The sequence below is a fragment of the Phyllostomus hastatus genome, unplaced genomic scaffold, assembly GCF_019186645.2.
Source record: "Phyllostomus hastatus isolate PE091 unplaced genomic scaffold, TTU_PhHast_1.1 phas_contig_159, whole genome shotgun sequence".
Taxonomy (NCBI): domain Eukaryota; kingdom Metazoa; phylum Chordata; class Mammalia; order Chiroptera; family Phyllostomidae; genus Phyllostomus; species Phyllostomus hastatus.
In genome coordinates, this window is record NW_025333640.1 from 18,867,541 (window position 1) to 18,939,629 (window position 72,089).

The window sequence follows — 72,089 nt, forward strand, 5'->3', positions numbered from 1 at the left end:
CTTGCAAGGGCTGACAGAATACAACTCTGAGAGAAAATTACTTCTTTCATGTACAATTCAAGAATACTTCCTTTAAAAAAAAAAAACTTCTCCCTCCATTGCTTCCTACCTTTTATTTCCTATTGCAGTATAAAATTCATAATTTTTACATGAGTTATCTCAAAAAGAAGTGCTTAAAGTAATTTCATGGTTGGAAAGCTAACACTACGTGGCTAGAGTATGCTGAAACGCTAGCCTACAGCTGCTATTCACTTAGGAGAGGAGAACCCTGCATTCATTAAAACTCTTTTATTTTCTCCTTCAATTTCTATAGGAAGAAAACAGCAATCCTCTTATTGTGAGGCTCATATTTACCTGAAGTGTTTTTCTGCGAGTTAGTGAATAAGGAAAGCAACATCCAGTGACACCCAGAAAACACACAGGTGGGAAGAAGCGGATGAGGACATGACGCTACCTCACTGAGTCAGAAACACTCGCCGAGGCCGGCTCCGTGGGACCTGCTGGACGGAGCGCGGTTCCTCCATGGGGACATAAAACCTGGCATCCATTTCACAGAAGGGCATTTCTCAAGATCACATCACACTCTTACCTAGGCTGAGAGGTTACTGACATCCTCGGTGAGTGTTAGAACGGCCTATAAATGGGGTCAAGGTGAAGTATGAATGGCCAGCGATACATGTCTGATCTTCTGATCTGAGGTGGAATGAAACCATAAGTTCTTAACATGCACTGTGCTCTTAAATCCAGAGGCGGAATCTTTACTTTTGCACGTGTCTCATTTTGTCTTTCTTTATTGAAAGCATGTGAGGTGGCATCGTATCTATTGAGGATGCCAATCTGGAGATCATTAAAGAAAGAGCAGCTTTTCATTATTTAGCCAAAATATACAGTACATGAAATCTGCGGGGTGCGTAGAGGGTTTCCATGGAAACTATTCTGTATGAAAGAACTCCTAAACTGGCAGATTGCTGTCACCATCACCAGTCATGGTAACATTTGCAGACCCAACCAACGTAACTTTAAAAGTAACTTGCGTGGTAAATGGGATTTGTGTCTCCTCTCCTCTAGCTGTTCTGGAAATCTAAGGTCAAGCAAAAAGCATGCATATGTGTTTCAGAGCACTTCTACAGATTATAAAGTGACTTTTAGCTTTGCCTTTGGTTTTTCTATTTCTGTTTTCATCAACTTAAACTCTAGTATGGGTTTTTTTGAACCCACAGTTAATGAGCTGTAGCCACTTTATAATACAGACATTATATTTGTGGTCCCAGGAATCAGAAACCACAGTTTCTAAGAATTTATTTGTATTTAGAAAATGGATAAAAGCCTTCCAATTGACAGAGCTGCCTGAGTTTGCTTCTCCTTTCTATAATCACTACAGATTGTGTGTCTTTTCACATGTGATAAATTAAATCCCAGAAATTATTTTTCAAAGGTTCCTTAGGAAATTTCTTAACTCAGTGCATCTTGCAAAAAAATTCTCACTTTTTTGTATATTTCTGGATGTGATTTTGACTACTGCGTACCTACCCTTTGTTGTTTCTGCAAAGTGACAGGTATTGACTATATTCTTCTAGAGGCAATGCTGAAAGACTGATTTGAGGTTAAACAAATCGATGACTCTCAGAGTCGAGGGAAGACGGAATGACTCTCAGTGGAGAGTGAGGCAGCAGGCGTTACTGGTCGTTGTCAAACCATTTAAAATATTCAAATTCAGAGATACAACCTAGAACGTGGAAAGTAGGTTAATTCTATAATTTACCTACCACTGTCCCCTTCTCTTCTCTGAGCATACAATAAAAAGAATATGCAATCTTTGTTTTTTCAATTTTGGTTTGTTTTGAATCAGATGCCTGAGGCTTGAGATACAAGAAGAATGGAGTTGTTATCAACTGAAAAGGCAAGAAACTCCAGGAGAGCAAGCTTGGAGTTCAACATGTGAAGATATCTATCAGTTATCTAAGCAAAGATGTCAGGTAGTCTGTGGATTTCTGAGTCTGAGCAAAGTCTGGAAAGAGATGGGTGTAGTGAAAAAACAGAAGTGCACCCAGCACACAACCCTGGGACCAGCACACTAAGAGTCAGAGAAAAAGAATGGGCTGGAAAAACAGACTGCACAACTCCAGGAGAGGGACACCACTTGTGTTTTTGTGATAAGTGGCATCTCTTGAAATTATGCAGTTAATACACCATCTGAGAATGTGTGACCAGTGAGGTAGAATAAGCAAGAGAGTTTGATATCCCAGAAGCCGAGTGGGAAAAGTATACATAAAAGGGTATATAACTGTCAACCCCACAAAGAAGTATGATGAAGGCTGAGCTTAGGCCATCGCCGCGTGCATTGTAGAGGTCACTGGTGACTTTCCCAAGAGCAGCTTTTACTGGCCAGTAGGAGCAGAAGACAATAGAATAAACTCAAGAGAAATGGGAGAAAATGAATGGGTACTGCAATTACAGATCATTGTTTAAAGTCGGTTTTTGTGTGTTTGTTTTTACAAAAGAACAGAGACATAGGGCAGTAGCTGGTAAAGTGGGCCAAAGAATCATTTTGTTTTAAATTATAGAACGAGGGAAATCATAGCCAGTGTCCCAGTAAGGAAAGACCGGTGGTAAAAAGGGGAGAGGGGAGAGCCACTAGACTGGGTCTGCGAGCAAACAGAGAGGGTGCACGCATGGAGCAGCAGGGTTTAAACGAGAGCACTAAGGCAGACTGGGCCCTGGGACGGAAGCAGGTTGCTAGATGCCCACAGTGATGTGAGCCTGTGTTGGGAACTGCCCTGCCTGGTATCAGAAGCTGTAACCCCCTCTAAGGCTAAGGCTGAGGGAACGAACGACCTTGGAACTGCAAGCCAGCAAGGAGACAAAAGCTTATCTCCCTGGCAGGAGTGCTGCTTCTGCTGCTTCATTCATAACTGACCCCCAGTGCTTAGTTGGTTAGCCAATGATGGGTAAGATTCCCCAAGGGGGGAATGATCTAAGACAGGCATGATCACGTGGGAGGCCCCCAAGGAAGGATTTTGGGGGCTACCGCAAAAAGGGGTGATGGACCCTCGCCCCTTGGCTTTGACAAAGCCTGAGTCCTCATCATCTGGGAGAAAATCTCCTTATCTCTTGGTTGCCTTGGTTCCCTTGCTCCACCTAAGCCTGAAACAATGACAGGGTGGTGCAGCTCTGTGCTGGCAAGGGTGGGTTACCCAGGTGATCAGGCCTAAGAAAGAATCTGTAAAATCCTGTGAAACCTGCTTTGTTTAGAATGCTCTCAGTTGAATGAGAAGGGTCCAAAGAAGAAGTAAGTTTGTTCCTTAAATTTTTTTACAGCTCTTCGACCCTGACTCAAAATAGGCCCTCAGATTTCCTTGTTACCTATTGTTTGATCCTTACTTCCTGGCAATGTGTAATGAGCTTTACCTGAATTTTTATGCAAACAAAACCAATAAAAAGCCTCTCCGAAGGGGAACATTTCGTTCCTACTTCCTTCCCCACAGGACTTGGTTGCCTCTGTCTGTTTTTCTCATGTATTGACGAGCCACCCACAGCGTTCCACGCTCACTGCCAGCCGGTGAGCACGCGACAGCCTGAATGCTTTCTGAGGCATCAGATTGGGTGCTCTGGAGGCACAACGGGGAGGGACTGTGACAGAATTGAATATTAGGGATCAACACCTATGGAAAAGAGAGGAAATAGGATTCAGTGGAAGAAAAGTCCAAACTATAATGAATGTATGACAAAGCCTTTACCAAGCCCCCTAAAAGAGCTCTGGTGCTGTTATGCCACCACCACCCACGTCCCTCTGGGCTTCCTCTGGAAGGCTGTACTCTTGGGCCCTTGATAGAAGAGGTGGGCTTGAAGGAGAAGACTGCAGGAAGACACCTGCTGACAGCCCTCCCAGCAGCTAGGGTAATGGCTCTTTCCTTGAAAGAGGTGTGGGTGGTACATCTCTCTCTATGTCCACCAAATAAATCATTTCCATTTTCTCTGTACAAAGGGGTAAGCAAAACTGATACTTGGGAGTGAGGAAGGACAGTGCAATTTGGGATGGGAACATGGAGGCCTTAAAGGTAGAGGAGAGGCATGAGACTGTCAGGTATGAGAGACTAGGGGATGTGCGAGGGAAGCACCCTCTCCTGCGGCTTTAAGGGTCCATTTCAGGTTTTGTAGTCATAAATTTCAAGTGACATCAGACAGCGTGGCAGTTTGGTTTTCTCTAATCACATTCGCCTGCCTATGTGTAGATGCTGAACATACTTTCTCCAAATTTTTATTGCTCATATATTCTACTTTGTGAATTGACTGTCTAACATTCTATGAGTTACACTTTGACAAAAGACTAAGCAGGAAAAATCTACCAATGGGATAAAAAGTCAAACTCTTTCCACGTGACTACTGACCAAAGAGTGTTACTAATAGGATGATATTGTTTCTTATTTAAAATACTATAAGTTGTACTTTTTTATGTGTACGTGTACCACAAAATTTTGCAGCTAGCTATTTTACCTAACTCTTCTCTGTCAACTTTATTTGTAGACATCTACTTCTATGCATAATTAAGGTAAAACAAGACTACATATAAATGTTTGCCAAACCATCATGTAAATTAATACCATCATTTGGTATCAAATTGTCTCTTGGAACTAAATTGTTTCTATAACAAACTAAAAAAATTAACATGCAACAGACACATTCAATTCAATAGATCTTACAAGTCTTTGTTGTTAAAAATATCGAAAATAGCCCCGACTGGTGTGGCTCAGTGGATTGAGTGCTGGCCTGAGAACCAAAGGGTAACTGGTTTGATTCCCAATCAGGGCACAATCCTGAGTTTCAGGACAGGTCCCCAGCAGGGGGTGCGTGAGAGGCAACCACACACTGATATTTCTCTCCCTCTCTTTCTCCCTCCCTTCCCCCTATCTAAAATAAATAAATAAAATCTTTAAAAATAAATAAACTTAAAACATGTCCAAAATAAATTCCTAAAATTGACACAATATAGCAACAGATAAAAGCATCATTAGTTTTGTATTGCTAGTAAGTGAATATTTATAACCTGAAAAGTATGATTTTAAAAACACTCCACAATTTACTAATTGCATCAATTTTCAAAATAAGTGATTTACAACTAATTTAAAAAGCAATCCACATTTCTAACTAATTAATAGGTACAAGAATGTTATGAAGTATTAACCCACGGAGTGTACATAAATGAAACTCTTGAAATTTTAGCTTAATTATGTAACTGCTATAACAAGTATTGTTATTTTGGAATCTTGAGAGAAATAAATAAAAATTCTAAGTGGATAAATGGAAAATTATATCATTGAATTAACCTTGAAATATTTTTGTTTGTGTGTATCAGGGCATGCATGGGTATTAAATATGTTGATGATTTTCTAGCAGAATTTCTTAACACTAACACCTCTTTAAACACAAATTTAATAGCTTTATTTTCTAAGTTTTTGTTGTAAGAGTTCTTTTTCTATTCCTCCAATTCCAACTTCTGAAAACATTAGTTTATCACTGCCATGTGAAGCAGCCTAAAATAGTGGTTCCAAGCTCAATCCTAGACTGTACTCAATGTGACTTCATTATCACGAGCTGTAAGAAAGTGGATGAAGTCTTTAACCACTGCAAGGCCTCATTTTCCTTCTTTACAAAATTGTAACACATAATAGTATTTCCTAGTTCACAAAAGTGTTGTGGCAATTAAAAGACAAACCATGCAAAACATATCCCTAGGGACTGACACCTTACCTGGTCACTCAAACCCCAAACCCGAGACATTTCAGATACCTTCCCTTCTCTGCCCCTGTTCCTAACACTGCAATTTTATGTTCCTGAAATTTCTGTCATCCAAAATCATATCCCCATCTCCATGACTAGTAAATCCTCTTCATCACTCTCATCCATTGCTTCCGTCAATAATTTCCTAATTTGCCTCCTTCCATTTTTTCCCCTCCCATTCATTTTTCCAGATAGTGATATTTCCAAAATAGGAAAACAACAATGTCACTCACCCAGTGTGAAACCATCGGGTGAGGGCACCCCAGTTGGACCCCCGAAGCTCTCTGTGACCTGGGTTTCAGGTTCTAGCTCCTGGGATTGGTTTCCTCCTCTCCCCATCCATCATATCCATCTGCCTGCTAGGTTCTAAAGTTGCTCAGCTGTTTCACGGTTCCACATTTTTCTCTCTTATCTCTTATTTTTGAAGAACCAGCTCCAGAATGTGTCCTCTGTGAACTATTCCCTACCTTCTTCTTTCCCCCATGTCTCCATGTTTCCACTATGCTACCACCTGGTGCCCTTGTTGGTATATTTCCCACTGATAGATCAAATATTTGGCCAATAAAAAGCACAAAACAAATGGTTATTGTTGAGTTAATAAGTAAATTAAAGTTCAGTGGCTCTCTAACATCAATTTCCCTAGAGCAGTTAATCAAAAAAGTATTAACAGCAAAGTATATGTACTTCCCAATTAGTTGCTACACAAGATTTACAGATTTGTGTTTTTATTATTATTTTTGTCATATTTACAGGTAAACCTAGTGCATGGCTTCAAGCGGCCTCCTCGTCCAGAAGCTATTTTACAAAGTAAAGGAAACCTGAAGGGAAAAGCAAGTATCTCCTGGAACACTAAGTCTTCTCTTCTTATCCTTTAATTTTAAATTCCTTGCAAACCTTAATAATGAATGGTACCCATGTATCATTCATTATTCTTTGCTGTCTGTGGAGTTGGTTCTCTGAATGTATGTTTATGGATAGAGCAGGATGGATACCAGCTTATTGGATTACCAACATAGAGAACCCAAAAAAACCTTAAGTAGTTTTGTCATTCTTAATAATTTAATAGTCCTATTTTGATATCTTCATTTTAAGCAAATTATCTTGAGGGGAAAAAACTAATTTAGCTACTCCACAATGCTATAATTTCCCCATTACTGTTAATAGGATAGTCTCAAAACCAGTTAAAAAAATAAAATAAAAAGAATCATCCATTTTCTTTTGATCTCTCCGGCCCATTTCCAAGGCACACCTGACCCGAAAATCTGTGCCACTAGAGATATGTGATACCCTGAGAAATACTGTCACATTATTAAGTAAAAAGAATTATCACCAGTGCTTGTGGAATTCATCTGAAATAAGCACATAAAGATCACTAACTTCTCGAAATACAAAAGAAAATCCCATAGGTTATAAATCTGCAAAAAACATCGGGAAACCAGTTTTTGATGACTGTCTCTGAAATGCCTCTTGTGCACCTGTGGTAAGAAAATATGTGCTCGAACAGTGCTGGTCCTCAAGGAGGTTATACAATCTTTGTCACTGTTTGTATCTATAGGGAAGACCAGTACAATCAGTTCCCATGAAATGCCATGAGTATTATGACAAGTAAAGCACTCGATGAGAACTGCAATCTTTTCTTTCACGTTGCATTCATGGAAACAAAGCTTTGTAACAGTGTGCTGTGGGGCAGCGCTGCTGGCCCACGTCGGGAACGGTCTCTGTCCAGTTCAGATGGCTCTATGTAAAAGTATCTAGATGTGTTCTCTACGAGTTTAGGAAAATGAAAACTATTAACTAGCATGGTTGAATCCAGTTTATAGGAGCAACTCACTTAATCTTGCCTTTCTATAGCAACAATAAATTAGGCCAGCATGAGAGAGTTATAAACAGTCTTCATGTCTTCCACCCTGAGGACATGGGCTGCCCCATAAGCTGGTTATGCCTAATGGGAGGGTCTCATTCCAGCCCAGTCTCCCTTTCTCCTTCCAGAAACTTTGGTAGATCATTTTGTGTTCCACTTGGGGCCTTCCTTTTCTGAAGTTCTTGTGTATCAGCATTTTAGGTATTTGTAGGATGCCCTTCGACTTTGTAAACTTAATCAAATTTCACCCTCCATCACAATAGGCGTGAAATGAGCTCTGTAGAGCCGAGTGCCCATCAGTAGATGAGGGGATGAAAAAGCTGTGGTACATTTACACAACCTGAGTTCTGCGTGGCTGTAAAGAAAGAAGGAAGTCTTACCCTTTGCAACAACATGGATGGACCCGGAGAACATTATGCTAGGTGAAATAGGCCAGTCACAGAAAAACAAATACCATGTGATCTCACTCAAAAGTGGAATTTAATGAACGAAATAAACTGATGAACAAAAATAAAGCCAGAGGCATGGATACATGGAACAGGCCAAGAGATTTCAGACGGGTGTGAGGGGGACTGGAAGAGATTAGCAGAAGATACCTGGATAGCGTCACAGACAATGTGGTGAAGGACAGGGGGTGGATTGGGGGCTTGGTGGAAGGGGAAATAAAGAAAAAAAGTGGGGAACGTCTGTAATAGTATCAACAATAAAAAAATTAAAATAAAGATGATTAAAAGAACAAAACAAAAAAGTAGAGGCAGACAACTCAATTTGTTAAGCTGAAGCTTTCCTTTGCGTGTAAGAATGAGTTTCTGTTTATAGTCTAATTACAAAGACATTCCCCATTGGGCAGAAACATACATGCTAGATATTTCCTAGATGTCTAAGACCATTAAATATTTCTTCTATTCCTGGCTGCAATTATTTGAAAGTTTTTCCTATGTAGCTACTTAAAATCCAATATTGTTTGGGACAATATATTCTAACAGGCATTAAATATTATATAAGACATTGAAGACATTTTCATAGAATGAAATTTTGTTTCTTAACTCAATGTTATCAAAATGGTTGTCTGCGCATATGTTCTCAGGTGTCCATAATAAAAAAAAATTTAAAGGATTTCTGGGTTATGAAATTTCAGAAATATTTGTATTGTTAGACCTCTTCGGAAGAAGGAAACCTGGAGACTCCAGCCCCTTTCTTTCTCTTAGCCTAATACAAAATATTTTAATAGTGCTTCCAGGCCCCACACTCTTCTAACAGACTGTCTTCTTAGCATGACATGCTTTCTCTTAGAAATGTGCCCTTCCGTGAATTTCTGCCAGCTATCAGCTATGACAGTATATCCCAAAATGCATCCTGGAGAGAAATCGTACAGGGAGATGTTCTAGGAAGAAAACTAAATACAGGAATATATTCTAGAGCCCACATATAAGACTGAATCATATGAAATCACTGGTTGCAAAATATTTCATATGGTTCAAACTAACCTTTAAATCTATCCATCAAGTTAAAGCCTACAGTTATTTTCTTCTGTTCTTAAATATTTTTCTGCCATAATCTTGCTAAATAGAATTCATTAATTTCTGCTGCTGCCAATGAATATAGTAAGAATTATACTTGGTCAAAAACCAAACTGAGAGATGAACAAAATAGAAAATAGCCTCACAGATACAGAGAACAGACTTACGGTTTCCAGATTGGTGGGGTGGGGGTTGGGGAACAGGGTGAAAAAGGTAAAGGATTAAGAAGTACAAATTGGTAGTGACAAAATAACCATGGGGATGCAAAGTACAGCACAAGGAATATAGTCAGTAACACTGTGGTAACTATGTGTGCTGCCAGATGGGTAACTGAACTAAATACCAGGGGGATCATTTTGTAAAGCATGGCTGTCTAACCACTACAATCTGTACCTGAAACAGACACAAGCTAATATTGAATGTAAACTGTGATTGAAAAATAAAATAAAGAAAAAACAGATGTTCAAGAAAATCATTTGCTTTGAATAAATCCGCCAGCTACTGAGACAGCTTGCACAACTAAGCCTGGCAGTCCTAAACCCTATCCGAGACGAAACTCTTCACGGAGTGTATGTAGTCAAACAGGTATCTGCAGACAGCGGTGGGACAAGCAGAGAGCAAATGTTTTCCCAGCACCCCTGAACATCACTGGACCACACAATGGGAGGCTTTAGGAGATGCAGTAACAGGTTTTGCACACTGTAGTGCCTATGACACTGAGAGCATTTCAGATGTTCATCTCTACCATCCAAACATTACAGACCACCATCATCTATTTATCACATTTCACATTTTAATAAGGATTCTATGCTAAAGATTTTATTCCTTTCTATTTGTTGTATGCTATTATTTTTATTTGGGTCATAAGCCTTACTAGAAACAATGGTTAGCCCATCGAGCCTCAAATATAAATAAAAAGCTCTTACCACATGAGGTCAATCTGTTCTGTTTGAGGGATGGTATAATACAACCAACTACAAAATAAGCCAATGTAATAACTATTCCCATTTCACCAACATTACGGGTGGAAATTAAAGGTACTGACCAACTAAAGTATGCATGTTTTTTGTACTAGGCTTCCAATATCTGTATGTGTATACATATATAAGTACATATAATATATAAATATATACATATTTGCTTATTGAATGTGCAGAAAACTTTGATATTTTTCTTCATTGGTTATCTTTATTATTTTACCACTGGAAACACAAATTTGTACCTCACTTCCAAGACACTAAGTAACTATACAGGTCTAACCCACCAATAGTAACAATTTTGGTGCAGAGCACACGACTGAGTCAATGATACGTAATTTCATTGCTGCTAGTAGCTCAAAACAAGTACTTTGGTTTGATAGATGCTATTAACAAGATGTTTCTCAATTTTAATTTTAAGAACACTACAGTAACTGTTTCCTTGGTTTTCTGGAACATAATTGCTACATAAATTTAGGATCAGACTAAGTCACACAATGAGGAATAGAGAAAGGCTTTTAGAATATTGGCAATTCGTCTGCAGAAAAGGACACTAATGTGTGTGGGTTTTTTTACCCTAAATGTATTCATTTATAGTGTAGCTGCAATATTACCTGAAAATAGATTCTCATAATTCTTTTATGATTTTTATTTTCTAGCTTTGATTCCATTAAAGTATCTTTTTATAGTTATATCTCACAGCTTATTATTGTTGGTATCAAATATGCAAATATCAGAACACAGAATTTATTAATGCATATTTTGTGAGCACACAACTTCACTCTACCAAATGTTAATCTAGTTTTAAAAGGATCTAGTATTCAACAACATACTAATGTATTTTCCCCAGCACTTAACTATTGAAGTACGTAACTATTTCGAAAAATTCTAAATACCCTGAGCATGAAGAATTCCCAGGTAAAAAAAATGTTGTTGAGCCTTTCACGAAACCGACTGGGCAAGGGTGACGAGTACGCACCTAAGGAATGATGTCTCTTCCTCTGCTTACATTCCCTGCGTTGTGTTGTCCAAAGGGGTGGGCCACCTTTTCTGCAACAGGGAAGAATGCACAGGGGGCCACTGAGTAAAAGAACTAGTAGGAAGCAATGAAACCAGTTATTCTTATCATCTTAAAGTTTATGTAAATTGTTAAAACTGAATGCAAATGGCAACATTACTGCTGAATGGCAATATATATATGAATGACATGTCATGCCTGAGATTCTGTGTCCCCAAGTCATGATTGTTAAGAAATCTTGTCCTCAGCCCCCAGGGATTTAAAATACCACTTATTGGATTAAAATTACATTAGATCAGAAGTCAGGTTCTACTCATTTTGTATTCATCAAATGCCCTGAATGGTTTAATGTACATAGTGCTCACCAACTCTAAGCCAGCAACAAAATAGTAAACAAGTCGCAGAGAATGAGAGCAGGGAGTGAAAAATCAGAATGTGAGGCAGAAGCGAAAGAAAACTTCTGTACTGCTCTTTGCCCCCAAACAAGGGAGACCGCTGCACACAGGTCCCCTGCCATCTGCCCTGTGTCCAGTTAGTACTGACAATTAGAGTCTACTAATTATTAGCTATACAGAAAAGATGATTATATTTGGTATCTGCCCTTGTGAGTTAACTACATGGCTTTTAAAAAATGCTTTTTGGTAAATTCTGAAATTGCACGTCCTATTCCAGGTTTCCACTAGATGGTCTCAATCAAGTTTTTTCAATACCTATTTCTAGTTAAGTGGGCAAGTCATCCAGTTACCACGGACCTCACTATCTTCTCTGTAGAAGAAAGAAGATACAGTGTTCTTCATCTCAATAAAGCAAATATTTTAGGCAACAATTACAACTTTACAGTTAAACTGCAGATATACTAAGGTGTTTCCCATACTCCATCATGTGAATGTCTATTTTATCACAGGAAAAGGCTAACATAAACAGTGTATTTCAAGGGAGCAACTCTGAGAACATTGTATTTGTCTTCACACCAGCTAGCAGTTTAAAAGATCTGGGGCCACACAATTTTAAAGCTGTGCTGTAAACTTAAGGTAGGGTGATGAACATAGTATTTCTCTTCCAGATAAAAGAGAAAATGGGTACTCCTCCTCATCTCCAGAGACAGATGTAGTTGATACATTATAGCTCTGAGAACCAAGCGAGAGGCTACGGATAAAATTTAAGTAGCTATGGTTTTCTCTTCTTACCTATCAACTCCCTCTTCCTCACCACACTCCTACTACCTTAAGTGCCATAGTGACTGGCCAAGAAGCTGAAGTAGTGTATTTATGCTGAAATCAACACAAAGACTAAAACCTGAAGTTAATCACCCAGGGGGTATCTGTTAAAAATAGTTTCCTAAATCTCATCTCAGCCAGATCTACTTGACTTGAGTCTGGGTTAAAGTCCAAGAATGTTTATTTTTAATAACCTATCCAAAACTTAGGTGATAATTATAGGTGATTTTCAGGCAGCCTGAAGTTTCAAAAAACCCAGAACAGAGTACAAGGCAACTCAAATCTAAGTGCCTAAGGTAGCACCTTAACTGAAAGCAGACATCAAATACCATCATTTGGCTGTTTCTTTAGATATTAAATATCTGTCAGACACCAGTACTTGATGTACAGAGTTCAGAGATTTTTTTAAACACCATGGCAATGAAAACAACTTGATTTACCATCCCTGGATGGTAACATCTTACTCTTCCCATTCTTGTAGAAAAAAGGTTTGGGTTTTTCAGTGCTTTCAGATATAATCTCGTGTTGACTCTGACAATATCCTGTCAACCTGAAAAAGACTGTGCCATAATCCATGAGATTCTGTAGCTTCTAGAGAAGCTACAAAAACATTTCAAGAATAAGAAAGTATAACACGTGACAATGTCAGTGTACATGGAAGCAAGAGTTTCTCAACTGCAGAGACTCCTCCACCCACGGGGAGGTGACAAGGGGCCTGGCTGCACCCGGAGGCTGAGGGCGGTGATGCACGAAGACCCTGGTGTGCATGCATGTATTATTTTCTAAGAAAGTCAAGGAAGTTGTGAAGCACCAATTTCGTAGAAAGTGCTGATCTGAGAATCGAAAACACTAGGTTCAAGTCCTTGCCATCTCACTGAGAGTGACCTTCATTAAGTTACTTAACCCTTTGAAACCCTTAGCTAGGCTGGCTCTTCCTTGTTTATTAAAAATGAGGACTAGTTTAGACTACTTCTAGGGTCTCCCCAACTTCTAAAATTCCATAATCTCCCTTACGTTTACATTTCAGGGTGTAAAATAATACTCACTGGTCATTAATGAATTAATAAAAACTCAGTCATTCATTAAGTATTTATGAAGCACCTGACCTGGACCACGCATGTGAGGGTCTGGGAACAGACGTGGAAGATGCGGTCTCCCAGCACAGGGTCAGGTACATTTGACTGTGAGTGCATAACATTTTATTGTGAATAATCTCTGTGTTCTTCTACATGGTTCAACAGTAAAGTCTCCCGAAAAGGAATTTCATTTCCAAATAATGAAAATCTGCACAGATAATGAAAAGCTTTAATTACAGTCACAGCTTCTGCCAATATATGAGACTTTCCTTCTCTGTACACTTGTTTCTTAATTACAACATTTAATGTCACTGGCAATTCGCAATTACAATCAAAATCAATTTCCAAAGTTTATAAAAATAGTTTATTTTAGAGACTCGCAAGAGGACTCCAACATCACATGTTCAGATATACCAACAAGATAATGGGTACGCTCAGTCTCCTTTATCCGTGACGAGAGTTGCTCCAGATCTATGACTGAACCTGTACACACTGTTTAACTGGGCAGGGTGTGGAACGCACGGATTCAAAGTTTTAATTAAATATTACATCATTGGAATTCCCCCCTACAAATCTAAAATGAAATTTTCATACGGATACAATTTCACCAATGTTATAAATATATATCAACTTACGACTAAAGGAAGCATTCAGTTTTTTGACAATGCTTTAAAAATCTAGATCCATAATCACTTTCTTTTAAAAAAAAATCCTTCCCATATAAAAGAAAAATCTTTCCCATATAAAGAAGTCTACATTTCTCTGGAAATGCATTTATTCACCTAATAGTAAGGTCCAAAATGAGAATAATTATTGTCTCCAGAAGAGGGGGGTGGGGGCGGCGGTGGGGGGGGAGGCGGCGGGGGTATGGAGTAGGGCATGGGGGGTGCCATGTTAGGTGCAGCCCAACCCATGTTTACAAACACAGGTGGGGGAGGGGGAGGAGGAGGTGGTAGTGGAGGAGGGAGTGAAAAATTATGCATGTCAAACATCGGAGGAGGAAAGGGATAGTGTGGCATGAAATTCTCTTGTCTCTGAGGTGGAAATCCCGAAGGCTCCTGAGATACCATACACTCTGAGTTATAAAACTGTGGAGGTGGGGGTCTGCCATGCCAAGGTCGGGGATATCGGCCCCGGGGAAATCCTCGTGTGAATTCTCTGTTGCGGTATCCTTTTGAATGCTCTGAAACATTCCAATTCTGATGCACTTCTGCCAAATTTCCACCTTCGAGCAGGGTTAAAAAAACAGCATAAAAATAAAATTAAAATTAATTTTAATAAATTAAAAACACTGTTTACAATTTCAATAATGCCTTTAATTTCCAAGTATATCTTACGGTATTTAAAAATGCATAAGGCTTAAAATGACCCATTGTAAAGAATCTAAAAGGCCAGACAATCAGGAAACAGAAAGCCTAGCAAGACGGAAACCTTTCAGACAACAACCACTAGACTCCAGCCAGGCAGCACAGAGAAAACCAGATACCACTATTGTTCACTCTCTCAAGGGCTGAGTGGGGAACCAGACTTCCCCCCTTGACAGGATGTAACGAGGTGCCTCGACCTCCCCCTGGGGTGCAGGCTGAATAGGGAGCCAGTCACCAGGCTCGAAGGCCTCCTGCAACGATACTGGCGATCACACGGGGGACCTGGACTTATACCTCCACTGGCAGGCACACAGTGTCCCTCCACCTCCCGCACTAGGTGGTGTCAGAGGAGAACTAGTAGAGAGTCAGGACTCTGGTCACTGCCCAGCAGTAGCGAGGCCATCACCCACTGTGGTCAGAGGAGCAGTAAGGAGGCAGTCCTCCCCTCCTTGCCCGGCAGTAAGGTGCCAATACAGGCTGAGAAGAAAACCTGGATTTTTATCCCTACCTGGCACTAATAGTAATAATGTGACACCCCCTTCCTTTCCCTGCCAGAGCAGTTTTAAAAACAAGACTGCTAAAACAGAAGATTTAAATAAGATCTAGAATTTCATAACATAATACCCAACATGTACAGATTTCATTAAAAATCACTCATCACAGCAAGAATGAAGACTTTGAACTCAATGAAAATGCAAACTTAATTGAGGCCAATACCAAGATGACAAAATGTTAGAATTATCTGAGAAATATTTTTAAACAGTCATCATAAAAACACTTCAACAAGAAATTAGAACTAAAACAAATAAAAAGCCTAAGCACAAAAAAATTATACAAAGAAATAGAAATTTTAGAATTGAAAATTCGATTAGTATAAAGATGTCAGTTGTCTCTGAGCTAATATATAAAAAGGTGTAATGCAATTCCTAACAAAATCCTGGCAAGACTTTTTGTCAATATAGAGATTCTAAAATGCATGTGGAAAGGGAAAGGAAGTAGAACCCTTAAAATAATTTTGCAAACTTTAAAAAAAAAAAAAGGAGAAAATCTTTAGGATGTAGATGTAGGCAAGAAATTCTCAGACTTCGTAAAATAAAAACTGATAAATTGGGGTTTGTCAAAATTAAAAACTTTTATTCTGCAAATGACCCTTTCAAGAGGATGAAAACATAGGCTAAAGACTGGAAGAAATTATATATAAACTCATAATTCAGAAGTTAAAAAACAGAAATACAGTTAAATAATGGGCAAAAGGCATGAACAAACACATCACCGAGGAGGATACACAGACAGCAAAGGAGCAGGTGGGAAGATGTTCAGTATCACCAGGAAAATGCAAGTCAAAATCACCAACGTCACTACACGCCCACAAGAACGGTGTGTAAAATAGGGACACCACCAAATGCTGGTGAGAAAGCAGAGAAACAAACTCACTCATAACTGGGGATGGGAATGTAGCCACACTGAGAAACAGTATGGCAGTTTCTTGAGAAACCGAACACACACAATTCATACAATCCAGTAACTGCACTCTCCGACATTTATCCCAGAGAAATGAAAATTTGTGTGCACAAAAAAAAAACCTGTACACAAATGTATAAAGCAACTTCACTCCTATAACCAAAAACTGTTAACAACCCAGATGTCCTTTAGTACATGAATGGTTAAATAACCTGTGGCATGTTCACATAATGGAATACCACTATGGAATGAAAAGAAACAAATTCGACACATACAACAATCTAGATGAATCTCCAGAATATTACGCTTGGAAACAAAACCCAATTCTGAGTGGTAACATACTGAATGACTCCATTTATATAAGCATTCCTGACATGACAAATTATGTTATAGAACTGGAGAACAGATTACTGGATGCCAAGAATTGAGGAGGTGGTGGGAAGGAGGAAAGTCTGTGTGGCTATAAAAAGGCAACATGAGGGAATTCTTCCTGTGATGGAAATGGTCTGTATCTTGATTGTATCGATGGCAATATCCTGGCTGTGACACTTTACTGTCCAGTTTTGCAGGATGTTACTATTGCAGGAAGCTAGGGAATGGGCATATAAGATTTCTCTGTATTATTTCTTACAACTGCATGTCAATCTACAAAAGGTTAAGTTTTACAAAAGGAAAAACAAAATAGGGAAGGTATAATAAAATGAAACACATTTTAAAAAATAAAGTACCTTGAGTTTGATACTAAATACTGTATTATTTAAGTCTAAATATGGAAGCCACTAAGTTTCTTAACAGAAAGTGCTAATGAGCACAAATAACTAACAACGTTTAGTTTGCCTTTTACCTCTTGAAGCCATTTTCCCATTCTTAAGCTTGAAAAACTGCCTTGTGACTCTGTCCCACCACATCCCCTGCTGTAAAATACCCCCAATGTTAGCTGGATGGCAGGAGGTAAAAAGAAAACCCTGATGTTTTCTTCAGTGTTATTACTGATAAACTTACATAAATGTAAGTTAAGATAAAAAAAATTACTAAATGTTGCATTAACTCACCTGACTCATTAAATACAGATCTTAGTTTTTTCCGGCCTTGCATGCGAATTTTTCTTCTGTATTTGGCTTCTTTTTCCTTTTCATCATCACTGAAATCTAAGGCCTGACAGAGAAAAATATATAGATTTATGTCACGTGAATTAACCAATTCAACAGTACATACTTGGAAATGAGAAGAATAAGCCTATTATTTAAACACTGACATTGAAAGATACTTTTTTTGATACTCAGTAGTTTCCAGTAATACTTGCATTAATTACATATGATAGAAAAATGAAGTGTTTTTTTAAAAGATTTTATTTTTATTTATTTTTAGAGAGGGAAGGGAGGGAGAAAGAGAGAGAGAGAGAAACATCAATGTCCGGTTGCTGGGGGTCATGGCCCACAACCCAGGCACGTACCCTGACTGGGAATCGAACCTGCGACACTTTGGTTTGCAGCCTGCGCTCAATCCACTGAGCTACACCAGCCAGGGCACGAAAAATGAAGTATTTTTTTAAACAAAGTCCTAAAGATTCTTAATTGACACAGCCAGTAATCAGATGAGTACTCAAGGCTTTCTGGTTTTATAATTCCTAGGAACTTTCAGATAGCTAGCTATAAAATACCGATCTTTAACAACCTCGAGATACAGCTTTTCCCTAAGCTAGAAGTTTGACTTCCAGCTTAGAGTCAAGATGTATCAGCAGCCAAAATTCTAAAGAAAGGAATATGCAATTAATATGAAGTATCAAATCTAATATAAAAATAGGAGAATATTATACCTCTTGTTCAAAAATTGATACATATCCATTATAAACCAGGCACTGTTCTAAACACTAGCCAGGTAATAATTTTTTTATTAATATAATGCCAGGTATAGTAAGGGCTTAAATAAACAATAAAACAAAGTAAGGGGGGAGAAAATCACTACGGATACTATTTATATTTATATAAGATTGCAGGTGAAGGCTTTGATAAGCAGATACATGCATTACCCAACTTCCAAGAGGAAATCATTTTAAGTTATAAGAGGGCAAGTCAAATATAACTAAAAATCAGATTCACTGTTACAGTCCATCAAAAACATAAGATTCAGAAGCTTTATATATTATGACTTTCTATGATTTCTTAGAATTCAGGCATTATATTATTCTATTAATATCATAAAACAGATAATATGTTTCATAAAAATATATAAAAGCAGACTCACTGTCTATGCATGTGTACACATTTAAAAGGAAGAAATAAAATATATAGGAAAGTCTTTGTATGGGATTTTCAGTTATCTTGCTGAAATATATTTTAAATCAAATCTTCTATGAACCAACAGTTCACATACCTCAGAATCCATAATCAAATTCAGAAACATCAACGAATTTTAGTACCTTCATATATCTTTATTAGCTTCATGAGTTCTTATTACTGATCTTAAAGTGCTAAGGTTTTTAAGCTCCTGTGAATATCTGGTATCCACCAGGCAGCAGAAAGCATTGAGGTCAGGTGGAAAACATTTCTTTCTCTGAAACGGTTCAGTCAAATAAAAAACTAGATACCTAAAGCAATGAGCAAGTGCTATGATTTAATGCTATGACAGTATGGGGTTGAGGAAAAAGAAAAAGGGCAAGGAAGATTTCGGGGTATGGGGAACCCAAGAGAGACCTCTAATGATGAGTCAACAGTGAAAATAAGGGCGAGGACATTTGCAAGGAGTGCGAGTTATGTGTAGAGGGTCAGTATATTCAAGAAATGAAAATGGGGACTTCCGGCAAGATGGAGGAATAGGTGGATGCAGCGTACCTCCTCGCACAACCAAGATTAGAACAACAACAATTTACAGCCAGAATAACACCCAGAACTGACAGAGGATTTATCTGAATGGAAGTCGGACAGCCAAGACGTTGAAGTAGACCCGTTCATCCAGACTGGTAGGCGGGGCCGAGAGGACGAGCCGGGCGGGCATGGGTCAGCAGCACTCGGAGAACAGGGAAAACCTGGCACGAAATCAGCGCGAAAAACATCCAGGGCGCAAGAACGCAGCGGGGGTCCCTGAGTACGTGAGCTGCGGTGGACCCAGTGAGGCAGCGATTGTGGACCAGGGCAGAGCTCGCAGCCCAGGATCCCGGAGAGGGGACTGAGATCCCGGGAGAACGGAACTGCCGCCATTTTTTCCTCCCGACCCCACTCCTGCACCCGCCCCCACATATAACGTCACAACCTAGCGACTGGGGTGCCCAGCCGCGGTGAACACCTAAGGCTCCGCCCCTCACCGTAAGAAGAGCGACCAGACCAAAAAAAAAAAAAAAAGAGAGAGAGAGAGCGATGGCTCAAATAGACAGCTCAAATAGACGAATAAATCAGTGTTCCAGAACTCATCCTTTCGAGCGACCAAGAAATAGCTAACCTATCAGATACACAGTTCAAAACACTGGTGATCAGAAAGCTAACAGAATTGGTTGATTTTGGGCGCAAATTAGATGAAAAGATGCAGGATACCATAAAAGAGATGCATGAAGATACCCGGAAGAGAGCCAATAGTGAAGGGAAGGAAACTGGGTCTCAAAACAATACAGTGGACCAGAAGGAAGATAGAATCAACCAAGTAGGAAAGCATGATGAAGTAAGAATTCAAAAAACCGAGGAGAAGCTTAAGAGCATCCAGGACGTCTTTAAACGTTCCAACACCAAAATTATAGGGGTACCAGAAGGGGAAGGGGAAAAGCAACAAAATGAGCACATATTTGAACAAATAATAAAGGAGAATTTCCCCAATCTGGCAAAAGAAATAGTCTTCCAAGAAATACAGGAAGCTCAGAGAGCCCCAAAGAAGTTGGACCCAAGAAGAAACACACCAAGGCACATCATAATTACATTAGCCAAGGTAAAAAACGAAGGAGAGAATCCTAGAAGCAGCAAGAGATAAGGGGACAGTAAGCTACAAAGGAGTTCCCATCAGACTGTCAGCAGATTTCTCAAAAGAGACTTTACAGGCAAGAAGGGGCTGGAAAGAAATATTCCAAGTCATGAAAGACAAGGACCTACATCCCAGATTGCTCTATCCAGCAAAGCTCTCATTTAGAATGGAAGGGCAGACAAAGTGCTTCTCAGATAAGGTCAAGTTAAAGGAGTTCATCATCACTAAGCCCTTATTTTATGAAATGTTAAAGGGACTTATCTAAGAAAAAGAAGATAAAGAAAAAACATGTATAGTAAAAGGACAGCAAACTCACAATTATTAACAACCACACCTAAAGTAAAACCAAAAGAAACTAAGCAAACAACTAGAACAGGAACAGAACCACAGAAATGGAGGTCACATGGAGGGTTAGCAACAGGGGGATGGGAGGAGAGAGGGGGAAAAGGTATAGAGAATAAGTAGCATAGAATGTAGGTTGAAAATAGATAGGGGGAGGGCAAGAATAGTATGGGAAATATAGAAGCTAAAGAACTCATAAGTATGACACATGGACATGAACTAAAGCGGGGGGGGAATGTGGGTGGGAGAGGGAGTACAGGGTGGAGGGGAGAGAAGGGGGGAAATGGGACAACTGTAATAGCATAATCAATAAAATATATTTAAAAAAAAAAAAGAAAAAGAAAATGGGAGCCCTGGCTGGCGTAGCTCAGTGGATTGAGTGTGGGCTGCGAACCAAAGTGTTGCAGGTTCGATTCCCAGCCAAGGCACATGCCTGTGCTGCAGGCCATGGCCCCCAGCAACTGTACATTGATGTTTCTCTCTCTCTCTTTCTCCCTCCCTTCCCTCTCTAAAAAATAAATAAAATCTTTAAAAAAAAAGAAGAAATGGTTCTGTAAGACAAAGCGAAAGCTTCTTAAAGAGAAAAATCAGAGACAATAAAATAAGAGAATAAAGAACCTTCTTGGGCCATTTAAAATAACTGGATATTGTTCTAAGAGCAGGAAGGAAGTATAATGAGGGGCAAAGGGGGAAGGGATGCCAGGGAACAAGTATGAAGGACACATGGACAAAGTCAAAGGCGGGTAGAATGGGGGATGGGAGGTGGGGGTGGCTGGGATAGGGGCGTGGAGGGGGGAAAATGGAGACAACTGTACTTGAACAACAATAAACAAATATTTAAAAAAAGATTTTAACTAGCAATAGACTATTTTAGAGACAATTTTGTCAGTATTTTGCTATCACCTCCTAAAATCAGAGAAAATTTCCCATCTTCCCGTACACCAATTAAGTATGCATTCATTAAACACATTTATTCAATCACAAATTAAGGATTCATATGTTAGAAGTGAATATGAAGATGAATGAGCTGCATTCCCTGTAAGTAAATTTCAGTTCCTTTATGCAAGCCCAACGTTTTCTATTTTCACAGCATAATTGTTTTAAAACGTTTAAACCCCATACATTCCAAATTCTAATTAATCTACATTTAACACCAGGCCATAATTCTAAACTACAAAATGTCATCATGATAAAATAAACTTTTGAATTTCAGAGTTTTCCATATTATGAAAATAACAGTCAACTTCTTAGGGAAATAAAGCACCATGCAGTATGCTCAGATTTAATCTTATAATTAGCCTGATCCAACCAGTTTTATAAACAGTTAACATCACCAAAACTGGCAAGTTTAATGCTTAGGTATGAAATAACAGGTATAAGAACATATGCATTAAGCCCTGGCTGGCGTAGCTCAGTGGATTGAGCGTGGGCTGCGAACCAAAGTGTCGCAGGTTCGACCCCCAGCCAGGATACATGCCTGGGCTGCAGGCTATAACCCCCAGCAACCGCACATTGATGTTTCTCTCTCTCTATCTCCCTCCCTTCCCTCTCTAAAAATAAATAAAATCTTAAAAAAAAAAAAAGAATATATGCATTTCACAAGAAATATCTTTTAAGACAGGTTTGAGGGTAGGAGGTGGGGATGGGTGGGGTAGGGGGTGTGGTAGGGTGAAAATGGAGAGAACTATACTTGAACAACAATAAAAAAGAGAAAAAATCATTTAACTAATGAAATTTTAAACAGAGACTTTTGTGAAAATAAAGCCCCACAGTAATACAGACACTAAACTAAGATTACTCTCGCTTCAGTGACTCACACTGGTTCAGTGACTCTCTAAGTGAGCATTAGCTGATTCACATCTCGGCAAAATCAGAAATTAATACAGAATAAGATTCTTCAACATTGCTTGAGATCATCTAAAATAAACAAAGTAAAATCTACACATACCTAGAATTTATAATACTGAGAAACTTCAAAACTACTAGGCACATAATAAAAACTCTCACTTATAATAATTATATATTACACTCTATAAACGCATACTGTTTTCAAAAAATATATACACTAATTGCCATCATTTCTTCTTTTTAATAACTTAAAGGAAATATCCTTAAACATCTCCATGAAAAGTGAAATCACATAATTCTACAGATTATAACTGATTCTACCCACATCTCTAGACAGATTGTTTATCAAGCTACTATGAAACATAAAAAAGTCTTGCTAACATAGATTCAAATAAGAAAATAAAGAACTCTATTCTTAAGAAGGTAATTTATATAGTATAAAAAATGGAGAGGTAGATAGATTCTAGGGATTTTGTACCTCCAAAAGAAAGGAAGCTTATTAAAAGCACCATTAAGAAACATCTCCATATCTCACATATTAAAATCACTAAATTGAAGAATAACAGTTTTTAAAATAATGACAATTCTGCCTTTACCATGTGTCAAAAAACTGATTTAAAAATAGGAAATTACAAGGACAATGATAACCTAATACTTATTCAAATGTGACTAAACATATTTCTTTAAATGATCAATCACAAATTCTTACTGAAAGGTATACAACAGCCCCATGGAAAGGAGAGAGTGCACGGCTCAGAGAATGCGTGTGAGGAGCATTACGGACCTCCTTAAAGTCAGGAGTGAATTTATAAGATTAAGTTCTGCCTTACTTTCTAAAATATTGTGTAAACGGACTTAACCTTACCTCTGGTGGTGGTTCCTGATCATTCTCCCATGATGCATCTGATCCCTTTTCCCTAGGAAGAGAAAACAAAAATTCAAAGCACTACTTGTTAAAGTTGTTAATCACTTATAATAAAGTAGAAGACATAAGCTCAACTCTTAATTCTGCAATATACATGAAAATAAGAGCAAAAAATAAAGGACCATTTTTCTGTCCGTACCTAGTTTCAGAAAATGTGGGAAGCTCGTAAGAAAAACAAAACCTCTGGACGTTTTAGGACTGGAGTGTCACAAGAGGCCGAGGCTGTGGTGTGCGGGGGAAGGTCGTTCTGCAGTTCACACGCATCCAGATGCTGACTGGGGTATACTCTGGGGTACTCTCAGGACACCTGAGCTCCTTTCATAAAACTCACTTCAGTAAATGCTTATTCTACACCAGCTACAGGTCAGAGACTGTTCCATGTGCTAAGCACACAAAAAATAAATATGCGGTATTTCCTTGTCTAAGATTTCATAGGTTTAATGGTAGAGATAACAACATGAAATTCTTTTTCCTCAGTTTACCTAAGGAACGTTAACAATACTGCATGAGTAACCAAGGCCCAACAGTGATTCTCAAAGCAGAGGGTAAGAGGTTATCTAGTTTAGGGAAGAGGGGGAGTTTTGAAAATTCTGAAGGACAGTACAAATCACAAGCATGAATTATTTTTAGTGCAGTTTTATAATCTATGACCAACAAAAATACATATATCTATTATAATTATAATTTATGAAAGCTCATTTTGTCTCATTAACCTTTATGATTTCATTGTTTGATTATACCCTGTTATTTGATTATATTAAAATATTATGAAATATCAGTCCTCACTGCTTTAAACTAGATCTCAAAAATATGGGATTCTCAGGAGTTCATTAAAATCATTAATCCATTAATCTATAATCCATAAAAATCAATTCACAGATGTCAGAAGCTGGCACAATACAGAAATCATTAAGTTTGCTCTGAAATTTTGATTTAGAATTTGGACTGTATATCAGGCATTAGCAACGATTTTTCCACCACTTAAAAGCTGCTATTCAGTAATCACCTTCTTACACCCATACATTTCACGTAGCTCCAGTACTCCCGTTTCCACCATCCACCCATCCACCATCTCATGGGCTACAGTGCCCTTGGCCTGGAGTTTAAAGACATAACTGAGAAAAGTGCCCCAAATGGTACATTTAGTACTGAAAATCAAAATCTGCTGAAGAAAAGATCAAGCAACATTTTAAACCACTTTTCACAGAGAGTAAGATCATGGGGAGCTAAGATTAAAATAGCCTTACTAGAGGCGGATAAGCTGGAGAAGAGGTGAACTTTTCTAACTCAAAGGCAAAGCACACCATTGAGCTCCCAAGACCAACACCAAAACACGGTCCTGAACAGAACGGGCTCCGACAGTGGGCCTCTGTGGAGGAGGCCTACTTCCCAATTCTTCAGTTTACTGTTGTTGTTTCTCCCCGGGACAAAGTTGTTGTTCTTGCACATCAAAAACAAAGACTGCTCCTAATATTTCAAATCTATTTAAAAAACAATGCAGAAAACCTTTCCAGTTTATCTAAGTTAAAGTACTTTATTTGGCAAAAGCCAAACATATGACATATCCACAGCAACACCTTGATATTCAAAGCAGAGTGAAATGCCTGTTACTTAAGGCATGATTTTAAAGCACACTAAAATCTTTATAACTGTACTGCCTATTTAACTCACTTTTTGCCAGCAGTCATTTAGAAAAATTAACCTTGCAGAGCCTGAAGAATAACTTGGGTAAAACGTTCCTTCAGTTAATTATGTGCATTGTTAAGCATGAGTTGAATAAATTATCGGGAACAAAATTTTCATACCTGAAATATTAAATGAAATTCAGAGACTGGATTTAATATGTACGTGGTACAGAAGCATTCTTACGACTGGTACTTTTAACATAGCACTAATACTACTCACTGCTTGAAGTTCCCTTTGTATATAATGTGTTCTACAAAAACCACATCCCCTAATTTTTTCACCTATGAACTAGACCTGGAAGAGACTTGTGTGTCAAACTGAATGCAAAGTCTTTTTGGATTTAAGATCCCCCTTCCCTCTCCCAATATTTGTGACTTTTCTTCCACTCCTAATTTGACAATATTTTTAGTGGCTCATATCCATTACATCTTCTGAAGCATTCAACTAAATTTTATAAAAAAAGTTATTCTATTTGAACTATACGAGAGGTGACTTAAAAAAAAAACTAAACCCAGATTTTATTTGTAAAAAATTGTGCATTTTTCCTACATGTTTACACTTCAAAGTCACCTTCAAAGTACTCTCAATTTGATGCAATACACCTATTGAGACTTTTTTTTCCACAGCTTAAAAGTTTTTGAACTTGTCAATTTTGATGTCTTTTAGTGTTTCTGCCATTTTTTTGTTTCACCTCTTCCATACAGCAAAACACTTCCCTTTAAGGACTTTTTTCATCCAGGGAAACAAATAAACAAAGAAGTTGCTAGAGTGAATAGGAAAGGTGGAACACATTTTTGGTCAAAAAACCTGAACACTGAGCAGGGTGTGGGCCAGTGTGCTTGTAAATCACCCACCATGACATGGGCACATGCAACAAGCCCATTTATATAAATGCACTGAAGCTGAATGCAGCCTCTTACACCACCAGCTGGTTCACTGATACAGATGGGTTCCTAGAACACTCACCTAAGCAGGAGAAGTCTGTACTACCAGGTCCTGCCCTCCAGAAGATAATTTTGGTTTTTTAGAGGGCTCCCCTCATATGCCATTCTTTTATGTAAAAATTACATTACATAATTGTAAGTTTTATTGACATAAACAGCCTTACAGCTAATACTTGGCAACACAATTAACATAAGGAAAATACACAATTACCCAGTGGGAGTATAAATAAGGAGAAATATTACTACCCACATTCCACAGGCATCTTTTAGCATTAATTACAGACAAAATGAAGAGCAATGATTTATTAGTTAAGTCAACCCTGTTTCTCGCCACTTAGTACACACTTTTCAGGGACACATTTTAATTGTCTCTTCTATAACTTTACAATTTATAAGCAACCAGAAATCTCCTTATTTTCTTTAGTCAAGCCTATAAATTTAATCCAATGAAAATTTTATTTAAAATGGGAAAGAATTTTTAAACGGTAATACTAATACGAAGTACCATGTATATAAAAGAGTGTAGATAATGAAAAATGTGATGAATCAGAATTCAGCAAGTTTATATGGCCCAAATATATAATGATCTCTAGCTGTAAAACCTGATAACAAATTGTAGCTTCCAGAGGTGTTAATAGGAAGACAGATGAAGTCTGGAAGACAACTATCGTTTAAAACTACCATTGCTGAGAATTATTCCTAAAATATAAAGGTTAAATAAGCAAACAACAAACACACACATACTGGATGGTAAGGGGAAAAGAAGTACTTACTGTTTTTCTGGGAACACATATTGAGTGAAGTCTTTCATTGATGGAGCAAAATACATAGTATCCTTTATTTTAATGCCTTTACTCTCAATGTGCTCTGAAGAATTAAACCGTAATACATAAAATGGGTGTGCAACAGGTCCAAATAACTCAAATATCTGTAAAATAGAAGAAACATAAAGGCCTCCTTTAACATGTAAATAATGACTCAAAAGGTTAGTAATATTTAACATAGTAAACACTAATAATTGTTATACAAGGTAATTTTTTCAACGCCCGAGGAATAAAATAAAACTATATTTAACCCATCTTTGCATATGCATAAAATTTTCATATTTGGATTTAAATACATCAGCTTTTTCCAGATTTCCTTTTTATGAATTGAAAACAAGTATAACAAATTTGCCCTTGCTAAATTTAAATCATTCTGGTGGTACCAACTACATGCAAATTATGAATTTTTTGTTTTATTGCTCATTCAAGTTGTAAGATATGAAGAAAAAATGACAATTGATAATTTTTGAAAAATAAAATGCTGCCTGTCATTTGGAATTTTATGACACAAAACTTGAAAGCACACTTCAATAGGTATTCAATCACTTCTGCTGTTTCCACGTAGTGGTTAACATTTTTATAAAATTAAACCACAACTTTTTCTAATTCAAAGAAGAGTAAAGTAGACTTGAACTTCAAGTTGACTATTTCTTAAAACACAATGGCGCTACACGGCTCCCAGTGTGTATGTGAAGAAGCTGCTTTTAGCACAGACGCGCTTTATCTCTGCAAGTGTTCTACGAGTGACTAAAGGTGACCTCTGTGTCTCCCACTCTCCTCAAAACAGATACCTGAATTTTTAAAAATAATGTCCCTGATAAGAAATATAAGTATATTATAGAAAAAAGACAATGACCAGTGTCACTGTAGATTTTTCCAGTCTTCTTATAGTAATGAAGTTTGAGATATTATAGTTTTTGTACGGTGCTCACTTTTAAAACCTAAAGTGCATTAAGCTTTTCCATGTTATAAATATGCTTCCTAAGTGCCATTTCAGTGACTATATAGCATTCCTTTATAGACTCAGCACAATCTGTTTAACTCATCTTATATTACAGGACATTTAGGCAGCATCCAATCTGTTCAACATAATAAATGATGCCATGATATATTTAAATGTAAATTTTTGTATTTCAGATTTCCTAAAAATTGATTTGTCACAGATGGAATTATTGGAGCCAAGAATATGATTATTAAAACTCTTGATGTAAATTACTAAATCACTTTCCAAATAGCTTGGACCATGTTAAACCAACTGCATAGAAAGTGCCTGTTTTATTACATTCTAGATTTTTTACAGTAAACGTTCCACTTGATGCTGTTTACTACACAATTCAAGCTGTTATTAACTTTCAGTAAGACATAAAACAGCTCATACACTAGGGTACCTACACTCTGAAAATATGATTAATCTAAAAACAACTATCAATAGTCAAAAGAATTTAAATGCCATGCATTCTAAAACAACACTAATAGCATGGAAAATTTAAGCTTTTCTACTTGAAAAGCAAACAGATAATTTAAGAATTAGTGAAAAATTTGTTTTAAAAGGTTTTCAATAAAAAAGGTAGACTTCTCTCTTCCAACTAGTGCAAAGGACAGAAGAAACATAACACAATTCTTACTGGCCTACTTACATAGATTAAGAAATACACCATCTTATTTGTCACTTTTTAAAAAAAAATCTTAAAACATTTATTTTTTTTAATTCCCTTGATGAATATAGACAAATCCAATTCTTTAAGTTTGGAGAGAGACAGTAACTTTAAAAAAAATTTCCTACGAACCCATTAGTACAAGGCACAGCAATCGCTGTCTGCACCCTGGCACCTTAGGCTGCTTCCCAAGGACTTGTTTCCCAGATGGCGCGATTCCACCTCCTAACTGTGAGAAACGATTGCACCACGGAAATGCCTTAATAGCTTCAGGTTTACGCAGAGACTGCTAAGTGACATTCAGAATCTTGGATAAAATCAAAGCACACCTACTTGCCTATTTTTAAGATCTGAAGTCTTTATAAGCCACAGCTACAATGTAGTTTTACACGAAAAAATACAGCAAATGGTAGGCAACAGGAAGCTGCGTCACAGAATCAGTGGATGGCATACACCGACACTCCATGTTGGATCAGCAAACATTTGGTCCTGTACTAAACATCCATGGAGACATTTGATTCGCAGCTAACATAAATCCCACTCTCGCAGTAATTTAAACCCACCTACCTAACCCCATGTGCCACTACTGGCTAGGCTACTGAGGCAAGAAGAATTATCATTGGCAGTATAGCCAAAAGACAATTATTGGACCAATACTACATGACAGTATTTTTTGTGTATTAACTGTGTAAACTCAAAGTAGAAATAAATGTAGTGAGGTATTTGAACCCAGGGACATTTTCTAAGTGTGGATATTTAGAACAGGAACAAACACCAAGGACCTTTTAGCGTGGACCAAATGCTCTGCAAGGGGTATTTACAATCCTACCTTCTTTATATCTTAAATAATAGTTTATATTTCATAGAAATACTCACATAAAAACTGAATCCAACTAATGTTTTGTACTTGCCCATCACTTGAGTGGTGCTGTTCTAAGTGTCCTTTCACTTGGCTCTAGCTTTTAATACTTCCCATCTCCTACTCAAACACAGTACCTTTCTGCTGAAAAACTTCACAGGATTCCTGCCCCATGAAGGGGTCACAAACACACACACTACTACCACACAGTACAAATACACCGTATGGTCAGTTGAGGAAAAAAACACTGACGAGCCGAACGTAAAAGTATGTTCAGTCCCCGAAATTCTCATTCTACAGCACAGGCCGAGCTTAGATGATCAGTCTGCAACATGAAGAAAGTTCCTGCGGTTGGGGGCCTGCCTGAGTCAGCCGACTGCACACCAGGAAGGTGCTCAAGAAGGCAAGTCTCAGCCTCTCCTTTCCACAAAGAGGAAGGGATCATGTAACTCCCATTTCTCTGGGTAACAGGAAGCACACCAAGGAATCTCCAGGCCCAGGAACAATGCTGGGGGGCTGGGCACATGGAAGGCCAAGATATGCATGCTGCTGCTCTGAAAGCAACCTTCAAAGAATGCCATCAGTCAGAGGCCTCGCATCTTCCCAGCTGATCCAGCTTGCACTAAACTACCCAAAGGGAAAGAGAGAAATGTACCTCCACAGCCATCCAGAATTATCTCTTATCAATCACTGTATACTATCTGACTCCCCACATTAATAAAAATGAAGACAGTAAAAAAAATAACAATAAAAATAAAAATGGCCCAGGCCAGGTAGCTCAGTTGGTTAGAGAATTATCCCAATATACCAAGATTGTGGGTTTGTCCCGAGTCAGGGCACACACAAGCAGCAGCCAATGAACACATAAGTAAATGGAACAATAGAAATCAATGTTTCTTTCTCTCCTTTTTTCTTCTCTATTCCTCCCTCCCTCCCTCTCTCTCTCTACAATAAATAAAAATAAAATAAAGCCCCGACTGGTGTGTCTATGTCTAGGTGGGCTGAGTGCCATCCTGTGAACCAAAGGGACGCCAGTTCAATTCCCAGTCAGGTCCCCAATTGGGGGCATGAAAGAGGCAGCCACACATTGATGTTTCTCTCCCTCTCTTCCCCTCTCTAAAAATAAATAAATAAAATCTTTAATAAAATAAAAAATAGAAGTAGGGAATATTCTAATTCACTGAGTAAGTCAAATAATCATTTCAATCACCATGTGTATTACACAAGTAGTTACCCAAGTTACTAAGGGAGGAAAAAACACTTATAATATGGAGACTTTCAGAAAACCATCACGTACTAGCAATCAAGCCTGTAATACATTCTTTCAAAAACGGTCAGTAAAAATTCTTATCCAATGATAATGGACAGGAAAAAGGGTTTCATGGTTTGGGTTTATTAAAAAGTAAAATGAACAATAATGACAAAAACAAAACCTACTCTAAGAAATACTGAAAACTAAATGCAAAACAACCAACAAATTCATGTTCTATAGGGATAATGGGTGGCATAAACTGGCCATTTCTTCTGATATTCTGTAACTGACCATTAAAAGGAGAATTTCATTATTTCTCAAGAGAAATAAATCATTATTAGAAGGAAAAGACAAATAAAAATCCAAAGCTGTTCTCATTAAGCCAGTGGGAATGGGGAGAAAGGTAGAAAGAAAATGAACCCGACAGGCCAACTGGGTTGTAAAATCAATTTTGTTCCTTTTTAACTGTGTGATTTTTGAGTAAATGAAGATAATTCCACTTCCTTACATAATTTCAGTAATTTTTTTAAAATACACAAAATATTTACCACTGGGGCTCGTGATTACTGTTACTCATCGAAGAGTGGAGGGAACAGAAAGGATATGCAAGGGTTTGACACTGAAGGTCAACTAGTCTAGTGTCTAGACAAGATATTCTAAAGATCTAAAACAGATCCAAATTTCACTTTCGGTCGCTGGATTAACTAATAATACTTTCAATCCTCTTCCAACTCCCACCATTATTTTGGGGAATCATTTCAGATACTTAGATTTATAATTACATATTTCTGAAAGACATAACTCTTGAATTTACAAAGCTTTCTATGTGAAATTTAGAAATTGGTTTAATTTTTCCCTTTGGACGTATGTCACATAGCTAGAGGTAGAGGTGTGAACACTACATTTTTATCTGACTCCTGTCAAAGTCAATGACAAAAGAGCTGAATATTAACATTATTAGTCACATTTATAGGAACAAGAATGCAAATGTATTAGAGGATATAAGAAATGTGAATTAAAGTTAAAATTATCTAAGTTAGCTATTAGAGAAAAATTCAACATTCAAGATGTTGAAAGAAACCCAACGTTATGGTGGCTACTTAATTACATATATTCATAATTCCCCAAATGTACTTACAGTGAAACTTTATTGCTATCACTGATGTCTTTTTCCACTTAAGGAAACCAAAGTCTAAAGCGTTCTGAGAGCCACTACCCAATGGGACTCACAAACCACAAGTTTCAAAACTACTGTGTGGTGGAAAAAGTCTCCTGCACTTAACTCTGAGTACCTGCAGAGCAGAGAACTGGGTCCTCCTCGGTAAGCAGAGCCACTGCCTAGCAAAGTACCTGACAAAGTATTAAAAAAATTCTACTCATGTGTATTTCATAATGCAAGCAGCAAAGAGTAATAGGCAGTATGAAACCAATACACAAAGTATAGAAGAAAATCAAGAATGTATTAAAATAATGTATAATAGGAGAGCTCTAGACGGTTCGTCTACTAAAATTAACAAACTCTTTATGACAGAGAAAGTAAAAAAAAAACAATTAACAAACAAACAATGATTTGTAGAATTTCAACTTTTTTACAAACCTTTCCTGCTGCCTGCCTATCACTTTTAAAAATCACAGTCTCCTCATTAACTGGAGGTAGCTTCGTCACAGACTCGATTATTACTGAAAAATAAAACAAAACAGATTATTTCAAGATTTAATCAGAAGATAATATAAAATTTAAATGAGTATTTAGGCTTTAGTTCCAACATAATTTAATATGAAATTTAAGGTAAAATAATATGCCTCAGTCATTATTCCTCTTAGATGAGCAAAGTCTATTTAATACCATACTGCACAGGGAAACAGTTTCTACGTGTTTTTATTTAATACAAAAAGCTACAATTCTAAGAAAGAAAAAGTATAAAATCTCAGAAAATTTGACTCACCCATTAAAAGTCAACAAATTCAAGCTGTGCACATTTTCTCAAGCAATTTTTACCCCCAAAAGTGTAATTTAGTCACAAAACTCATGCTTTAGAAGAAATTAGTCTTCTTTCTCACAGTAGAAATTCTTCTCTATGACTACTTATTGTTATATGAAAAAGTTAATTTCACAAAAGCATCTTCTTCTGAACAGATAAAAAATGGTACAGTTCACAATAATTTTCATCACTTCTTTTCTCAAAAAGCAAGAGCAATATTCCACTTGTCTAGCCTATTCCACTTCTTGTAAGTGCCACGTATGTTAAACAACCAATCTACTACAGTCGTCTACCATAGCAAAGGGTGGGGGTGGGGGCGGGAAAAGATAGGTTCTTAGAAAATCAGAGCAACAAGCAAGAATACTTTGTCACATTACATAGATAATGCCTCCTCCACTAGAAAAAATATATTAGTTCAGATTATTAAAATTCATTCAAAAATTTCAACTATATCCCAACTAATTTTTCCCCTAACACTAACAGACTTATTGGGAGGAGGGGGCAGGTACTACCTGGGATCCCATCCTCTTAAGTAAAAAAGTGCACACACACACACAAAAGGGATTTAGACCCTTTGTACAACATCTACAACCTGGGCCCCCAGGGCAGGAAGGGGGCAGTTGCTAGATGGACTGCAAGGGAGGGAGCAGGGTCCTTACCATCTGCAAGCTCACATGTACCCTAAACGTAAGGGTGGGGTGAGATGATCTGTGAGGAACTAGGGAGCCCCCAGACCAGGGGAAAGATGGTATCAGGGGCTGGGAGCAGGGGGCAGGGTAGGCAGCAGCTAGTGCTTCTAAATTCTGAATACACACTTAAGTAACAGATCACGAGTCAACATATTTTTAGTTAGATCTGCTTCTGGAATAAAGATAGTGATAGTGAGCACTAAGAATTCATTCTCAAACATCTCTGCTATTTAATCCCCTTCTCAAAGAGCCAAATTACATGAAAACTGAAAATCACCTAATCCAACAGGCTCATTTTAAAGGAAGAGGAGAAAACAGGACTCAAGAGATTAATAGTATTGGTGGCCAGTTCCATACCCAGCATCACTAGAGTCTGGATCCCTAGTGTCAGTGCTCTCCCCATAACACAATTAGTGACTGCGTTCCCATGGCCTACAAGACCCATTCTCTTAGTAATATAATTTTAGGTGGCACACAGTTCCAGGTACTGGGTACAAAGAGTTTCTACCACACACTGATAAAAACTTTCAAAGTGTATCAATACTGTGAAAGTATGTACTAGTACATGCATCCTTAATTTCAGGAAATCTCTCCATTTCTCCTAGATAGATAATATCTAAATTGCCTCTTGTATTTTCCAGATTAAAAAGAAGAAGGGAGGAAGGGAGGGAGGGAAGGAGGGAGGGAGGAAGGGAGGGACAAAGGAAGGGAGGGAGGGAGGGAGGGAGGAAGGAAGGCAGGCAGGCAGGCAGGCAAACCAATACAACTTCTGTAAGAAATGCAGAGTACAAAACTAAATCCTCTGTTTTCACCTCTGGGCTCTTATTGAATTCATAGATATTTTTTGCCTAGCATACTAATGCTTTATTTTCTTATTTGTAACTTGGTCCAAATAATGTTAGATATTTTAGGACTTCAAAACAGGGTAACATGTGCTGATTTTGATTCATTCAATCTTTATTCCCACCAGCTTGAGAATTTTATTAGTCATTTAGTATGTGTTAGTAAAAAGAGTATCTTTAAAAAGCATTATTTCATGTGTATCATATATTAACATTTTATTCACTAAGGATAAACATTATCACTTATATTTTTCCTACATACATTAAGTCTAATAAATGTTCAACTCATACTACCTGTTTGACTTACTTATGCATATTATTAAATACCATAAGATGACTCAAAAACTAATGTAATAACTTGAGAATTATGTAGTTTTATTAACTATAATTTTTATAAAAATGTTCCACTTTAATCAGTTTTGATTAATTACAAAACTATAAATTTATCTATATTAATTTTTTAAAACATTGATACGTACACTGTTAGAAGGTCAAAAGATTACAAGAAAGAAGAAAATTTTACCCTTTGTGACAGCATGGATGGACCTAGAGAGCATTATGCTAAGTGAAATAAGCCAGGCAGTGAAAGACAAATACCATATGATTTCACTCATACATGCTATCTAATGAACAAACTGAACTAACAAGGAAAATGAGGACAGACTCAAAGACAGAGAGCAGGATGACAGCTGGTGGAGGGGTGGGCAGAGATGTTAGGAGATACAGGGACTGAGCAAAAGGAAAAAGGACTCATGGACATGGACAACAGTGTAGTAATTGCTGGTGGGGAGGGGAATACAAGGGGATTAAATGGCAATGGAAAAAAATACAATAAAAAAAGATAAAGGTAATGTCTCATTTCTACCAATGATTCATTATACAACCAATCATAAAAGCAAGGGACAAATTTTTCTGTGTTCCTTAAGTCCTGTAAACTAAGATGGCCAGTAGATGATCTATGTCTTTTTCCCAGTTCAAAAATCCTAAAACTGTCAATGCTGAGTTCTATTCTCACATGTATCTCACTATGAGAATTAACTTCAAGACTTTTTGATACCCATCTCTCAGAGCTAAAAGGAAATCCATAATACCTAGTTGTCTTATATCCAAGAGCTTCAAATTTCATGGTATGAATATCAGTATTATATCACAGACCTTTCTAATTTACATGATTATAAAATAAAATCAAAGGCAGTAAGCAGAATAATGCCCTCCCCACAAAAAAGGTAATCAATACCCCAATCCCTAAACCTGTGAATGTTACTTTATAATAAAAATTTTTGTTGTTGTTGAAGATGTGATTAATTAAGGTTAAGAACCTCGAGATGGAACAATGATCGTCGATTACACATGAAGGCCCAATCAAGGGAGTCCTTAAAAAGCAGAGAACCTTTCCAGGCTGTGTTCAGAGACAAGCTACATGACTGGCTTTGAAGATGAAGGAAGGGGGTCACAAGCCAAGGAGTGCAGGCCACCTCTAGAAGCCAAAAGGGAAAGGAAGTTTGGATCCTCCTCTAGCGCCTCCACAAAACAACTTAGTCTTGACGGACCCCTTGATTTTAACTCATAAGACCCATATTGGACTGCTGACCCAAAAAAACTCTTAAATAATAAGTTTGTTGTATTGTTTTAAGTCACAAAATTTTTAGTAATTTAACAGCAACAGAAAATGAATATTGCACATCCAAGAAAATTCTGGAAAACTATGTTAGTAAAAGGAGTCTTTAAATTTCCATAAATAAAATGTACTTACGCTCTATGGCCATACCACCCTGAACGTGCCTGATCTCATCTGATCTCGGAAGCTAGGCAGGGTCGGGAAGCTAAGCAGGGTCGGGAAGCTAAGCTGGTTAGTACTTAGGTGGGAGAAATGTAAGTAAAACTGAATTTATCTGTTCAAAATTCACTAACCATAAATCTCTGATTTGATTATTAGAGCACTGTTTGGGTATATACATAAAATACTTTTTTATTAATAAAATTATTTACATACCTAATTGTTCAATAATGCTTGAAACCATCCCAAGAGGCTTTAATTCAATATCGTCAGGCAGAGTAACAGTGAGTTCTTCAACTGAAGGTAGTTCCTATAATATAAAAAAGCATTTATCTTCCTCAGCATTAACAACTTAACTTTTTTAAAAAAGGAAAATTAGTTTCTAGTCAAAGTCCTATACGCATCATTGAAGATCTAACATTAAGCACTTGCACCACGTCCTTGACCTTGTCTTTTTAGTGTCTGGCAATACTTCTCCCACCTGCAACATCTCCCCGCCTAAGTGATACAAGAGGTCTAGTGTCCACACCTAATCCAGGTGGATAGAGAATGCAAAAAAAAGTACCATTTGAGATTTTTCCAACTGCACTTGAACTAGAGAACAATTAAAAAAGAAAGTTATTGTTACAGAATCCAAGGTTAAGAGAAGAGACAATTCACATAATTCTCAGAGGCATTCCATTTAAAAAAAAAATAATTCCCCTGGTCATTACACTTTTTCCACAGAAGAAGAGTTCTCTCTCTTAGCTGCCTTGATTTGATTAATCAGTTAAATTGACTGTGATTAAGTTGTTGAGCAGAGATGCAGCAGTCTTTTCTGAGGCTCTGTGAGAAGAGAGACAAATGCCTGGCCTCTCCACGAAAAAAATGCGGAATTCCTGGAAACAGAATGCAGGCACCAGCCCGGAAAAGGCTGTGAGGGTGCTGCCTGTTATCTTCCCCCTGCAGGTTAAAAACCAAATTTCTTTACATCAAAAAATCTCTCTTTTCTGACCCAGCACCTATCTCAGTTGCTATAGAAACTAGACATTGAAGTAGAGGTGAGGCTGAAGAGAAACCTAAGAATAAAGCTGGCCTTAGATTTTAAATTAAATAAACAGAGCTTCCTTTCTATTCTTGATCTTTGCCAAAAGATCACAATTAACTCTTAGAAGTTTTAACCTAAGAAGGCTTAAAACTGCAAAGATCCTATTAATGGCATGTTAGGAGTTAGTTTGGGAGAAGATAACTTTTGGGGGAAATGTTGAAAAACACACCTAAAAAATAGAGTATTGCAGAAGAATGCATCATAGGTAATGATTTTCTTCTACCGGGACTCCAAAAGGCTTTTAACAAAATCACATTAACAATGTTCAAGTATAACTTGCTTCTAGGAGATGCTATTTTCTGATCAAGGATTACTGACAACCAGCCACACTAAGGGTTTCAACTAACTCAATGCTGAAGACTTACCTCTGTATGGTTGTGGAAGAAATGACTGGGATTTATACATCTGAATTTTCCTGTATATATCTGAATTCTTGGGAAGAGGACAACCACTTGTCATTTTACCATATCAAATGTAGAGATCATTTTCTTGGCAAGACCATGATTTGGAATAGCCTTCAGATGTTCTTAGCTAAAGAAATTCCACACACTGTTGAATATAAGACTGGAAAACTATAATGTGGAGGGACTGCAGACAGGAGGGCTTTAATGATATTGTGGAGGGCAACTGTGATATGGGTCTCACACCGATTCTGGTGCAGGGAATGGCACCTCTTACAATTGACGGATGGCATTTCTAATGCACAAGTGTAGTGAGAAACTCTGCTCTGTTGCCCATCAAAATTACAGCAAGATCTAGAGGGAAAACTTTCATTCCTTTTAGACTGTGATAAAGCCTACTGATTAAATCAAGTCTAGAGTATGGTGGTAGAAGAGGGGTTAGGGAAGTCTCTGAAATAGGAAGTGCTGTTACATCTTTTATAAAACCTCTGAACTGGACAGGGTTGCACACCACAAGCCATTAACACTCAGGACACGCAATTAATGTTATTCTCAAATTCTAAATAAATGTTATTTGACCACAAAATGAAAGGATCCTTGTTCTGTATTTTCCATTATGAGGAATAAAATCCCATGCAATATAATTATGTTTTGGTACAATTTTAAACTCTGACACTGCTTTGGTTTTTAAAAACTTGAAAGCGTAATGCTAGTACAAATTTCTGCGTTTAATAAAAGAACAACCTGAAGCAGTACAGAAGGATGCAAAGTAAAAAGCAAAAATTCCTCTACCCTATTCCTTCTAACCTCCCAATTCCTCTCCCCAGACTGCTATTGTTCAAGTCTTTCAAATATATTTATTATGCAGACAGAAGCTTCACATTACTAACTTTAAAATGTTTCACTTAAATAAAATATAGACATTGTGATATAAGCTATCTTACCTATAATATCTTGCACATCCTTCTACACCAAAACATAAATATCTAATTTTATTTAAATACTTGCATATAGATGTACGATAATTTAGTACACCTGTCACCTGATGAAACATTTATCTCCCTTTTTCAAATTTTTACAACACACAATGAAACAATGAACATTCTTTCACGTATATATCTGTGAGTAACCCCTATCATAAATTCTTCTAAGTGTTAACTGCTAGATCCAAAGACATAAGCATTTTCAATTTTGACAGATACTGCAAATTTTGCTTCCAAAAAGGATACATCAGTTTACACTTCCACAAACAACAGATTCAAAATAGAATCTTGCTTTAATTTGAATTTTTTCATTAATCAGGAAGATGGAACATCCTTGTGTGTTTCCTGGCTATTTTTATATATTTATGGATTGCTTGTATACTTTACACATTTATCTTCATCTTTTTATTAATTTATAAAAGAACTCTAGGTTTTTAAGGACATTTGCTGTTTATCAAATATGCTCTTTATGCAAATACTCAGTCCCTTACTCCTAGCATATTTTTAGCACTTGTTTAATGAACTTTGATATTTTAATTTTTATGAAATCAAATATATCAATCTCTTTTTCTTGGCTTTTAAGACTTGTGTCAGTCACATTTAGACAGACCTATCCTTGATCAAATTAATTTCTAAAATTCACTGATGTTTTTATCATGTTTCTAATTTCATTTTTAATATTTGCTTATTTGGTCCATTTGTGATTTTATACTTATATAAAAGCAAGGTAGAGATTGGATTTATCGTATCCAAATTACTAGCCAGTTATTCCCACATGTTGAAGAATAACTCATTTCTCCCTACTGATTTGAGAAACAAATTTCAGCATATGCTAAATGTACTTATACATTTAGGGTTTTTTATGAAATTTCCATTTGGTTCTACTGATCACTGTCAATGTCAATGTCAGTACTAAACTATTTTAACAACTGTGCCTTTCATAATATGTTTTAGTATTTGGAAACAGGGCCTAGTATCCCTATCTACTCTGCTTTAATATTTTACCCCTTGGAATTTTTCTAGCTATTTGCACACATTGATTTTACTAGGTAAACTTTAACACCAGTTGTTATATTAGTACTGTTAGTATTGATTAAAATCATATTTAATTTCAGTTGTCTTCTTACAGGTCCTACACAGTCCTTAAGTTATTCAAAGCCATTTTGCACACTATTTGCTATTATAAATTACTAATTATTTAATATTTTTACTGCCATTATAAATGGATTCTTTATAGAGTACTGTTTAAAAAACAGAAAATATCATGTTGAAATTTGTGTCTAGTGATTTTCTTGTGGATTTACTGTATTTTACTGTATTACTGTATTTTAAAAATGTAAGTACTCCTCCTTCTTTTCAGGATTAGTACATAGTATTTTTCACTTTTCAACATTGGTTGGTACTTCCCGAATGTCAAATGTCAAGCAACCGTGAAGTCTGACTCTTTATTAGGAACTTTCAAATGTTAGCATGATAATGAATTTTGATTGGAATTTCTTTCTAAAAAGATTAAGAAAGTATCCATGTACTCCTACCTTATCAACTATTTTTTAGAATTAGAAATGACTGTGAACTTTATCAAATGCCTTTCTATCACCTTTTGAGATCATTATAATTTACTCTACGTTGAGCAGGTCAGTCTATACAGTCTGAGGACATCTCTGCTCTAAGGATGCTATGGGACACACAGCACCAGGAAGACAAGGGACATGCATAAAGCCAGAATATCTGTAGTGGGCACTAGATACTGTGCCCACTATAGATATTCTGATATCTGTATCAGACTGATGCTGGCCAAAAACAATCTAACACGCCCCCTTAACTCCTGTTGCTACCCTAGTTTGTCCTATGTATGAACAGAAATACAAGTTTTGTCTACAAAAGGAGAAGATCACTAATCTCATGTAGAACCAAACTTAGGGGAAGAAACAGCCACAGACACTGCTGTCTGTGATCACCACCATGCTGTAATTCCAGTTCACCGATCCCAGTACCTTGCTCCCACAGTAATGTATACACCATTTCCTGAGCATTTCCTAAAAAAAGCCAATGAAGGCATTAAGTTGCCTCTTAATACTTACAGACCTGCCTATAAAAGTGTTGTGCATAAAATTTCTATCCCAAGTATCTGCACAACACAAAGCCGTATAAAGAACTAAATGTTGTACATACAGCATGTAAGACATAAATGGGATCAATAAGTGAAACCAAACCTGTACAATCCCAGGCTGAGAGCCCGCTACAGAGTTTGCCCTTCAAAGTCCAGTTAAATCAAGCAGTGCAGGCCTATTTGCTTTGAAAATGGCAGGCATTTGGGGGCTGTCCAAGGGAGAAAAGATACATGTTTCTTTTAAATGAGCATGCTAGAAAAGGAAGACAGAAGGGGGGTAAATATTGCAAACTCCAATAGGAATTCACCCAGGTGATGTGCTTTCCATAAAGATTTTTGGCAGATTCAAAAAGGTAGAACTTCCGAAGTTTCAAAGGGAAAGTTCCTTGGATTTGCCATGTCAGTGTGGGCAGTAAGAGATCCTGTATTGATGTCTGGATGTCAATGTCACCTCTCTTCCCTAATGGCTAAATCGAAAGTGCTACACCGCCAATCAGCCCAGTCACTCTATCAGATTGCCCTGCTGCTTTTCTTTCTTGTAAACACATTACTGTCTAACATCCTATTTGTTTATTTCTTAAAGTCTGTTTTCCTAACTGGACAACATATCCAACAAGAACCTGAACCTGGCCAGTCTTTGACTGGCATATAAAAGGTGCTTAATATATATTTACTAAATGAATTGACTTATCTCATCAGTGCATGATAAATAAAAATCTCGAAAGAGGTCCGTCTCTTTCAGTCAGAGCAAAAAATATATATTGAAAATACAATTCGGAGAATTCTCAAGGAATAAAAAGAACTTCAACCAAACCTCCTCAAAAACAAAGTAAAAAAGGCAGGCTTCGAAGTAAGCTTCACTGCTCAGGACTGATAAATCGATACTCAGGTTTGCAGCAGCAAACATTATTGTAATTATTAGATTAACACCTGGCTCCCTGATAACACAGCAGCTGCCCCAGGTAAGATAAACAAATCTCCTCAGTCTCACAGGACCCATAATCTTCTTTAAGGGAATAAAAAATCAATCACTTTGATTTTCTGAAAGTGAGGAAAGGTGTGTGTATGACAGAGAAGGAGAAACACAAAGACAGATACACTCCAATAGGGGGAAAAAATATGGCAAGCACATTACCACTTTGACAGTACACAGAGAATATAAAGAATCAGAAATAAAACACACGGATGAACTAAAAAATTAAAGGTAGAGATGATGAGGGAAACCTGGGAGAGAAAGAGCTTCTTCATCATATAATAAGCAAAAATCAAACACAATGAAGATAACAGAAGAAGACTATTTGCCGCAGGCTAGGAAGTTTAAAATACGAGACTGGACTATCCTACCACCCTCATGGAAAGACGGATGAGTGGGTGGGAAAGACTCATTTTACTCTGTTTATCCAGTGAGACACTATATTTGTTTATTTAAATTAATTCAAATTTTAAAAAATTTTAAATGCAAACCTCAGTCACACCAGCCATATTTCAAGTGCTCAACAGCTTAAACCCAAAGGCTTAAGAACATCTGAAGACAGATGGGACACAGAACAATTTCCATCACAGCAGGAAGCCCTCCTGGACAGCACTGCTTTACACAGTCATATATCCAAGAGCTCTCCATCACAAAACATAACTGGGTATGAAGAGCACCAATCTATTTGTGGTCATTAATACAGGTATAATTTTAAGACCACATTATAACAGCATGCACCATATGACTATGCAGTCTTTTTTTTTAAATCCTCACCCAAGAATATGTTTATTGATTTTAGAGAGAAGGAGGAAGGGAGGGAGGGAGAGAAGGAGGGGGGTGGAGGGGAAGGAGAGGGAAACATCCATGTGAGTGAGAAACATCGATCAGTTGCTTCTTGTACGCAACCCAATGACCAGGGATCAGACCCACAATGTAAGTATGTAGCCTGACTGGGAACTGAACCTGCAACCTTTTGGTTTTTGTAATTACCCTACTGTATATGACACTAAACTCAGATTCAGACTAGCCCATGATATATTTTCACCTAAAAAATAAAAGTCAACACTTCTTTGTAGTATCTTTATATTTTCCTTTTTAAAATAAATACAATGTTCTCATCCTGTTTTTCTCTAAAATTATGGTTACAGAAAAAAGTTCCTAAGAATTATCTTCAAAAGTTGAGCCAAATATAAAAGTAAAATACAATTATAATCCATCTCAATAAGAAACCTTTAACAATGAATTCTATCATTATCTTTTATGTTAACAGAGGAGGTCATGTTTCATCAAATCTAAGACTGATTTTGTACACCCTAAATATAAAAGCATACAAATAATTGTAAAAATGTCATCAATTAGTCCCAACTTTTCAGAAATGTCAAAAGGTAAAAAAGTGTACATTTTAAAACTGACTGAGTTGTAGGCATGACAATGAACGAATAATGAAGTGACCTTTCCTGAGCCCCTTCTAGGTAACCGACACTGGGATTTCATGGGAAGCAGCAGACCTGGTCCTTCATTGGCAAAGATCATATTCTCTCCACCCGTCACCTATCCATCATCGATATATCCTATCCATCTTTCAGTCTAAGTTCAAGCCATGAGCCTCCTTCAACCACTGCCGTACAAGTCAACACCCCTTCGACTCGATCCTGTGGCTTCTTTTGTCTCGTGCCATTCACCTGACATGCAATCATTCTCTCTGGTGTTATTTTGCTTTCAGCATAAGTGTGCACGCTCACTCTCTAGCTAAATTCCTCCTTAACAAACATTTGTCTTTATCATCTAAAGCAATAAGAACTCACTCATATTGCCATGACCAGTGTGGCTCAGTTGACTGGGTGTCGTCCCGCAAGGCAAAGGGTCAACGGTTTGATTCCTGGTCAGGACACATGTCTGGGTTGTGGGTTTTTTCCCAGTTGGGGTTGGAGAGCATAGGAGAGGCAATGGATTGATGTTTTTCTCTCTCTCTTTCTCCCTCCCTTCTCCTCTCTCTAAAAATAAGATCTTAAAAAAAAAAAAAACAAAAACCTCAATAAAATCTACTGGGGAATGGGGGAATCTAATAAATAAATGATTTCTATATAACAGTCATGTATGTGTATATATGCAGGGCATATGTACTGGGGAATGGGGGAATCTAATAAATAAATGATTCAATAAAATCTACTGGGGAATGGGGGAATCTAATAAATAAATGATTTCTATATAACAGTCATGTATGTGTATATATGCAGGGCATATGGATACTCTACTGAATAAAAGTTTTTATTTGAAGTTTAAGGGATCATTCACACTTAATAGCTTTATTGAAATAATTTTGTACAATGAAACACAAAATATTAATATCTTAAAAATATATTTGTGAAGAGCTCCAAATATTAATAATTCCACATAGTCATAAAAAACTGAAGTAGAAAGAGGCCTGCATTTAGGGCAAAACTTACAAACCGAGGTAGGCCTTGGACACACTCAGCAAATATCAAGCATAGGCCAAGGTGCAATATAATTTATCTGATTGTGGGAGATCAAAAGGTATGAAATAATCCACTGTAACTTCTGGCCACCGTCTTCTGGCCAGACAGTTCCCCAACCTCACGTTAGGATGCTTCAGGACATGTGCCTACACTGCTAGAATCAGAAACAGACTACAGTGTATTCAATCCAACTATAAAGGACACTCAAATATAATATAGGCAGTCTGCAAATCACGAAAGCAAATTCACCAAGAGTTGCCTACAATCATTAAATATTTTACTTGGTCATGCTATATTTTATGTATAAAGAATAAAGACATTATTACCCTTATTGCAATATTATAATCAAAATTTAAAATGTCATGTAAAATCAGGTTTTCAGAAGAAAAAAACAATAGGCACAAATTTATAAAATTCATTTCTGATTAAGGCTTTCAAATGTTACAATCCCATAAATGTGTTTATGATTCTAAATTTTTAATTGTATCTGATTTATCTGAATGAGGAGTTCAAGGCATAAACTGCTGAGAATATCTTTCAAGACTCTAATTTTCCAATTCATCAAAACACAAAATAAACCCTATATGGTTGAATATAGTCCCAAGGCCATAATGTATATATTGCCTTACATTTAGTGTATAGGCTGTACATAAACCACCTCAGCATTAAAGAAGGGTTTATGTTTAAAAGAATAAATCCACTTGGTTTTATTTAATGTCACATGTTATGTAACTATGGCATTATAAAAAGAGTCAATTATGAGTCTTCCTTTCCATTGCCTCTATAGCTGACTAATCCTTTTTTTTCTCTCTTCCTCTGACCCCTGCTTGTCATTCAAGTTATAACCAAATCTTGTCAAAGGACTGTTACAACTATCTAAGGTTTAATTCTAAATGACCAGCCTTGATTTTACTTCACCCATATACTTCCATATACTTATACTTACAGATATGCAAGAATTAGTAGTTAAATCACCAGGATCTTACGTGCCAATAACAGCAAAGATTTAATAAGCTAGATCCAACAAGGTAGCATTCCTGCTTGAAAAACAGACTAAATGTTGATAAAAATTAAGGTCAGCATGCCTAAATGACAACAGACACCTGCCTAAAATGAGATACTTTTTAAAGAGGTCATAAAACTGAGTGAAATTGGCCAAGTCTATATTCTAGAGATCTCTAAAATCCAGCAAAAACTGTAACTGCTTGGCCCATTGTAATTTATGTATATACCTTTAAGCAAAGACAGCATTAATATGCAGCAATAAAATTAAAATGCTGTAATGAAATTATAGCATTTCATTAATTTTCTTCAGAAAATGTATTTTGTTACCACTAATTCTAGCCAGTGTTTCTTATACCAAGAGACTTGAATGAAACAGCACTCACCCCACCAGCTAGAGTTGAAACAAAAAGAGAGAACACTTTCTAAGTAGTAAGAGTATCCCAAAAGTGTTTCAAGAAATATGAATCTAATTAGCCAGTTCATAGGGAAACTGAAAGTGGAAGATACTATATGGAGACCTAAGGACACAGAAATCCACGTATAATCTAGAATGAAGAAGATGAATCTATAAGTAAACAGAGAGAGTCAGTCAGTAAAGAAAGAATAAAATGACACTCAGAGAACTATGAGAATGCTGAAGAGGTATATGAAAGACAGCATGGTCATCTTCCACAGCTGCCCTACTTCTTAATGGCTTTCCTACACACATTTAGAGCAAACCTCCCTTTTCTTGAAGTAATTTGAGTCTCTGTTGTTCACAACCACAAAACTGCAACCTAGGCCACATGTGATAACTTCCAAGTCTTCCCCTTTTCCCCGATATAGAGGATAACTACTACTACCTCCTTCTGAAAGGGAGGTAAGCCCCTCTCCTGTGAGAGAACCCATTCCTTGCAGTCTGCATGGGGTGGATACCACCCTTCCAGCTGCCATCCTCCTCCAAACATGCGCACATCCCCACTTCCTTGCTGTCAACTGCTCTTATGCGCTCCCGCCCACACACTCACCCACACGCTTTCTTTCTCTCAAGCATCACTTTCCTACATACTCTCCCACGCAAACAGGAGAGACTGTGTGACTCATGCCCAACCAATCAGAATACCCATTCCACTAGGCTCACTAATTTGTTCGGGGCTGTGTATCAGGTCCCAGCTAAAACAGCAAAAGTCCTTCCCACGGCTTTTCATACAGGAGAATTAGTGGCCAAACTGCCAGGCCCAAAGAAAAACACCTACTGAGCAACAGAGAAAACACAGTTCTAAAGGTACCCTGGCTCGGTTGGCTGGATGTCATATCCCACAAAGCAAGAGGTCGCTGGTTCATTCCATGTTAGGGCACATGCCTAGGTTGCAGATTTGGTCCCACTCGGAATGCATACATTCATGTTTTTCACATCAATGTTTTTCTCCCTCTCTCTCTCCCTCCCCTTCTCTCTAAAAAACATAAGGTTTTTTTTTAAAAGAAAAAAAAAAAGAAAATATGGGTATCCAGAAAAATAATAAACAAATAGACTAAGATTTTGCAGTAAATTTCAAGGGAGTCCTAAGGTAAGAATTACAGATCTAGTAAAAAAAGATAATATTCATACATATACAAAAATGCTGTGGTTATTTGTTGATTTTTATACTCTAAGAGAAACAATCCTAAAACTCCATGAGAAATCCTAATAAACTCAACCCATTTAATTTCACTTTCTATGTTTCTTAGTGCAATCAATTAAAAAAAATGAGTTTAACTGAAATTGAGCAAATTGTTCTATCTTAAGGACCAAATAAAAAAAGCAAGGTAAGCTAATCTACATAAGAAACACCTTCTAGGGAAGATGAAAAAAAAAAAACCCCAGAAAATAGCAAACTTAAATTGGCATCCCAGGAAGAACAATTACCAAATGTTAGAGGTAGAAGCAACCTTAGAAATTACCCATATCAATCCTCTCTTTTACTTAATTAAGAAAGGTAAGGCATGGTAAAAGTATGCCCAATATAATTGAGAAGTCTTCCAATGCATGAATCAGATACAGGATAACTGAGATCAGTCTTAGTACCACAATATATTTTAGAACATCCAAATTAGGGTTAATAACAAATCTAATGTACTTACATTAACAAGTAATTCATCTTTTGTTTTAATAACAGGAAAATCATTATCTTCCTGGTCAACTTGTGAATTGTCATCTTCATCGGACAGCACTGGAGGAAGTGATATTCGAGAGGAAGAGGAAGATGAGGAAGATGATGAGGAAGAGGAAGAGCTTGAACTATCTGAATCTGTTTCACTGTAGGAAAGAAGTTGAAAACTTAGTAAAGCAGTAATATGATGGTATTAACATGTATTTATTCAAGTAGGAAGGATCTACTTTACCACATATTTACTCTTGCTGATATTATCCAAAAGCTAGCGTTCTGAAGTTGACTATGGTATTTGGAAAGGAGTCCTTAATCCACCGATAACATTTTCAAAACCTGTTATAACTGCAGCCCACTTATAATAGTCTCACACACCATACATCTCTCTTAATGTAATTAGGCATGTGACAAATCACGGACAGAAAAGAGCTCTGAGCAATTCCCGTCCCTTAGTGGTCACCAATGACCAGATCACTTACTTGCCAATAGTTTCTTCTCAGTCTTCAGGCAACTTAGAAACTCAAAAGTTACGTTTACCATTCTATTCCCCGAAAACTCCTTCAGCCCTTGACTTCAACAGCTATTCCTGTTACAATACCAGTAACTCTTCTCTGAGTTTGAATGTTGTTTGCTGGCTACCCACTTCAGTCCCTTTTAGGTGCTGCTTCTAAAAGTCCGACCCTTATTCTCTCTCCGTACTCTTTGCATGGATAACCTCATGCGCTCCAATGTTTCTGATCATCATCCATGTGTACATAATTCCTACATTTTCCGCACTGATGTCTCTAAGCCTCATCCCTAATCTCCGGTTGCACATTGACCATCTCTGTATGAATGACCTACATGTACCTCACACTAGCAAGTTAAAAGAAAAAAATAAAGTGCATTCTCCTTACTGAATTGCTTCTCTTCTTAAGCTTCTATTTTATTCATCACTTAAGTCTTTCATCCAGTCACTATAGACAGAATCCTTGGGATCATTTTGAGCTATTGCATTCTCAATGATAAAATTCTATCTTCGGATTAGTAAATATCAATTCTGCAACATCATTCACAGTGGCCAAGACATGGAAACAACCAAAGTATCCTTCAATAGATGACTGGATGAAGATGCGGTACACATACACAATGGAGTAATACTTAGACACAAAAAAGATAAAATAATGCCATTTGCAACAACATGGATGGACTTTGAGAACATCACGTAAGCAAAATAAGTCAGACAGAAAAAGCTCAATAACATAATTTCACTCATATGCAGGATTTAAAACTGAAAGCAACAAATGAACAAACAAGAAAAACTAACAAAAACTCACTGACATAGACAACAGTCCAGAGGAAAGGGGGGGCGGTGCAGTAGTAAAGGGGTTAAACATATGGTCACAGGAGATGATCTGACTTTGGGTAGTGGGTACACAATGCAATATACCAATCATGTATCACAGAAATGTACACTTGAAGCCTATATAATCATTAGCCAATGTCACCCCAATAAATTTAATAAAAATAAACAATCATTCATGACTGGACATTAGATATGAGGGAATTATCAATTTTGTTACATGTGATAATAGTATGAAGAATATGTAAGAGAACATCCCCTTAGAGAATGTGTGCTGAAATAATTTATTCAGGGATGAAATATCACATGTACATGACTTTAAAATGGCTCAATAACATAAACATGTGAACCTAACAGTTCTGAAATGTTAATATAGTTGTTAAATCAAAGTGATGGATTTATGGGTTTGGACTATTTTTCCTAATTTTTATTCAGAAAATATTAAGACACAGAGAAAAACCTTAAATTTCACCCCATAAATCCACACTGTGGACAAGGTAAAGGCCATGCTCCGTAAGCATGACATCTCAGGGGCCCTTAAAATCAGGCTCCTGGTGACCTTCCCAATCCCATCTCCTGTCACTTCTCACACACACTCTTACATCTGGCAAATAAGGTTATACAACCTCAGTGTGTACTATTACCTTAGACTAGAATGTACTCAATGTAGAGAAATTCTATTTCTCTTTATAGTCTCAACTCAGATCTTACCTCCTTTGAAGCCACTCCCTACCCACCCAAAGTAGAATTACTTACTTACTTCCCTATCTCTCCCGGCACTTTTTGCAAACTGTCTACTAGAGCCTGTCCCAAAATATACCATAATTCATTGAAAAACATGTCTTCCTAGCTGGATCATGAAGGGCTTGAAACCAAGAGATTAACTCTGACTAGTATTGTCTTTCCTCTCATTATGGGGAAATGAGTAAAGACCAATTCCACCACATGGACTAAGGAACCCATCCCATTCACAAGGGAACTCCTTCCTACTACTATTACTGTATTAGGAATCATTCCCATCAGCATTACCAACACTCTGTACTACCTCTGTTTACTCTCTTCAGTAAACATTTCTTAAGAGTTGTTAACAACTCATTAACTGCTAATGGCTTTAAATATAACATTCACTTAAAAAGATTTAAACGAAAGCCCTGGCATAGCTCAGTGGATTGAGAGAAGGCTGCGAACCAAAGCTTCGCAGGTTCGATTCCCAGTCAGGGCACATGCCTGGGTTGCAGACCATGGCCCCCAGCAACCACACATTGATGTTTCTCTCTCTCTCTCTTTCTCCCTCCCTTCCCTCTCTAAAAATAAATAAATAAATATCTTTTAAAAAATTAAAAAAAAAAGATTTAAACGACATTAACACTCAAATCAGAGTTGAACCTTGTTTGAATTCTAACTCAAACCAACTATTAAAAGACATCCTTCAGACATCCAGAAAAATCTTAATACAAACGGAGCATTAGGTGATATTAAGGAATTAATTAATTTTACTAAGGTGAATAATGACATAGGTATATAAAAAGTATTTTATCAAGTATTGCATAGTAAAAAATTTACAGGTAAGGTGGCAAACTCCCTTTAAAGCTATCAGGTTAAAAAGGTAGAAATGTTAACTAAAACAAGAGTAGCAAAATATTGGAAACTGCTAAGTTCAGTGATGAGTAGATGTGCATTCATTATATCCAAGTTTTTTCCCAAGTCTGAAAATATCCGTTAAAAGTTAGTTTTACTTGAAATATGATGATGCTCAAATGTACATCTCCAGCTCAAAACTGTCCTCCCAACTCTAAACTCATTATATTGCTACTGTTTGCCTAACATCTCCAATTTGTTGCCAGAGAGATCTCTTATTAAGTGTCCAAACTAAACATTCCCATTAGTCTCCAACCCCCCTCCTAGTGAACAGCACTACAATCCACTCTGTTGATGGCTCTTTGCCTAGACTACTAACTGCCACGTCTATTAACAGGCCCTATCAGTGTGACTTCAAAATATTTAATCCAGACCCAACCACGTCACATCATGGATTTATGCAACATCTTTCAACTATTTCCACTCTTGCTTCTCTGCTTTTACTCTAGAACCAGTTCAATTCTTCCTGCGCAGAGCAAAACTCATGAGAAGGTTAACCTGAGCATGCCATTCCTGTGCTTAAAATCTTCCAAAAGCTTCTCTAGCACCTAGAATTAAAACTTTTACATGGCCACAGTGTCCTACAGGGTTGGCTCTACTAATACTTTCTCAGTGCCTTGCTCGTTCCTTCAGGGTAACTTTCACTAACTCCACTTATTTACTAGTATGTTTACTCATCTTTTTCATCCCCCTCACTGGAAAGTAGGGCAGGGATCATGTCTAACTCTGTTCAGTATCCCACCCAATACATTCAAATACTATTTGTAAACAATGTTGAGTGTGGGCAAGGAATATCCTAAATACTTAAGCCCTCTTCCATCACAGAAATTTCATATTTAAAAGGCGCGAGGTGGCGGGGTGGGCGACTCTTACAAAACCTAATCAGAGTATACAGTAATACTAAAGAGCAGTATCTTGCTAATTTCACGAATGCGTGCTGCCCACAAGCACTATAAGAATTAACAAACTTGCCAGAAGCCAATTTGGAAACACAAAATCCTTTAACTAACTAATCCTCACTTCATCTGGTTCAAACACGAGAACACAGGCTACACTGTATGTAAGAAAATACGTCAGATCTGACACAAAACTCAAAAGCTGTAACCACGAAGAGACACGCCGAACTAAGTATTATGAAAATAATCTAAGTTTCCTATATTTTAACTGAAAATGCTGCGATCTATACATAAAACCTTTCAGACTACCAGATTTAGAGAGGAGATTAGGAGTCTGCAGCGTACACGGAGAAATGGGCGGTCCGAGCTACAAGTCAACACGTGCTCAGAGAATTTCAGGGACCTCCCCTGCCGCCCGGGCCCATGCGGGCACCACCTCGGCCCCCAAGCCCCGGCTCCTCCCGCAGGTTACATAAACAGTTTCGGGACCCGCAGGCACCCGACCTGTCCGAGTCCGAATCCGAGTCCGAGGTCCCCAAGGAGTCTGTGGTCCGCACCAGTTCTGCAGGGCCGGGACCGGTGACGCAGGTCCCTCCAGGTAGCGGTTCTGACCCCAACTGCGGCGCGGGGTTCCCGCCAACGGCAGTGCTCAGCGCGAGTTCAGGCGGCTGCTCCTTGGCTAGCTGAGCCTCCGCGTCCTGCCCAGTGTCTGGAGGCACCTCATCCGACGGTGGTGGCTGCGGTGGCTCTGGTTCAGGAACGGAGCCCGGTGACTGCACCGCCTGCCCGGGGGCAACCCCAAAGCCGGTGCCACCGAATTTCAGAGTCTCCAACTGAGCAGCGGCGGCCTCCACTACTTCCATCGCGGCGCTCTAGAGACCGGGTCAGGCTCAAGTTCTTGGCCTCGAAAGGCTCTCGGCTCGATCTGGAACTAAAACAACCTTAGCAGTGGATGGAACAGCGCCTAGGCCCCAACTCCCGCGTTTCTCCCGTAACTACACGCGGGGTTACCTAGAGACACGCCCCCACCGTTTACTCACCGGCACTTCCGGGAGAGCGTGTGACGTAACATTACGCAACCGCGCTCACTGGGGGCGGGGCGGGGCGGACCCGGGATCTTTGCCGATAGTGCCTTAGGCAGCCCTAAACTCCACCCTTTTACCGCAACTTTGGAACCGTGTACAGCTCTAACCGCAAAATCAGATGGCTAGACTCCTAGTCCTGTCACTGGATCTGGTGCAATTCTATTAGCGAATATGTGATTGTGCGAGGCTCTGTACTTCAGTAACTGGAGCCAGGAAGACTTGAACAGACACTTTTAGTAAACTTCGGTAAAATTACGTTAAATGGATTGATAGATAGCAAGCACATTGACCATTTATCTAAAAAAAAAAATTACCACAGCTATTCCGATTGTTTTTTTTCTCTAAAGCAGCCTCAAATTCTAAAGAGCAGTAATGGTGGACAGAATGTGTCACTCAGTGAAGTCTATCTTGTAGTAAGTAGTTGACACTGTTTCAGAAAATGGGTGGGAGGAGACTAAAATGTACTAACTTAACTTGGAAAACCATTACTCTAGAAGATCATAAGGAAAACAAGCAAAAAGTTCTTAGGATTGAGGTAGGGATCAGAATCTTATGGTTTCCTATTGGAACTTAAATTTAATGCATCAGTCCTTCCAGTAGTAGTAGTCATTGTTACCATTGTTAAGCAAACATATGTGTCAAGGAATATGCTAAAGATTTTATCAATTGCAGTCCTCTAGAGGAGGATTGGTTCCAGGAGACCCCAACCCCTCCCCCCAGATACCAAATCCAGGAATGCTCAAGTCCTTTATATGAAATGGCATAGTATTTGCATATAACCTACACACATCTTCCTGTATGCTAAAAATCATCAATGAAGTACTTGTGATACCTCATACAATGCAAATGCTATGTAAATGATTTATATACTGTATCATTTAGGTAATAATGACAAAAAAATCTGTACATGTTCAGTACAGACACAACCTTCATAGGCCTAGCTACATAGTACATATCAGCAACAATATAACATTTAAAAAAATATTTTCCTTCCGAGGTCAAGGTCCATTGATTCCATGGATGCAGGACCCACAGATGCAGAGGGCTGACTGTATTCAATGAGAATTTATCATGTGCTCTCCACAGTAGTAAACCTTCACAGAAATTCAAGGTACAAGTGGTTTTAAGGAGCTTACAATCCAATTGAAGTAAAAAGGTCAACAACACACAGGAGAGAGCAAAATACTTGAAATGTGGAATAGAAGATGTAAGTTCAGTAGTAACAGGAAGTTGTGTAAGAGTGGTGGACCATATCATGGAAATACTGTAAAGAGAAGCAGGAATTTAAACTTAAGATACTACTCACTAGATTATGAGCTCCCTTACCTTTCTGCCTCCAGATTTATAAACTTCTTCAAATCCATTTTCATTCTTATCTCTTTAATCTTAAAAAGAAAGTTTCCTCCTAATCTAGAAGTGATATAGATGTGCTATGGATTTCAAGGCTTCAGACCTGCTCAGGGACCATTCTCATCTATTTTATCTTTTAAAATCAACCTTTTTCTTTCTTTGTTCTATTTCCTTTTTCCCCTCCTTGAATGTGTTTTCTTTTCAACCTCTCTTTGTATTTTATTTCTTCATTGGGAAACCATTTGAAAAAATCATCTGCACTTGGTTTTCTCCAATTCCTCATCTTCCATTCCTTAACTCAGTGCAGTAAACCTAATGACAAAACCACTACACTGAAACTTCTCTTTGAAAGCCATAAACAACTTTAACTGAATGGCCAATTCCAGTCAATATTCTTTAGCTGGCATTCATCTTTGCTGGCCTCTAGGAATATGACATTGTTTATCACTCCTTCCACTTTTGTGATCTGGGGTAGCATTCTTATATTTCTCCCCTCTCTGCTTTCTTTCTTTATTTATTTTTAGTTTTATTTGTGACTCTCCATTCACTCTTACTCTTTGGTATATTGATCAGTTTCACCTCTCCCTAATCCATTCTTACACTTTAGCCAGAATATGATTTCTGAAATGCAAATGTAATCATATAATTTTTCTGAAACCTTCTAATAACTCACTTTTGTCTTAAGATAACATCAGATTACTAAGTGTGGCATGGAAAGTAAGCCTTATAAGTCACCCACCCGAGTGGTGATGAGAATAAACATGATGTTGTCAGAAACAATTTTAACCAAAGCATGGTGACAGGAAAATATTTTGTGATTTCTGCATTCAACACACTGATCTCAAAGATGTCAAAATTTATATAATCTAAAACGAGTGCTCTTAAAAATTGAAGCCATAAACTGTATCTTAGACTGCTATGAGGACCCCGCTTTCATTATTGCTGACCCTTACAAATGATCATCTGTCTTTGGCATTAGATCATCCTCTGCTCCAAACCTTGAACCCCATTTTTATGGCAGGGACTTTAAAGACCCTCCCAACCACATTGAGTGTGACTAAGAATGCCAGTTGGTATAGGTCTTTCAGGGACTCTTCAAAATGCTCTTATGATAAATATACATTCCCCCTGCCTACGGCTGCTAGAAAAACTATCAGGTGGACCACATGAATCAGGTCATTGAAGAAAGTCCCCAAAGACACAAAATCTCTGGGAGGGATTACAGGGTTATCTCTTTTCCTGAGGACAGAATGTACATATACTGACTGCGGTAGACTGGACACTTGGGCAGCCCCCCAATTCATATGTTGAAACCTGACTTCCAAGTGGTAGTAGTAGCAGGAGGGGACTATGGGAGGTGACTAAGTCATGAGGATGGAGCCCTCGTAAAAGGGACTAGTGGTTTTCGAAAAGAGATCTGAGAGAGCTCCCTAGCTTTTCTGTCAGTGATTTAAATGGAAAAGTCAGCAGTCCGCAGACAGGCAGGGTGCTCTCATCGGAGCCCACCCACCCTGGTGCCCTGAACTTAGACTTCAGTCCTTCAGAACTGTGAGAAATAAATTCCTGTTGTTTATGAATCACCCAGTCTATGGTACTTAGTTATAACATCCTGACTGACGAAGACACCAGCATCTCATGACACAGTTGTTAACAGCATATTAAATTCGAACTTTTGAATGAAGCACCAGAATACAGGAGGTGCTAGACTTGCTTGGATGTAGAATTTCAAAGGAAATAACCAATACTCATTTATAAAAATCTTACATCAGAAAACTGAAAAAAAAAAAGAGGGATATTTTGGAAGAAAAAGTCATGGAATATTGTGATTCCCACAGCCTCCCTCAACCTCCCTTGACTATTCTCCCCGCCATCTCCCAGCAACACAGGAGAGACTGCAAACCCTAGAATGATAGCAAGCTACAAAAAGAGAAGAGATAGTAGGAAACAATAAAAGAGAAAAGGAAGACCAAGTCCCACTTCCCACTGTCGGTGACCAGCTCAAAGAAGGTTTCAGCTGAAGGTAAGTGAGACTTAATGTTAAAATCAAATTTAGAGCTTTGATTATTATCTAGGACATATTACATTTCTGAGTGGTGGCTATATTTGTACCTTTAAAGATATAGGATTTACTCTTGATGAAGAGTGATCAGCCAAGTCAGAGGGGTTGAGTTTCCACACAGGCAGAAGGATTACTCCCACTGGGCAGATTTAGTGGGACTGTGGAAGGCAGAAGTAAAGCTGTATTTTGAATCACATGGCGTGAGTCCATTGTACATAATCATAATCCCCAAACTCTCCCAGCCAACTGCCTACCCAAATCTGGAAGAGTTCCCCATGGCAGGGTACCCTTTTATAGTCAAGATCAGGGACACTTCAACATCTTCAGGAAAGCTTGCCTTGCTGAGAACAGAGGGTAATTCAAGCAGACACAAACTGCTACAAAGTGGAAGATGATGTGGACCCATAATAGGGATTCACTGTTATCAATCTCATCATTTTCTTGCTTAAAATCCCCCACTTTGTATATTCATCTTCACTCCTCATTATGCCTAACTTTTGGACATTGCCTCATTTCTTCTGTCCCAAACCAGTCCTGACACTCGGCTGCAGGACGTGGCTCCATGACACTCAAGGGCATCTCACTTCTTCATACACACTCCAGACCAGGAATATCTGTAATATCTGTGGTTATGATGGATGGAGCAAGGGAAAAGGAGTGAGTGACTGCATCCTTCCTGGCAGCCAGATTCCACAGCAGGCTCCAGGTTAAAAGGGGCCTCTGAAATGTACTGAACTGCTAGATATAAACCATACTCTACAACCATCTTGAACTCTTTCTTCTTCTACCTTTGTATTTTTTCTCTTTTTAAAAGATTGTATTTATTTATTTTTAGAAAGGGGAAGGGAGGGAGAAAGAAAGGGAGTGAAACATCGATGTGCTAGAGATACATTGATCAATTGCCTCTTACACGGACCCCAACTGGGAACCTGGCCCACAACCCATGTATGTGCCCTGACTGGCAATCAAAGTGGTGACCTTTCAGTCCCCAGGCCAGCACTCAGTCCACTGAGGCACACCAGCCAGGGCTCTTTGTATTTTCTCAATTCCATCTCAGTAGACTTTGCATTCATTATGATATACCTATTACACTTTTGCCCAGGGAAATGCTCTCTCTTCATCCCACCAACACATCTCAGAACCAGCTTGGCTTGTACTGCTTCAGAATGCCTACTTACCCTCAAATAACCTCTCACCTAGGGCCGTATGGCTGTGAGCAGTGCTGCAACCTATTTGGCTGACCAGTGGGTCGGGCAGGGTAGGCAGCACGGAGACATGAGAGAGGGTGGCAACAAGACCTGCAAGGCAATGTTCTATGTCAGTTATGGCTGAATGAAGCTGTATTTTTTTTTAAGTGATTATTTTTGGAATTGCTGCTGTAATCCAGGATGGATGTACGGGTAACACACTCAACAGATTTCTTACATTTAATTTTATTTTCAGTTCTGTCTGAAGCTGGGGATTACATTCCCCTTTTCTCTGAATTTTAGTTTATAGGCCAATTTCGAGCCCTTCTATTTGTTGCCTATAATTCAGTCTTGAAGTTACTAAAATTGATTTTATTCTTCCAAGAAATATATTTTCTTTTTAATAAAGCAATGTGAAAGTCAAACAGAGGTCAAGCAATAGTTGAATGGCTTCACAAACCAGCGAATTTGGATGCAACCACTGTCATCATTTCCAATTTGGAAAAGAAGCAGCAAAAACAGATGTCTTGTGGTGTGTTTGCTGGGTCAGAGAAAATTATTTTCACACGGCCTTGTTTACTAATAATTGGGGGAAAGTTCTTACAGGAAATACTTTATTTTCTCCTAGATTCCAAATTCAAATATGTCAGGGTCATTCTTGCTCAGTTCTCAGAATTAAATGGTGACTGCAATCAGTGGATTAGTAACTGCACACATCATGGGAAAGGTGATGCTGAATGACAGGGTGAGGAAAACATGCTTCGGACCGATTGGCTCTGGAGTCTGTTCAAAGTTACTCTACTCTGATGCACTGATGAAAGTAGGCAAGATCATTTCAGTGTGTTTCAGGGATCAGGTGACTCACTTTTCAGCACTTCTGAATGTGCTGAAAAGTGAGTTAATCACCTGATATTACCTCTCTCCATTCTTCTTCTTTCATGACAAATGCCAATTTAAGGACTGTTTGTTGTAAGCAGCATAATCCAACAATTCCATCAGCTTCTTCAGGATGTAGTGAATTTAAATCCAAAATGGAATATTTCAAATACAGGGTAAGACAATACTGAATTAAGTCTTTTTTTAAATTTTTTAAAAATTTTATTTAAATTGTTGTTGCAGTACAATTTTCTATCTTTTACTCCCCTCCCAACCCATCCACCCAGTGAATTAAGTCTTAATATTGTGCTTGAATGGGGACTACATCGATAGTGATCTCCAAACTTTTTTTTTTTTGTGGTATGTGGACCTGTTTTGCATTCTTTCATGAGATAGTCAGACAGATGTGCTACATATGAGAAGCCACCGCAGAGATGCTCAGGAAACACCAAAGTGCATCGTGCTCACAGGTCCTAGAAACAGGAGGCCTAGCATGCCACGCAAGACCACAGAGGAGACCACCAGGGTGGTGCACAGGCAGGAGACCGGAGCTGGGGGAGGTGTAGGCCTCTGCCATTCCCGGAGTCTCCATGGGGAAGGCCAAGCAGCACTGAGTCAACGGTTTAGGATTGCCTAACTGGAATAATTTTATGCAGGTTTGGGGCTGTAGAGGTGGTCCCTAGTGTCCTAGCACCTGATTTTACGATGATTAACACAGAATAATATTGTCTCCTGCGTGTATAAGCCAGAGAGAGGGAATCTGGTTTCATATTGGTTGGTTGGCACATCAGTGACTGCTCTGAGGAGTCTTTGCGATCTCTAAGAACTGACGAGTCCTGGAGGTGCTACTTTAAAAGAAATGAAAACTTTTACATTCATGGTACAAAAAGTTTTGGTTTGGTTAAATACATATTCATTTTATTAATAATTTAGTGAGACCAATGCTATTAAATATGTTTTATTACTTGAAAACATTGTATTAGCACTGAGATATAGCAAATTAAAGATGAGTTTCTAAAGTAAAGTTTGTTGCCTTTTTAAAATGAAAAATGTTAATAGTTAGAAAAGTAAGGCAACTACTAGAACACACCCCTCTGCATTTATTATCTATTTAAGTCATTTTAAATTCATAGTAATGTTGGCTTATCCATACCTCACACTCCCCCTGACCACTGCCCTGGATTATTTTTGAAACAAATTCCTGGTTTCATATAATTTATCTGTAAATATTTCAATATGTAGTTCTTAAAAAATATGTATTTTTCAAGTAAGCTACAACCTTATTAACACAGGAAAAAAATCAACAAAAATTTCTTTAATATAATCAAATATCCAGGCACTGTTCACATTTCTCTATGAGTTTTTTACAACCAATTAAGCTTATATTGAAAATTGATTTTAATGACTGTGAAGCTGAAAAGGAAGTATTACAAAAGCATAATAAAACACTATACATTGAACATTTAGAGTTAAGTTAAATTGTGGATGATAGTGCATGAGAAAATGTATTTCAAAGAGTCTGACTCCTTGACAGTTTTGAACATTTTTGCCCAACTTTTTAAGATCTGATTAGGCTGCCATGGTTTTCATTTTGTAATACACTTGACAAAAGAGCTCTTTAAAAAAAAAGAGAGAGAGAGGTGATTTAAGTGTAACATTGTGTAAGTTTAAAGTGTACTACAGGTTAATCTGATACATTTATATATTGCAATATAATTACCACCATAGCCTTAGCTAACAACTCCATTATGACATATAATTATCATGTATTGTTTTTCTTTGTGGCGAGAACATTTAAGATCTATTCTCTGAGCAACTTTGAAGTATGTAAAAAGAGCTCTTAATAGGAAAGGCTCAGCTCCACTGTCTTCTTGTTTCCTTGTGTGCCTTACAAGTATCAGTATTAAGCGCTGGTTTTTTTGGAATAATTTTTAAAGCCATTTGTATATATTATGAGAACTATTTTAGTTAAAGCCATATATCATAAAACAATACAAATTTACTTACGTCACACTTAACGTTTGATGTGTTACTATATACTTCAAGTAGTGGGACAAGCCAGGACTCTCCCGTCCGGCCCTCTGTGCCGTGAAACGGTCCTTCTTCCCACCAAAGAGTTTTCTTATTACAGGGAACTCTGGACTAATCTGAAAGTAAAATGAGGGCACCCAAGTCAAGCTATACATTTAATAGTAGTAAAGCTTATTTGTTTCAAAAATTTTTAATTAAAACAATAAATATCAACACAAGTTCTAAACTTTGTTCCTACTAGCAGATCATCACCTGCACCCATTTGGGTGAACACCCACATTGGTGTTTTCTGAGCTTTCCAGGCCTGTGAATTATTCTCTGTCAGTACTTTTGGGAAGTTCTTAGTCATGTCATGAACTCATTTCAGCTTATTTAATTTAAAGTTTTAAATAGAGGCATTTCATAGCAGGCAGAATATTAACTCTCTGAAACAGAATTGCAATCATTCCTCCTATCCCTCACTCGAAGACACAAGTTGCTTAAAGGAATCAGAAGGAGCAATTTGCTGGAGCCGGCAAGGCCTTTCTGAGACTTGAGAGAGGACAGAGACACATGTGCTTCATGAGTAGCTCGAACAAGAAGGTGACAGGGCCTTCAGAGGGAATGGTGGCTTGGTCCTCCACCACACCGGTGCCCGCACGCTTCCTCGAATGGGTCAGCCACTCTCCCTCCCAAAGAGCTCTGCCTTCGCTCTGTCTACAAAGTGTTTCCTTTGGTTCTTCAAATATCCTGCCAATTTTTTTGTTCAAAGGCAGTGTTTTCGGTGAAACTTTCTTCAGCGGATTGTCTTTTTCCCAGGATGACACAGCAAAATTTCCAGTCCCAAACATTCTTCCAGAACCTTGCCGCCCTGCAGTGAAGAGGTGGAAACTATTCCCCATCCCTTTGAAACCGGGCATGGCTTTTTAATTATCTCAATAAATAGAAAGAAGCATAATCGGCGCTGCATGACTTTTAGGCTAGACTACGGAGGGTTTCTGCTTGGACCTCTCTCTCTGGACTCAAGCCCTTGGGACCCAGCTACTCTTTTGTGAGGGAGCCCAAGCCCTGAGGAGAGGCCTTACTTCACTTAAGGGTTTTAGCGTCAACTGCCAGAAGTGTGAGTGAAGGAGTCTTCAGATGACTCCAGCCCTTAGCCTTTACGTCTTCCAGCTGAGACCTTAGATGTTGTAGAAGGGACAAGCTATCCCTGCTACGCCTCGTCCAGACTCTCGACTTATAAATCCTTGAGACCACAAATTGTTGTTTTATACCACTGAGTTTTTTTTTAAGATTTTATTTATTTTTTTAAAGAGGGAAGGGAAGGAGATAGCGAGAGAGAGAAACATCAGTGTGTGGTTGCTGGGGGTCATGGCCTGCAACCCAGGCATGTACCCTGACTGGGAATCGAACCTGCGACACTTTGGTTCGCAGCCTGCAACTCAATCCACTGAGCTATGCCAGCCTGGGCACCACTGAGTTTTGATGCAATTTTTATGCAGCTAGAGGATAACTGTCAGGGCTGCCAGTAGAGCACAGGGGCACCCCAAGAAATATTGATTGTGGACCCTCTCACTATGCAAACCATTGATTAAAAAGAAACGTGTTTAGTGAACCAAAGCATTGCAGGTTGGATTCCCAGTCAGGGCACATGCCTGGGTTGCAGGCCACGGCCCCCAGCAATCATACATTGATGTTTCTCTCTCTCTTTCTCTCTCTCTCTCCCTCCCTTCCCTCTCTAAAAATAAATAAATAAATAATCTTAAAAAATAGCCTATTAAATTTTTAAAAAAAGAAATGTGTTTAAAAAGTCATGGGTCCATGTGAAGTATATTGCTTTATCAATAATAAATATTTATTTTCTAATCAGTGAACATGACGATCCTTAGTCCAAAGTCTGACCTATTTCAGAGGCACATCACATCAGCACTAGTCTGGTGGTCCATTCTCTCATGGCTCCAAGAAAGAAATACTACACCAGCCAGCAGAAGTGATCCACTTATCAGGCCATCCTCCTGGAACTGGTGCTTGGCCATGCAAGCCCAGGATGACCTCAGAGGCTTGAGTCCTGGGGTTTTTCGAAGCACCTTGTTGACCTCATGCATAGGATAAGGAGTCAGAGAATGCCTCCAACATGTGAAAATAGGAACTGCACTCAGGTCCCTCTGTGACCCACCTGGATCCAGGAAATCCCAGGCACACAGCCAGGACTTCAACAATTTCAAGGAGATTTAAAGGATCAGGACTAAGAGGCCTGGGCACTGAGGCAGAAGCTCTGTTTGTCTCTATTTAAATGCATACTGATAACAAGAACACCTTCCTGAACCTCTTATTTAAAATATCTCGCTGCACTCCCAGTACTCCTTAGCCTTTTCCTGCTCTGTTTTTCCATATACCACTTACAACCATTGATATACAAGACATTCATCTTTTTAAAACAGTTAATATCTGTGTTCACTCTCTAAAATGTAAACTCTTAGAAGGTGGTAATTTTGTTTGTTTGTACACACTTGTTTTCTTATTTCCTAGAATCATGCCTGGAGCACGACAGGTAGGTATTCAATGATAGTGATAGTGTTACAAAAAACAAGATGTGGTAAGGGCACAGAAAAAGACTGGGAGAGAGGGCTACTTTAGACAGGGCAGTGAGGGAAGGTCTCTGGTGATATGGCATTTGAACAGAAGCCTGAAGGAAAGGAAGCAAAGATCCAAAGACATAAAGGGAAGAGCATTCCAGGCAGAGGAAGTAAAACCACAAAATTCCTGAGGTGGGAATGGGCTTAGTGTGTTTGTGGAATAAAAGAAGGGAGTGTGAGTAGAACAACAGAAGACAGTGAAAGGAAATAAGGTAGTGAGATCATCGTGATCGAGAAAATAGAGCTTTTTACGCCTACATAAGAAATGTGTATTTTTCTCTGAGGCGATTGAAAACCATTGAAGGGTTGTGAGCTGGAGATAGCATGACTGATGAAAAGTGAGGGAGCAAGCAGTGAGAAGACTGGTCCAACTAGAAATAAGAGGACTTCTTAGGGAGAATAGAGTGGAAGCACTTAAACAAGGACAGAGTGGTTCAATCTAGGAATGATTGGAAAAGCAAATCATTCAACAAGCGTTTATCAACTACAGTGTGCTTACTTATAGTACACTAAGTATTAGAGATATAGAAGTTAGTACAACACAGTCAGAGGACTCACATTCAGGGGAAGAAAAAGCAAATAATAATAAGACCTTGTGCAGCTGTCACTGTCATTGCACAATTATAATTTCATTGTCCGTTTTGCCCACTGGACTAGGAGGAGCCCTAGGTAAAGGGCCTTGCCTGTTTTTTCTCTCTTATCTTTCTCTTTTTTTATCTCCGTCTCTGAGTATGACTGCAACAGAATGAACACTAAATATGTACTCTCTGAATGAATGGTTAAGTATGAAAGCAGTGGTGAATGAGGTCTGGGCAGAATGAGAACACAAGGGGAAGAACATGTATAAGGTTTGCTGGGAATGGAGCTACCTGAGCAAATGGGAAGCAGGGTTGGCATTCCAGAAAAGCAGGGCTGCTTAGACAACTTTTAGAACATTGGTTTGAGGTTCCAGAACGTAACTAGAGATGTGGAGGTTTAGGAAATAGGCATGGGTGCATTTGTTAGTGACCTAAAGATTTATCCTACACACAATGGGAAAAAAAGGGATAAGTTTTTGGCAAAGAAGTTATGTGCTTAGGCTGATGTATGGCACTGATTCAAAGGGTGGATCTGAGGTAGGCCAAAGCAGATTTAGAAAATCGGTCATTGGCTACTTCTACAGATAAGTGGCAAAATGTTTTGTTGTTTGGTAATCTGGAATTCTGGATTGAAGGCACATGAGAGGGCTGATGTATAATGACTTCTCTCATTACTTACTCCCCCTCTTCCTTTTATTCTTGTACTAAGGCTATTAGACTCCTCCCACAGTCACCTTTGCCCTGGGTCTTGAGACCAAACCTGTCTGCAGTCAGAGCTGATTAAGAGGGGACATCTGAGAGCCAAGGAGACTGCAAACCAGGTCAGCCCCGCTGCTCCTTTCATTCTGATTTCATGCCCTAAATTTAGTAATCTGGCTATTTCCTTATTCCTATAATCAAGATCAAAGCTTTGCTAATATATCCACCAGGACTGAGGCCGTGTCTTATTTTTGCTAATTACCATGATTACAGAGCTACCACTAGTCTGTATGATATTTCTGCATGAACTAGAAAAGGGTGTGTTCTCTGGGAAGAAACTCGTAGATCTCCAGACTCACAGGACTGATAGCCACCACGTATTGACTCCCTTGCTGGACACCCTCTCACCATTCACAAACTGCACAGCTGTACATGTTGGTCCTGCCTGAGTCTTGCGTCACCTCTCTGAACCTCAGCCCAAGGACCCTTATCTTGTTACGAGACCTCTAACATTGATCGACCACCTGCCTGCATCTTCAATCATCACCTTCTCCCTGAAACCCAGGTGAGTAACTCCTACCTGCTCATGCAGTTAAGGATTTTAGGAGAAAAATAGTGTTAATTCAAGTTTCATTTTAGAGGAATATTTTTAATTTTTTTCAATGAGGTTTAGAAACTATACATTAAGAGGTCAAACTACCTATTTTTCTTCTGTAAATTATTTTGCTCATGTTATTAGAATTAATATTTGGTAATATCATATATAGTTAAGTTTCTCATCTATGATTGGCCAAGGTGTCTACTATTATATTTTCTCTCTCAGAAGTTTCACTTAACTTATAAATCAGTATTCATATATGTGTGGATCCCTTTCTATAATCTCCATTCTATTCCATTATCTATATATATATAGTTATACCAATAAACATTGTGTCAATTACTCTACCTTTATAAGAATATGTATACATATTCCCCTTTATTTGTACCAATGTTTTGTAGGGTTTTTTTATTGTTGTTGTTTGAAAGTCTACTGGTTTGATTTATAGCTACAATTTCTTTTAGGTGATGTTTACACAATACAACTTTTTCCCTTTACTTTCCAGTAGCCTTGTACTTTATGTGAATCTCTTGTAAGTAGATACAGTTGGTTTTGTTGTTGTTTTGTAATATTATAATCTTTGTCTCTTAATTGGAGAAATCAGTTTATTTTTATTTACGTGAGTAACTGATATATTTAGGTTTAAATCTATCACTCTGCTATTGGTTAAGTATGTATCTTGTTTATTCTGTATTCCCTTTTTCTTATTTAGGTCAATCAGTTGCTCAAAATATATATGATTTAAGGTATGTCATCAGGATCCCTTCACAGAAATATCCTCATAAACAGAGGACTTTGAACAAATATAAAATTATATATTAAATAAAAAAGGATATAAAATAAAAAGTCAGGCATCTGAGGAGACCAGAACTGGAGAAACAATGGGTGGGCAGGTTTGAAAAAGACTTAGTAAGACACCATCCATTTACTCCCAGTATTGCAAGGGCCTAAGTGATAGCTAGAAAGTGATCCAAGGGTCAAGGTTAAGTAAAGAATAAGTCAGCCTGCTGATGAATTCCTGTAGTCAACAGGTATCTGTATTAACGTAAGAGTGTAGGTAGGACCAGAGGTCCCTGGAAAACAGGGGAGACCCCAGGTCCAGGGGAACACCCCCTGTCCCCAAGCAAAAAGGCAAGAAGGATGCTGAGGAGACAGATTAAAAATAAAATGCCACCCTGGCTGGCGTAGCTCAGTGGATTGAGCACGGGCTGCGAACCAAAGTGTCGCAGGTTCGATTCCCAGCCAGGGCACATGCCTGGGTTGCAGGCCATGGCCCCCAGCAACCGCACATTGATGTCTCTCTCTCTCTCTCTCTCTCTCTCTCTCTCTCTCTCTCTCTCTCTCTCTCTCTCTCTCTTTCTCTCTCCCTTCCCTCTCTGAAAATAAATAAATAAAATCTTTAAAAAAAATTAAAAAAAAATAAAATGCCTTCTCCAAGGCGGGGAGGAGCAGACAGAGGAGAAGGCACACTGTTTAAGGCACACTGCATAACGAAAGCAGACAGCCTGCCTTCCCAAAGGGAGGGGCTGTGAAAGGAGGCTGCTATCACAGCGGAGAGGAAGCTCATACAGGGCCCAGATGCCCCACCCCGATGAACAGATGCCTGTGGACCTGTACATGACTGGGAAACATTTGCCCTGGCTGAAGATGTCAGCCAAAAGGGGTTCAATGATAAGGGGAGCTGACAAAAATGGCAGGCACTGACCCACCATAGGAAAAGCTGAATGCTCCCACTGGCTTCCTGTGCACGTGGGATTTCGGGAGGGCATTTTTAAAGCAAAAACATGGAAAGGCTCTCTCTTTTGTGTTGGGATCTGCCCTGCCTGGTATCAGAAGCTGTAACCCCCACCAAGGCTAAGGCTGAGGGAACGACCTTGGAACCGTAAGCCACCAAGGAGACAGGCTTATCACCCTGGCAGGAGCGCTGCTTCTGCTACTTCATCCATAATTGGCCCCCAATGCTTGGTGGGTTAGCCAATGATGGGTAAGATTCCCCAAAGGGGGAATGATCTAAGACAGGCACGATCACATGGGAAGCCCCCAAGGAAGGACTTTGGGGGCTACCACAAAAGGGGGTGATGGACCCTCGCCCCTTGGCTTTGACAAAGCCTGAGTCCTCATTGTCTGTGAGAAAATCTCCTTATCCCTTGGTTGCCTTAATTCCCTTGCTCCACCTAAGCCTGAAACAATGACAGGGTGGTGCAGCCCTGTGCTGGAAAGGGAGGGTTCCCCAGGTAATCAGGCCTAAGAAAGAATATGTAAAATCCTGTGAAACCTGCTTTGTTTAGAATGCTCTCAATTGAATGATAAGGGTCCAAGGAAGAAGTAAGTTTGTTCCTTAAAGTTTTTTACAGCTCTTTGACCCTGACTCAAAATAGACCCTCAGACTTCCTTGTTACCTATTGTTTGATCCTTACTTCCTGGCAATGAGTAATGAGCTTTACCTGAATTGTTATGCAAACGAACCCAGTAAAAGCCTGCTCAGGGAACAGGGTGCTCTCCCTGAGGGGCACTCTCCCCTAGGGAGGGCGGCCATGGCGTTCCCCACTAGAGAGAGTGGCCATTTCATCCCTATTTCTCCACAGGACTTGGTTGTCTCTGTGTATGTTTTTCTCGTGTTTCGACAAGCCATCTGCAGTGTTCCGAGGTCACTGCTGGTCGGTGGCCGAGACACCTTTGGAATGGGGCTTTGGAACTTCATGCAAGTTCTCACTCTCTCTTGGTTTGGCGCTTGGTGCAGAGAAATTGGTTTCTTGGCTTGGGAGTTTGGAACCCTGTTAATAAAAACCTGTTTGGAGCTTCATGCAAGCACTCTCTCTTGGCTTTTGCCATTTGGACGTTCTAAGCCTCTCTCCCTTCTCCCTGCTCCCTGCATGGACAGGAACACTTGTGGGACTGGGCAGATGCCAGGCTGGCTAGGGGTTTAGACCCAGCATAGATGGAAGGCCACTCCTGGAGGCAGGATCTCACACCGGGACCTTTGCCTCCCTGGGACACCATGCTTCAGTGTAGCACAGCACACAGTTCCTGAACCACTACATGGAGACCGAGAACAGCGCATCCCAGGTCCTGAAGGGGAGAGCTGCTGCGAGAGCATAGCGTCTCTGAACCCCACAAGTGCACCTTCCATAAAGGATGGAGATCTATTTGTATGTCTGGCTTAAGAAGATAAGAATATGGGGGACTTCTGGGCATGGTTTTGGCTTCTAGCCTTTTGAAGAGCAAGAAAAGTTCTGGGTCTCCTGGGAGAGAAGGGCTCAGAGCTGGAGTGCTGTCAGCATCCCCCAAATTGGAACTCTGTTAATAAAAACCTGTTTCCTTCAACACAAATCACTGGGTCATATATAGGGGTGACAAGTGGCTGAATTCCAGTCTGCACAGTTACATTAGTTCATCTGCATATAAAACAAGCTCACCATCACTATATCATATTACACTAAGTATTATTACACTCAAGACTGTGTGGATCAACTTCCATGACTCTGCCTCAGAGTTGGCTTTGCTCTATGGGTATTCATTCTGAGCCCAGGGAGGAGGAGCAGTGGCTATTTTGGGAGAGGTGTAAATCACCCACTGATTAAGTTTAAATAGACAATGACATTTAAGATCTGGATCTGGACACTCTCACTCCCACCCACGTTTCACTGACCAAAACATGTCACATGGAGAAGGCCAACATCAAAAGTACAAGGAGGTATCTTCCTCCTAAAGAAGTATGTGAATAAGGAATAAGTATTTGCTGAACAATAGTTTAATCAATCTCAGTGCCTAGCTAGAAAATGCTTTTAAAGCACCCATTTTTTTTAAGTGCTTTCTCCTCATGCAACAAAAGGTCATCCTTGGCCTTTTGTGCTTTATTCCATCTTTAGGAACCTTTAAATGAAATCTGGGAAGCAGATGGGTCCTTTCTTTATAAAATCATCTTGCAGTAGCCTACCATATATTTTAGAACTTCAAAAAAATTTTATATAAGATATTTGACTTCCTCTGCCCCTCCCCTCACAACAGGGACTGCTGTAGTGCTCTTCAGATGCAATAAACATCACTTTTGCTGGGCAATTTCAGCTGGGTTCCATTAAATGTAGGAATCTGTTCTTGGCTTTAGCATGCTTGCAATTATAGTCTGCAATTATACTATTCTGTAATTGATTCAGATAACAGATATTGGAATAGTAGGAATTCTGCAAGATTTTTTTTTCTGTTCTAAAAAGAATGCCTTAAAAATAATCTAGCATTTTGTATGTGCTATACTCAGAAAATTTCTCCAAAGATTTCAATTCTTCATTGCAGAAATAAAAGTCTCTCCTTATGAAAATCTTCACCAAGTCTTAGGAAGAAATGAGATTCTTTCATTACCTTACAGTTTCAAAAATCTTTTTGCTGTTGTTCTGAGATGCTCGGTTTTTAAAATGAAAGTCTTGTCTATTGAGATAAATTACACAGATTTGTAATATATATTCTATCACAAAAAAATTCGAAGAATTGCTTCCCTGTCCTCTGTTCCTATAGCAGCATCCATTTTATTCAGATGAGTAAGATGCAATTCACAAGCAGCCGGGGTAGTGCAGAGGTCCGCAGGGAACAATGCAAGGAATTCTCAGCCCTCTGTTATAGACAGTAGCAAAAACATCCCATCCTTTTATTAATCCAGCTATCTACCTTTAATCACTACAGAAGAAAAAATATCCACTTACATAATTTATGGTTGAATACACTACAGAAATCATGAATAAAGCCCTCAAACTGCTAATCAAAATTACCCAGAAATACTATTACATTTGACTAAAAGGATCACTTTTACCTTTACGAGATGACCACCTCATGCCTTCTCTCTTCAGATTTCTAGAACCTCTTTCTTCACTGCCTTTAATGATGTCCCCACTTTTTTATTGTGAAAAGTACTCAAAAGCAGACATAGCCAATGCATCAATAAAGCCATACCCACCTATATTCATGTTGTCTTTGTCTCCCTCCTTGCCACGAAGGAGCCCTACCATGATGCGCTGGGTCCTGTCTCCTCCTCCTTTCTCTCTTTCTCCTGCAGCAATTTCTTCCTATCTTTTGGATCCTTCCTGCAGTATACTACCTCAGCATGATCTTCCTCAACTCCACATCCTCCTTTGCTTTCCATTCTCCCTTTATCTGTTTCATTACCTCCTTTCTCAATTATCCTTGAACCCACTCAATCGAGCTTCTGTTCCCATCAAATTTAGTCACATTGTTTCCATAGAAGTCTCAGTTTTCAAATTAGTAAATCCAGTGGGCTCTTCAGTAGTCTTGTTATCTTGGTTGAGCTCTCAGGAGTATCGGACATGATTGACCACCTTCTTCTTAAAACAATTCATTCTCTGCTTCTAGAATACATCTCACTTTTGTTTTCTGCTTCACAGGCAGTCTCAGGATCCTTTGCACATTTCAGCTTCTCTAACTGTCCTCTAATATTGGTTCTCAAAGCTGAATCTTGATCCTAGTTCTCACTCATCTCTAAATGCCTGCTCTCCTTAAGTGATATCTACCTACCTATATTGTATTAGTTGGCTTAACATGGCAATAACAATTTATTTCTCATTCACATAAACAGCATAATTTGGGGGCTCCAAACGTATCCTTCCTCATGGTGCTGAGGTACTTCCCAGTCTCCTCCTTTTGCTTCCACTCTTACCTGGGGCCTGAGGGTATTTTGCATTCAGTGTGTAGGAAGCGCAGTAAAACTTAGGCCTATCTTGGTCTTCTCTGCCAAGAATAACACAGGACATGTTCTCCTCTGTTCTATCAGTAAGAACTGATCAGATGGCCCCTTTGGGGTGCAAAATGAGCTTCCCACCCCATCCCTGCCCACGTTTAATAAACAGTTCCCACCCAGACCCACCTACACTTCTGGTTCTCGGAGGTCATCTGCTCTCACTCCTCGAGCTCATGCTATCACTTTAATAAATTTAACTGTGCTTCGCTAAATCTTTCTGTCATGCTCTCAAATTCCTTCTTGTTCCATGACAAGAACCTGGACAGGGTTGAGGGCTCCCTTGTCCTCCATGGGTGCCACCTGGCATCAAAGGAACTATGCATACTAGAAAAATAAGGAATGCTGAAATAAATTTACAAATAGGTACACAGTGAGTGTATCCACAAGCAGTAATCCTATTCCACCTAACACAACTAATTTGCACTTCTATGGGAAAAAAATCTTGCATCATTATTATTACTCGTAACTTGTAGGGTTGTAAAACAGTGTAAAGACAATGAAAGAGAAAACCTGGAAGGGTACGGTAGAGAAACATGTTTTGGGTCAGTTTATATGTATATAAAAATTATACACTTTATGGCCTATAAAAAGGCTGCTCTAATATTGGTTTAAAAAATACTATTTTGCCCTATAACAGACGGGACCAAAAGCTAATGCTGTTATGTATGGCAAAGCTCTGTGGGCTCTTGGAGCACTTCTGCTTTAACCACGAGGGAGGTCAGCTTCAGAAGCTCCGAGTCTAGACAGACTTTACTCATGTGAGACCCTGATCAGGACTGCCAGCCACACAGAGCAGGGCTCTTGACCCACAGGAACCATGAGATGATAAATGTGTTATTTTAAGTCGCTAAATTTATGGTAACTTTTTCCACAGAATACAAAACTAGTGTAAATACATACAGTACGATTCCATTTATAGGGAGTTGAAAAGTAGGCAAAACTAAATTGTACATGGTGTTAGATGTTAACACAGAGGCTACCTCTGGGTAATAAAGGGGGGTGGTAATAACTGGGTGGTGAAATGAGGGGGATTCTGGAATCTAACAAGTTCTAATTCTTTATCTGAGCATGCATGCTCAGTTTGTAAAAATTTATTAAGCTGTGCATGTAGAATTTGTGTACTTTTCTGAATGTATAGTTTTAATTAAATATTCTTGAACAAAGATATGATTTTGCTTTCCTATAAGCTTATATTTCTGATTCCATTGCCAAAACATACCTGGTAATATAACATACATTGAGCTGGCATGTTCCCAAAGGCTTCATATCAATTAACATGTTTTTTATATTTTAATTTTTCTTTTAGTGCCTTTTTTAATATAGAAATTTGTTAGTTTGATATAGTTGAATGTGAAAATACTTACCCTTTGTGGTATACTTGTATCCAGTTTAAGAATCTTCCTTACCCTGTAATGTTTTTAGAGCTAAATCAATGTAGAATTGATTAAAGTTCTTCTAGGAACAAGTAAATGAAATGTTGTCTACATATTTGTTAATTAATTTAATATACTCTGTTTTTTAAGATAAGTACAAAATCTTTTTGTGTATGAAAGGCAGTTTCCTCTCCCATGTAGACACCCATAATAAATATATTTAACCCATTTCTTCTATTTAATTTTGGTAAGTGACCTTACTTTTCAGTCCTAACATAAAAGGAATATACTGAAAGATTTTGGGGGGTTTTTTGCATGAAGAAAAATCATTTGTCTTAGTAATTATTATCATTTTCTTGTAACAGGCTTGGTTTTTAAATGCTCTCTCTGTTTTAATTATATTTATTTATGTTTTGAATAAATAATATATTCTTTGATTCAAAATTCAGAAGCTTCAAGAATGAATATCAAAGAAAACAACTTTCCTTTTTTGTCTTCAAGACTGTGCCATAATATTCTTGCATGTGTTTACAGAAATATTTATGCACATACAAGCAAACATGCACAAATATATTTTTAATGAAATATATAAAAGAGATGCATATAGATATAAATATCAATATGGATATAGATATATATAGATAGATGATAGAGATAGAGATAGAGATAGATTTCCTGTTACTCAGAAATGGGCAGGCTGTTTTTAACACTTACTAACAATGAGCTCCCGAAGATGAGAGTCTGTGTCCAACTCATCTGTGTAATCTCTCCAAAATTTATTATTCTCCACCTTTCTTTTTGGCACCTAGTGGCATCGATACCAATTCTGTACTTTATTTTCTTTCTTGTTTTGTTTTTGCTTTTTAGATAACAGCATTTGTTGTTGTGAATTCCTTAACAGCACATAAAGTACTTTCTTATCCTTTTTAGTGATGGTACAATATTACATTATATGTAATATTCCATGTATAAATAATTTTTTCAACCAATCTACTTGAGATACATACTTGAT

At 38.3% G+C, this 72,089-nt stretch overlaps 1 protein-coding gene across 1 annotated transcript; it reads right to left on the bottom strand.

Moving 5' to 3' along the window:
• Positions 1-13,662: 13,662 nt before the first annotated feature.
• NAF1 (nuclear assembly factor 1 ribonucleoprotein) lies at positions 13,663-51,921 on the bottom strand. The gene is made up of 8 exons (XM_045831254.1): positions 51,388-51,921; positions 46,982-47,156; positions 36,062-36,155; positions 32,153-32,235; positions 26,739-26,893; positions 23,276-23,327; positions 17,328-17,430; positions 13,663-14,672 (listed from the first exon to the last, which is right to left on the bottom strand). The coding sequence occupies exons 1-8, from the start codon at positions 51,744-51,746 to the stop codon at positions 14,230-14,232; spliced, it is 1,464 nt and encodes a 487-aa protein (XP_045687210.1). The 5' UTR covers positions 51,747-51,921; the 3' UTR covers positions 13,663-14,229.
• Positions 51,922-72,089: the final 20,168 nt, after the last annotated feature.

Coding starts and splice junctions, on each gene's coding strand:
- NAF1 (XM_045831254.1), bottom strand. CDS start 51,746: ATGGAAGTAGTGGAGGCCGCCGCTGCTCAGTTGGAGACTCTGAAATTC. Junction 23,328..26,738: donor TATGTGTTCCCAGAAAAACA/GTAAGTACTTCT, acceptor TTCTCTTCCTAG/GGAAAAGGGATCAGATGCAT. Junction 14,673..17,327: donor ATCTGTATTTAATGAGTCAG/GTGAGTTAATGC, acceptor CCCTGCTCGAAG/GTGGAAATTTGGCAGAAGTG.